This window comes from Anser anser (assembly GCF_964211835.1).
Source record: "Anser anser genome assembly, chromosome: 2".
NCBI classification, from domain to species: Eukaryota; Metazoa; Chordata; class Aves; order Anseriformes; family Anatidae; genus Anser; species Anser anser.
In genome coordinates, this window is record NC_139721.1 from 150056638 (window position 1) to 150128726 (window position 72089).

General features: G+C 39.5%; 1 protein-coding gene and 1 long non-coding RNA gene across 3 annotated transcripts; one reads left to right on the top strand and one right to left on the bottom strand.

Annotated features, from left to right (window-relative positions):
* The first annotated feature begins 13781 nt into the window (after positions 1 to 13781).
* KLF6 (KLF transcription factor 6) lies at positions 13782 to 22748 on the top strand. Of its 2 annotated transcripts, none has more exons than XM_083822949.1 (4): positions 13782 to 14294; positions 17035 to 17608; positions 19336 to 19459; positions 19884 to 22748. In XM_083822949.1, the coding sequence occupies exons 1-4, from the start codon at positions 14193 to 14195 to the stop codon at positions 19933 to 19935; spliced, it is 852 nt and encodes a 283-aa protein (XP_083679075.1). In that variant the 5' UTR covers positions 13782 to 14192; the 3' UTR covers positions 19936 to 22748. The 2 variants fall into 2 exon arrangements, 1 of the variants encoding a protein (XP_083679075.1); XR_014579184.1 differs by having other exon boundaries at positions 13784 to 14294; positions 19336 to 19601; positions 19755 to 22342.
* An 11546-nt stretch (positions 22749 to 34294) lies between these two features.
* Positions 34295 to 56028, bottom strand: LOC310893368. Its single transcript, XR_014578940.1, has 3 exons — positions 55736 to 56028; positions 55190 to 55323; positions 34295 to 34704 (listed from the first exon to the last, which is right to left on the bottom strand). It is a non-coding gene; the product is annotated as an uncharacterized lncRNA (long non-coding RNA).
* Between the last annotated feature and the right edge of the window lie 16061 nt (positions 56029 to 72089).

Below are 72089 nucleotides of genomic sequence, written 5' to 3' on the forward strand. Positions count from 1 at the left end.
AAGGACAGCCTTGACTGTCTTTTAAACAACAGCACTGTAAATTACATAAAACTACCCTCTCTTTTCTGCATTGTATAATGTGCAAATGCTGGGCAGTCATCACCGGTCCTTGCTTTTTGATAGAACTTGAAATTGAGAACTGAACTAACAACTCCAGTCAAGTGGTCATTTCAAAAGACAAAAAGCCTATTTAAAGGCTGAAATATGTCTGCTATGTATCTTAAAAGGTGAACGCGTGCATATTTGTTTTAAATATTGCTTGATGACTTCAGAACATGTGATACAATCAGCAAACTAGTTCCTATGCTACAGATACATAATATTTTGCTCTTAACAAGCTAAACATATCTTAACATTAAAAAATCACATAGCTGAGAAGTTTCATTGTGCAAAGGCTGACACAAGCAATCACAGGAATCCAGCAGCGGTAGATATTTATTCCTGCTCAGACCTGTAACGTGGGTGGTAAGGCACAGACACATCATCTAAAACCACTAGCACAACAGTTCTGGATGCTCGGGGAACACAGAAAACTGACTGCAGGAAGTGGATAGTCTCACGTACTCTTGTACCCGAAATTATTGTCACCAGGTTTTTGCCCCTGTCGTCTTACGAGGACAGTGCATATCTAGTACCTCCTTATCACCAGTCTTGAAGTTGAATTTCCTGCCTTTCTGTATATATTTTGTCGTTGTTGGAAGGAGAACACAGAACTTGATAGACTGTTGGCTTTATCCAGTTGTACTGGGGGTCTGGCTGGGATGGATTTAACTTTCCCTGCAGCAGCAGCCCATACAGTGCTGTGCTCTGCACCTGTAGTTAGAGCAGCATTGGCATCACACCAGTGTTGTGTCTACTGCTGAGCAGTGCTGGCAGAGCACCAAGACTACCTCCAAGCCGCCCGGTGCTGGTGGTGGGCAAGAGGTGGGGAGGGGACATCACCAGGGCAGCTGACCTAAACCAGCCAAAGGGATTTTCCATAGCATGTGGTGTCACACTCAGCCATAAAAGGTGGGACAGGAGAAGAAGAGAGGGTAGGGTCTCATTATGAAGACATCTGACCTCCCAAAGAACCACTATGTGTATTGAGGCCCTGCTTCCCAGGACATGGCCAAACATTGTTCGTTGACGGGAAGTAAAGAATACTTTTTTTTTTCTCTCTCTGTGTGTTTCCGTGCAGCCTTTTTTTTTTTTCCTTTACCCTTTAATTAAATTATCCTTATCTCAACCTGTGAGCTATTTTTTTCTTTCCAGCAAACTTTCTCCTCCCCCTCTTCTGAGGAGGAGGAGGTGTAAGAGAGCGTTTCAGGTGGAGTTCAAGTGCCCAGCAGGGAAAAAACAGTCTAGACCTTCCCATAACCTCTTCCTTTGGCTATACTTTGTTTGTTAAATGGTCCTTCCTCTCTAACATCTATTTCTAGAAATGCCTCTTGCATCCCATGATTGCATTTACTGTCCTGCTACTGGCTGAAATTCCTCCAGTGTCCAAGGTGATCTCATGATCAGGTGATCTCATGATCAGTGATTAAATGGCCTGTTTGTTCTTCTGTCAAGTCTAACTGATGACCTCCTGTGGTGCAAAATAAGTTCTTGGGGCTGGTACATAAGTGCATGACCACAAATTTCACATTATTTATTTTTTTTTCTTCCCATCGACGTTACCCCAGCCCTCCAGGCCATTTCTTTTTCTATGGTATTACAGTACAATCTGTCCTGTATTGACAACATCTCCAAGCTCTTTGTGCCATCAGTATATTTCATTATTACATTCCTACATATTGTGCCAAGGTCAGGAATGGAAATATTAATAATAATTCCCCGTGCAGTATCAATTCAAACATTTTCATGAAGTCCAGGAAAATTAAATCTGTCAGAGTTCCCTTGAGAAAATCCATTGATTTTCTCTTGATAAGAAAAAATCTATTCTCTTATCAGTGAAATGTCTAATTAATGATATCATGTTAGCCTAATGAAATCTAAATTAGACACCAGAGGAGTCTGTATGGGAGCCAGCAGAAGGATCATAACTCTGTATTTTTAATTTGATTGAGATCCTATTAAAATCTGAAAAGATTCCCAATGATCTCAGAAGGAATGCAGTGAAATTTCTAGCATGATGACTGATGACACCTTTAATATAAAAACTACATCCAACACATAAATTAAATCCTAAATATTATTTGTCAGGCTTCTTAAAATTCATGATTAAGCTTTGTTTCCACAAGTCAGTATTTTTTTAAAATATAATACTGCCAGTGTTATTGGCTTTGGACTTCCAATTTTTGAGTCTGTGAAAGGCACCTTGGTTGCAACTTTAGGATTTTCTCAAATGTGAAAAGGCAGTGATGGCTTATTTTTCCAGTGGAACTCTGTTTTTGACCTATCCACATGTCTCCAGGAAAAAAAAAAAAGTCTTAAAATTAAAAACAAATACAGTTAAATGTTTTAGAGTTGTGTGAGTGTCAGATGCAGTTAGGCACATGCAGAACTTTTGAGGTGCTAGGGAAAAAGGGCATTTTATAAATAATTAAATATCATGCTAAATGTTGCCATCATATTGAAATTTCACAGGAAAGGTCATTTCACAAAGTGATTGCTGCTCTAGAGATTTTATATAAGCGGTCTGTACTATTGCAATTGTACTGAAATGAGAGTACATCCACCGAGATTACGATGGATGAAAGAATTACACATGTTGTGTATTCATTCAGCTCTGAAATAATTTCAAATAAAAATGAAACACTGTAGGAAGTAACTGAATGGATTGGAAAGGACTCTGTTTTGGGTGACAGTTTGAGATGGGAGATTTGTATTTCTGGGCACTATTTAGATCCTGGGATGCACTTTGAGAGTTAAATAACGGTTGTGGCAAAGACCCCTCTCCTTGGTTAGGCAAGCACAAACATTTATTCCAGCTGAAGAGGCTGATGAAAGTATCCTGTCCTTTGGCAATATACAAATTAAGCTACTGGTGCTGGGTTCTCTGAAGGCACACCAAGAATTATTCAGATAGAAACACTCTTGCTGAACGCAGCTGTCTGACAAAGCAGGATTTCATGCAGTAAGCTTGTTACACCTGAGTTTAGAGTTTGCAGGAACTATTTACTTGTGGCTGATATTCATAGTACATGGTGTAGGCAGTAGCTAATAAAAAATCATGTTTCTTCTCTGCATAGAACGTGTTTTAAGTCACATAAGTGCTCAGGCTAGTGTCCTCTTCTTTAAACACTTTCCATAGCACATTTTCAGCAAGATACCTTTCACCCTGAAACTATATCCAGAGTCTACATTCATTAACCTTCCAAGCATGCCACAAGGTTCATCTTTTCATCCCACAGGGATCTGGCAAGATTGAAAGCTACTGGGTTCAAAGAAATTTTACTTGAGCAAGCAATGCTTCTATTTCTGAAAAATCTCCAGGAGATTTTATTTACATTCAATTGCATTTAAAATAATAATCATCATCATTTTTATGTCATTTTAATTCGTGAAGCAGCATCTATAGCACTGTCTGATACTTTACAGATGTACGGAGACATCACATACTATGAGTTACAGCTTGTGGAGGCAGGGAATTGATGGTATTTTAACTATCTGTATACAAGCACCATTGTGTGCTGGTGTCTTTAAACACTCAGATAAGAAGTTTTTACCATCCTTTGAACAAGAAGGCACCTTGCAACACCCAACAGTTCCGTGCTACACTTTCCATTCTGCTTTCCATAATGACCAGTTATTCCTTCTTCTTCTATGACTTCTTTCCTGTGATCATACTTAGGCAGATTCCCTTTTAAATTATGAGACAACCTCTCTGAAAGAAACGTGGTCTTTTCAACAGTTGCTGCCTACATTGCTAAAAAATAATACTATGAATACCAGCCAAAAGTTAGAGAGCAGTTCTGCAATGCTTTGGACCCAGCAACAGCACAAAGGAGCAAAGGATAGAAACACCCAAAGCTCATACTTCGGAGGACATTCCCACCATGTAGCAATAATGAGTCACACTGAAGCAAAAGCCATCTGTTCATCTGGACACAGATACCACATGCCAGTTAACAGGAAACATTTCCACTGAAGACTCTCACTGCCGTGTTAATTTCCCTGCGTAGACAAACCCCCAGCATTTCAGATCCTGCAGCCTGCAGGACAGGACAAATGGGAAACAGCAAGGCTTCTTTTCGCCTTTCTTTGCCTGGCTTATCTTTTTCAAAACCAGGCTCGTCAAGCAAGAGATGTCTGGATGCACCTATCTATAAAGCTTGGCTAGTACCATGAGGTGTCCAATTAATGAGTCTAGCTGTCCCCATCAAAAACTAAGCATTCAAAGCCAGTGACACACAGCATCCCCAGCTTTCAGCCAGAGGCAGCGCTGTCCTCTGAAGGCCCTTTGGCAGCAGCACCTTCCCACTCCTCCTTCCCCTTCCCACTACTGCATGACTCAGCCAAGTTGGGACCCCTCTTAATTCTGGGAAATCGCCATGTTAGATCTTTCCCCCTAAAGATACCCCACCTATCAGCTATTGAAGAAGCTGGGAAAAGCGCCTCATAATTAATAGATTGCATCTTGAAACAATTAGCCGCAGAAATACATTTTGTAAAGGGACCAATCAGCCCTAACTAAAGTCATGTTTAACTAAGCTTTTTAGGATGGGGACTGTCATTTGGTGTGTATTCCTGCCACACGTAATTCAATGGGATTCAGCATTGCTGTGGCCTTTAGGTGTTATCACAACATAAAGAATGCAAAATAATAACTATATAAGTAGAAAACCCTTAATTTCCTAGCATGGCTGCTTATGGAGGCATCGTATTTCAATTCCCTTGATGACTATACAGTTTGGGTCATCACTGTATAAATGTTTAGCTCCATTGGAGCAACACACATGTGCTGGATGGGTGGGTAATTCATTTCATGTGTGTAATGTTTTGGATCAAATTATTTCCACATTCATTTTGATGGATTAGGTTTCAGGTGGACAAGAACCAAAAAAATCAGATAAACTCTAAAAGACTCTGCAGTACAGAGGACATTCTTAATAATGTCATTTAGAACGAGAAAGCACCTCTTCTATTAAAATTAGATTTAATACATGTAGGCATGTAGATAATATAAATATCTCAAAACACTGTTTTTCTCAAAGAACCATCAGCACTCTTTGAAACAAGAGAGTGATTTTGTATTAAATCATCTGATACTGAAAAGTTCATCTGATTAAAGATTTTCTCCCTCAAGTTAAGGCAACAAGGCAATGTATTTGTTTCAAAGAATCTAATTTTTTATTTCCACCATGCCTCTGAAATCCATGATTTCTAAACTAATGCCAAATAAGATTAAAAAATAAAATAAAATCCTCCCATGAATTAAGTTCATAAACCGCAAGAGCATGGAAAAGATCTAGAAACAAGGATTTTGTCTTTTGTGCATGCTTATTAACTTAATTGTTTGCCCCTTGAAAACAGCAAATAGCCTGGAGCATCTAAATCTTAAAAGTGCTCAGTTAAAGCAAAACATTTTTATTTGGAAAAATAATTTACGAAATCTCTAAAAATGTCTTCAAATTTTGGGGAGAGAAGGATTAGATACAAATGGCAGGTAAGGAAGACAAAGAAGAACACCACGTAATTAAAAAATGCTAATGTTGATTCCACCACCAGGTGAAAATCACATAGCATTCACATCTAAAGAAGACAGGCAAGCTTTCCTGGAGGTGTCTTGAAGGAAACTGCCTATCTCCTGGGGGGGGGGGGGGGCGGGGGGGGAAGCCTTCAAAGGCTTGTGAAATTGCCAGCAGGAAATGAAATGACCACCACAGATAAGAACTCCATCAGGTTTTAAATGTATAGAAATAAGGTTAACACTTTGGTTGTTATTCAAAAGCAAATGAAAGATGAGCTTATGATAACAAGCTTGGATTAGGACTCAGAAGATCTGAGTTCATTTCTTGGCTCTGCCATAATCTCTTTTTGTGATTTTTGGGCCAAAGCTTACATTTGGCAAAGACCGAAGAAAGGAAGCAGTATCTTCTTTGTACTCTTTGTATAGTTAGGGAACTGAGACCCAGAGATAATAGTTGCCAAGGATTCATGACTTCTTACAGGCATTTATATTTCCAATAAATTTCTCTGCAGAGAAAGGTAACTAACCGAGAGCTGAGAGCTACCTTTGTGGGTCTGATCCTCCAACTACCTCTGTGTTTCTATTTCCTCATTATAGCATTCTAATAATAAATCCTTTCTCCTACACCTCAAACAAAAGCTAGTTTGTGTGTGTGTTTTTCTTTTCTTTTTTTTTTTTTTCTTCTTCTCACTACGCTGGGATATAAACTCTCATTTTACACAGCCATTTATATATTTCTAACAACTTCACAGTCTCATAGCAAGGAGCCAAGAAGCTTCTATGAATCAACCAGTAACTAGTTATTATGTGTGTATATATGTATATATATACCCATTCATCTCAAATACTTACAGAGTAAATCTCCTTATCTTATTATTGCCGTCATTCTAGTGCACAATAGCAATAATGACAATAATGTGACTATATCGATGGGGTCTGTCTTGGGGCTTACAAAGCAAATAAATTCACAATTTCCCATGAAATGGGCTATGTTCTGACACCAACTGGGATTGAACCCAGGGCGCTTCAGTGGAAACTCAGGATGACTTCATCACAGTCACTTGTTTTTCATTTCCTTTCCCCCCCGATCTTCGGAAGCTACTAGAGTTACACTGATGTGAATGGGATCTGAATCCTGCCCACTGGCAACAGTTACTCAAAACAGGAAATGGGATATTTCAAATAACAATAGGTGGGAACAGTGAGTAAAGGTTCACTATGTGGTAATGGTGCTGACTCTTTAACGACTATGTTTATTTCCTTGTGTCCCAAAGAAGGGTAAGGTACTGAAAGGCCACAGTTCATTTTGCTCTTGAATGTGTTTGTATGTCTGTATGTTTATCAGATGCTGTATCCAATTTTGCAGCTGAGGGGAAAAAAACAGCACTGTCTCCCACTTCTCATCATAAGGAGACACAACTGGAGTGTTCTCCTGTGCCATGCCACCAAAGGAACAAGTCAAGTTGCAAGGGCCAAAAGGATCGTGCCATGACCTGTTAATAGGAAAGCTCCCCATTGTTGCAGCAACAGGCTAGGTGTTTTGCTTTCCCCCCATGCACCACAGACAGGGGTACTGTAACAGAGAGAGAAACCCTTTACAAAACTTACAACCCACATAATACACATGGCACAAAGTCAAAGCAGAGATGCTGTGAGTTGGAAAAGAGATCCTGGGCCATGCAGTTCATTCCGAGCAAAGGCCTGCCATTCTTGGCTGAGGCCTCCACACAACTCCTTGCCTAGTCTTGCCTTGACTAATTCCCAGAAAAGGCAGTTTCACAAGCACTCCAAGCATGTCATTCCTACATCTAATTGGTGTCACTGCTTAGAAATATTTCTTTGCATTCTTCTATGAAAGTTCACTGTTATAATCAAACTCTATACACTTTTATTAATCCTAACTTGGACAGACAATGGCAGCAAGACAGTCCAGATATTTCATCATTAGTCCTCTAGTCTCTTGCTCCACAAAATGGTTGGTACATGTTGGGTTCCTTTTCTCACAACTTCCAAAACTTCAAAGAATCATAGAATGGCTTGGGTTGGAAGGGACCTTAAAGATCATCCAGTTCCAAACCCGCTGTCATCGGCAGGGATGCCACCCACTAGATCGGGTTGCCCAGGGTCTCTTCCAACCTGGCCTTGGACACCTCCAGGGATGGGGCATCCACAGCTTCTCTGGGCAACCTGTTCCAGTGCCTCACCACCCTCATAATTAGGATTTCTTCCTAATATCTTACATAAACCTACCCTCTTTTAGTTTAAAGCCATTCACCCTTATCCTATCACTATACTCCCTGACAAAGAGTCCCTCCCCAGCTTTCCTGTAGGCCCCCTTTAGATACTGGAAGGCCACTGTAAGGTCTCCCCAGAGCCTTCTCTTCCCCAGGCTGAACAACCCCAGCTCTCTCAGCCTCTCTTTATAGCAGAGGTTCTCCAGCCCTCTGATCATCTTTGTGGCCCTCCTCCGGACCTGCTCTAACAGCCCCACATCCTTCTTGTGCTGGGGGCACCACACCTGGATGCAGGACTCCAAGTGGGGCCTCACAAGGGCAGAGCAGAGGGGGACAATCCCCTCCGTCCCCTGCTGGCCACCCCTCTGTTGATGCAGCCCAGGACACAGGTGGCCTTCTGGGCTGCAAGCACACACTGCTGGCTCATGAAGGGCTGCTCTCAATGAGTTTTTCTCCCAGTCTGTGCTCATGTCTGGGATTGCCCCGACCAGGTGCAGCACCTTGCACTTGGACTTGTTGAACCTCATTAGGTTCACATGGGCCCACTTCTCAAGCTTGTCCAGGTAATTTGTCTGATTTAAGTTTCCCAGCACAATGCACTGTTAAATAATAGTCACTAATTAACAATGGAGAAAAGGAAGAGATGGTCATAAGAAAATGACAAAGTGTCCAGCAACACCATCTTTTTTCTTTTTTTTTTCTTTTCCTTTTTTTTTTTTTTTTCCCTATCTAAAACTGCTACTTTCACCTCTGAACTACAATTTCTGACCCTCCACCTGGGGAATCAGTCAGTAATTTCCTGATAGCAGCCAGTAACTTGGTGTTCAACAAGTCCCAGTTGCTCCTACTCGTTACCTCTTATGAGGACACTTGCCCTAAAACCCGTCTTTCCTAAAGAAGCTTTGCAAAGAGTGTGCTTTTCTTTTTCTTTTAAACTCGTATTTAGAAAGAAATATTTGAAAATCTACCTTTATTTACTTACCTATTTACCTATTTATTTAAGATTAGAAATTTGTGTCTTCTAAATCATGGGAAATTTTATGGATGGCTACAGAAATAGTCATCCTAAAATTCAGATACCGCAGAAACGAAAAGTGCCAACTTTTTGAAGTGCAATTTGTATTTACCCTGGATAGGACTAGAGCTTTTAAATACTTTAAAGACCCATAAATGATATTTTCTATATTAGAAACCACAAACCACCTATTCAAATGAGACTTATAACTACTACTAATATTGCTGTATACTACTAAGCGGACTGTTCAACTGAGCCTCCTGTGGAAATGGGGTCTCATATTTTGCTAATGCTGTCACCGAAGAAAAACCTGAAAATAAGCATGCTTTCTGCATAAATATGTCCTGCAACTATGCATCAGGGAGGAAAAAGAACTATTTAAAGCAGGAAAACAACACTGACCCGTGAAATAGGTAAAATAACCCAGCTGTGAATAGGCCTGGAATTAGGGAACCATCACCAGTAATTACAGCACTGACAGTATTACCTTTCCAGTGTCTGCTACAGGAGCAGAAAGTGTACCCGTCTTCAAGGTGAAGGTATGCAGACTCAAGAAGGACATTCTGTGGTACACGTGCATGAAGAAGGATCATCTGTTGGTATCTTTTGTTCTAATACTGTTTCTGGGTGCTGATGGGGATCACAGACTGGTTTTTTCTCAACAACTGTTTATGCACATCTGGGAGTATAAAATAAAAACAGGTGCTTAAAGACATGCACTCCATAGCAGGTGAAATATTACACAGCTCTGGGTTTGGTATGACAAGTGAAATGGTAAAGAAAAAAAAACGAGAGAAAAAAAAAAACAATGTAACCACTTCTCTTTGACTTTTAACTTAGTTGTGGGTCACTGGTTTGTGTTCTGTTCACATTAGCTAATGACAACAATTTTTCCCCTCCGTTCTGGTTAATCCTTTACCAGTATTTGTAGGGCAACATCTCACCTCTTCTAACTATCTTCTGTCTGCTGTACAAGTTACATTTACCAAAATTCTTCCATATTGTATTTTTGTCATTATTTCTTTTTAATTTTTTTAGTTTTCACTCTATGTCAGCTCATGTTCTGAAATGTAATACTCTAATACTGCTTCTGCCAGAGTGACAGATCAGGAATCACCCTACTTGCTTGCCTACTCATAACAGTTCTATTTATATATCCTCAAAGAGCATTTACTTTATCTGTGGTAGAATCACATTGCATGCTAGTTTTCGATTTAGCAACTTACCACCTCAGAAGCAGATTATTTCAAGTAGTGTTCTCTGCTAACCGACAATGCTTTCATGCACTTGACACTCTCTCTCTCTCTTTTCCCCCAAATAAAGTCCATTTATCCTAATCAAACCACAAGCTATTGATTCCTGCCCATTCCATCTAACCTCCCTGCATCTGCCTGCACACGAAACATTTTCAGGAGGTTTTCTCCTCTTCTTTCTCTGAGCCCTGAATACGGTACAGAGCAAGATAATGTGCCCTCTAAAAATGCACGAATATTCTCAGAACAGAACAGGTGCTCCCCCTGCCTCACGCAGAGCTCAGCCCACCTGGAAAACACCGTCTGTCGCCTGCTACGCTGGCTAGCAGATTTTCCAGGAACATTCCACTGGCCCCGACACAGCTGTTACTACAGAGAAGTGGTGGGGCATTTAATGTGGTAATATAGATTTTCAGACAGAACCTTATTAAAATTAATGAGCCCCAAAAAAATTAAAGCACACGGGGCTTTTTTTTTTATTATTATTATTTTCCTACACGTATTTGTAAATCAATGACCTTAAGGGGATAAATTGGCTGATTATCCTAACTTGTGGACAGTCCTACTTAAAAGCTGTTGTGCAAGGCAGAACACTGGCATTTGGAGTAATCCTATATAATCCTACATAATTTTTGCTACTTTTATAAGTGACCTAGACCACACATAGTTAAAAACATACTGATCATTTCCAGGATGGAAAGTAAGTCTGTGACTATCTCTACATAAGCAGGGGCACACGTACTGATTTAGCTGTAAGGCAGTCGCAAGAAATTTATCCAAGGAATAGCTTTATTCCTTCCCTACCTGCTCAGTACAGGCACTTTAGCCTCTTTCACCACAACCAACAAGGAAGAGCCTTCTGCCCTAAATCAGGTTTGCCGCTGTCCCTGGTTGGCACGTCTAAATAAAGAGGTGTGGTCCCAAGGGAGCGACTGATTTGAGTTCGTCTGTTTGTTTGTTTGACCTAAAACATCTTTTCATTTAAAGTTTTCAAGGCAAATTCCACCCTTGCTCATGATTAAAAAAATCCCAGTAGTATATCGCAGAATGGACATTTGAAACTTTACTCCTATATAGAGATTGACGAAAGTCATTAGGACCAAATTATGTTTTTTAAGTATCCCCACTAGTTCATTCATTCATTTAGAGGCCTATTAAAACTTGTCCTCATGGTTATTATCCACAAAAGACCACAATAAATTCTCTTCAATTCACACTCCATCTTTTTGTTCATCCTGGTTACTACTGGCACAAGTACATTTCCCTTTGATTTATATTCCATGCAACAGTCTCCCAAACAACAGCATTTTATTGACTCACCATTTAATTTTCATTCCTGATAAAAATATACTGGGTAAAAACACTATGTCTGTTTACTTCACTCTGCACACTCTTACCCATTCTTTCTTATCTGGGGTTGACTTCAGTTCATGCTTTTTGTTATTTAAGACTAAAATTTGTTAACACGGTTATAACCTAGAACTAACATGTCTAGTGATAAAAATGTCCTTTTTTTTTTTTTTTAATGGCCATGAATAGTGGCCTAATCAAAGCCAGGTATAACTTAAATAGTTTTTACTGCAAAATTGTCACATCTGTGTCACGGTTTTCTTTGATTTGCTTCTTTTTTTTCCTTTGGCAATAATCTTAATCCAGCCCAACCAAACACAGACTGGCAGACACGCAAAAAACGTCACTTGTCAACTAAAAATGAATTTTATTAAAGGACTTTTATTTTTCTTTTTCATATTGCATCTTCACTAATTTACATTTAGTATCTCCAGTTGTCCTTCACCGTGAGATACTGTCCTTCTGAAGATAACTACTGAATAAGACCCTTATGCTTCAAATTCCACATGGGCACAATAAACCTCATCCAGCCCCTGAGGAGCCGAGACCTCTGTTACATGAAGCATAGCTAAAACGAAGCAAACTTAAATGAATAAACAAAAGTGTGGATAGTAACATTCACTGTCACTTTGTTTGAAACTAAAATCTTATCCAGAGAGGGAGCAGGTTGGCTATACAACACTAAGGATTTCTACAGTTATGCTGCCAGGTTATATTTGACTGGAACCCACATGGCAACTCAGACCACAAAATACTCCACTCTACAGAACTAAAAGTAGGCTCAATTTAGGTGTATAGTTAATATTTTTGAGACTTCTTTTTCCTTCTACGCTTTTCTTTGGACGATTTGGTTTTGGAAACAAGTAGACAAAACTATCTGTTGTCTGCAAGGTAACTTTGGAAACATATTCACGTGTTTGGCCCTCTGAAGCCAGGTAAAGAATTACTAAGTGAGTGTAGTTCTCTGGATTTATATGTTTTGAGTCTTCAACATTAGCTCATTTTTCTGAGCATACAATAATGCTATAATTGACCTTCAGCTTTTTTTTCCATAGACGTTGGAAAACCCAACCAGAAGCACCAGTTGTATGCTTACAAAATGGCCATATTAACAGCTTGCGAAGGGCTAGGGGATGGAAAGTTAGACTTTGACATTTTGACTCCTACAATCGCTACTTCTCAGAAGACAGTGGGCAGAACAAACTTTAAATACGTTAGTTGCCATTTGTAAGTAACTAGCAACAGAGACAAAAGCGTGGAGATGGAAATAACGGAGAAGAGATTACAATGGAAACATCAGCGGAAAATTAGAGGTCCTTCAGTAAAGGCAAGACATTAGGAGCGTTTTTTTCCATGCGCTGGACAGTCCTTTGGAAAGCTAACCACAGAAAATGTTTTTCCATTGTACGAAGACAGCCGTATCGCCAATGGGCTGTGTTAGGAATGAGGATGCCGTGATAATGACACACCAAAACGGTGTTTTTGATGGACACGCACACAGCATAGGGTGCTGCACCGAGGTGCAGGCCAGTAGGGGAGCTGTGAGGGCAGGCACGAGGTGCGAGGGTAGGTCCTGCCACACTTCCAAATCCCTCACTCAATCGAGGATCGCCCCAAAACCTCAACCCCCTAGCCCACAGGGACCTCACGACCCAGCAGCTTGCCCGCTATGGGCACCCCCTGCTCCCTGCCTCGCAGGGAGGCGACACGGCGGCCGCCCAGACCGAACCACGGCACCCTGACGCTGCGGTGAGGCCCCCCCGGCCTCCCCTTCCCCTCTGCCCCACAGGGCGCAGCGGCCGCCTCACCGCCCCTCGCGGCCGCCCTACGCGAGCGGCTCCGCAGCGCCCTCGGCGCCCGCCGCCGGCAGCGCAGAGCGCGGCCGCCTCCCCTCCCCCGCGCGCTGCCCGCTACGCGAGCGCACACCTCCCCTCCCGAAAAAGCCGCCGCTTCCCCGCTTTATATACCCTGCTAAAAATAGCCTGCCGCCCAGCCCTCCAATCAGGAGGGGGCGAATTTCGAATCGGGCCAATGGCGGGAGCCGTCACGGCCGGGCTCGGTCACGCCAGGAGGAGCCGCGATGCCTGCCGGGCTCCGATTGGGCGACTCTGACATCATCGGCACGCGGGGCGCGGGGCGCGCGGCGGGGATTGGGCGGCGGCGGAGCGGGCGGCGTCACGGGATCACGAGGGGCGGGGAGGGAGGGGGGAGAGAGGAGGAGGAGGAGGAGGACGGGGAGGGAGGGGGAGGGAGAGAGAGGGGGGGCGGGCGCGGGGGGGGGCGGGGGCGGCGGCGCGGCCGGGCCGGGCTTTGAGCGGGGAAGTTTTGCAGGGGGCTGCATTCGCAGCAGCGCCGTGTTTGCAAATATTGAGCCCGCTCCTGCGCCAGGGTCCTCCGCCGGCCGCCTCGGGAAAGCCGTCCTTTGCCTTTGCCGTGCGATTAAACTTTGCATGAAACTTCGGGTCTTTTTTCCTCCCTAAGCTCCTCAAGGAATTAATATATATATATATATCTCCGTATATATAAAATATTTTTTTTATTTTTTATTTTTTAATATTTTTTTTTTTTCTTCTTCTTCTCTGGAAGGAAGGGGGGGGGGGGCTTGGAAACTGAGAGCTGAGGTTTTTGACACCCCCCCGGCACACCCCCCTCGCACATAAAGGAGGCATCTCTCGTGGTGTTTTTGGTAACCAGCAGTGACTTTTGTTGTTGCAACTTGAGCCATGGATGTGCTCCCCATGTGCAGCATCTTCCAGGAACTCCAGATTGTGCACGACACGGGGTACTTCTCAGCCTTGCCGTCCCTGGAGGAATATTGGCAACAGGTAAAACGAGGATGTCGATGTTGTTGTTGTTGTTGTCGTATTTTTTTTTTTTTTAAAGCCGTATTAAAGGATGAGCGGATTGAAAGAGGAGGAAAAAAAAAAAAAAAAAAACCAACCAAGTGTCAGCGGCGAGTTTGGGGAGATCTGAGCACAAATACCTAGCGACGTTTGGAAGCAGGTGTTTCGCTTTTAAATTGCACGGCGTTTTTTGATTTTTTTTTTAAATTTTTATTTTTATTTTTTTCAATTTTTTTGAGAGCCCCGAGGTGAAGGCGAAGAGCTGCCCGTCTCCCTGCCCGGCCCCGCAGCTCCCCGGCCCCTGGGCTCCGCACCGGGTCCGGGCAAAAGTTTTGCTCCGGTGCCGGCTCCGGGCTCCGCAGCTGGGTCTTGTCAGCCCGGCTCCCCGCCTCGGCCACGGGCTGCCTTTCCAAGCCTGCTGTTATTATTTTTATTATTATTATTATTATGCATTATTTCCTAGCGATGATGGGAAGAACCACGCACGGGTGTACGTGCACATCTGTGCACGTATATATATATAATGTATACATGTATGTGTATAATGGAGCTATTCCCCAGCGCAGGGAGCTTTGCAGAGTTGTCAGTCATATGACAGCGCTCCCCTTGTGCTAATTGCCTTGGTGGGGAAGGAGGAAGAACGGAGGCTCCTTCCCTTTAATGGACATATTTCGTTGCCTTTTTTCCTTCCCCTCCTTTCTCGCCCTAATCCGCTCCGAGCGGGGGGCTCCGCTGACAGCCCCGCTCCGGGGTGCGACGGGGACCACAGCCGGTACCTGCTGGCGAGGCGAAGGAGCCTACCCAAGAAGGTCGAAAGGCAAAGATGCAAAGTGCTACAGCCTTCACATGCCTCCTTATTGTATGCAATCACCCCCCACCCCTTATATTTTATTTCATATTTTTTTTTCCTTCCCTCCCCCCTTCCCCTTTCAAAGAGGCAGCCTCATAGTACGTGATTGAAATGGAGCTAAGTAGTTTCCTTCAGGCATTTGGGTTTTTGGCAAGGGGCCAGCCCTCTTTCCCAGTAGCCTTCAGAGGCATTTAAACTCAGAGAGAGAGAGAGCTTCGCTCCGGTCCCCATTACTATAATCTACCTAATGAGGAATTTAAATTAGCCGGGAATATTAAAGTTTAACAAGATCTTAATAAATGCTCCCCCCCCCCCTTCCCTTCTGATTTCTCGGAAAATCAATACACTATTGTGTCGTCCCTATCGAAACCCTTTTTTGTTGTCAACGTGCGTTGCAAACCAGTTATCTAATTACAGGCAAATACCTAAACGCCGTGTGCAGCGCCGGGGTTGTTTTCGTCTTGTTTTGTTGTTTTTGTGTTGTTTTTTCCCCCCCCCATTTTTGCCCTCGCTCCTGGCCTGGTCACAACATGTGACCCAGTTTACTGGGGGAGACGGGAGGCAGATGGGAAGGGGCTGTGAGGGAATGTGTGGCATTTGGGATCAGGTTTTGCTACCGGGCTGGGAAGGGATGATCTTGCTAAAATAAGTAGAGTTTGGTATGGAAACTTGGTGTGTCCTTTTTTTTTTCTGTGTAACGCTTCCATATGGATCGTTTCCTATAGTGGAAAGAATAATCCCAAAACATCAGCTTGTTGCCATAACAGTTCGTACCCTTTTTTGTTCTCCTCTGCAAATGGCTAGAAAGTCAGCAGGGTAATTGAAATTGAAAACCGCAGCTTCACCCATTTAGGGTGGTTTTGTTTTTTGTTTTGTTTCGTTTCATGGAGTGGAGAGGAATGCGGCTGGGGGGGGGGAAGTTGTCCATGTACTGTTGCATGTATATTTGAACAGAGTACTTTCTTGGCAGATGGACAGGATTTTAAAAGGAAGTCTCCTTTGGCATTGCGTGAAAGAAAGCGAGCGATGACTCATACAGTTGCACTCTTGGCCAGTAGATAAAGTTCTTGTTCATTGTGGGACTCCCAGCAGGACCTCAGAGTAATTTCCCGTTTCGCATCCTATAGAATAGGACGTTTCTATTCGGGAACTTTTTTCTCCCCTCTCTTCTGTCACCGAAGTTCCCCCCCTTGTTCCTCCAACCGTGCAGGGGAGCAGCCCGAGCTATGTGGCGTGCATGCCAATACGCTTGGAAATGACATTCTTTGAAAGTCGAGCATGCAGTGTTCTCATGCACAGGAAATGGGAGGACGTCTGCTGCTCCATTGATGGCCCCAGAAGACGGGCCGGCAGCTCCGCAGCCATGCTGAAATGTGGCTTTGTTTTCTGACGCGGCGTTCGGGCTTTAGCTGCCTGTCAGAGCACATTGTGTTCGCCCGGGTCCCTTCAGCCTCGTGTTTGTGTGAGGGAGATGCAAAACAACTTGACGTTAGGCAGAGCGCGAGAGTGAAGTGTAATTATTTGTTGTGGCTCTCTATGGTCCCTTTTCAACGTCAGCCTGCTAAAACACAGATTTTTATGATGAGAGTGATGATAATTTGAGTGACTCATTAGAATGCCATTTTGCAAACCCAAGCTGACTTGCACCTTCAGCTGTGTGTTTGAACTCCTGCCCAGGTCTTGAGAAGCGATTTCTTTTCATCATAACAGTCACCTAGTTACGGCTGGAGGAGCCTTTAATTTGTTTTGAACCTAGAAACCTCAAATCGAACGTACTACATTCCTGCATGCTTTTTGAAGTGTAAAATACAATTGGGTTTATTTTGAGCCAGCTTGTAACTTTCCTCTTTTTTCTCCTTCTCTTTCACCTAGACGTGTTTGGAGCTGGAACGGTATCTTCAAAGCGAACCCTGTTATGTATCTGCATCTGAAATCAAATTTGATAGCCAAGAGGATCTCTGGACCAAAATTATTCTGGCACGTGAGAAAAAGGAGGAATCTGAACTGAAGAGCACGTGTGTCCCAAAAGAGGACAGCCCTACTAGTCAGAACTTAGAGACCAACAGTTTGAATTCTGACGTGAGCAGTGAATCTTCGGACAGCTCCGAGGAGCTCTCGCCCACGACCAAGTTTACCTCTGACCCTATAAGCGATGTTTTAGCCAGTTCAGGAAACTTGAGTTCATCTGTCACTTCCACTCCCCCTTCGTCTCCTGAGCTGAGCAAGGAGCCTTCTTCCCAGCTATGGAATTGTACGCCGGGTGAGTTGCATTCACCGGGGAAAATTCGTACCGGTACCGCTGGAAAGACTGCAGAAAAAGGTACCCCCGCCAATGGTGACACCTCGCCAGATGGCAGAAGGCGTGTTCACAGGTGTCACTTTAACGGTTGCAGGAAAGTTTACACCAAAAGTTCACATCTGAAAGCACATCAGCGCACTCATACAGGTTAGTAACCGAATGCTTGTTAAGAGTTGGCAAGTACTGCAGGGAATACCCCTGACGGTGGTGGTGTCACGGCCTTACACAATCGCTGGGTGGGAGCCCAGGTTTGGAGAGATGATGTAATAGTGCGAGAGGCTTACCAGCATGGGCGACATCACTTCCTCATTCTCTTCGTAAGCCGGCTGAAGCCAAGGCAGTTGGCTGTGGATGAGTCTGCTGTCATAGCAAGTATGAGCCACTCGTTTAACTAGGCAATCCTTGGGAAACTGCAGAGGCATGTGGTCTTCGGGAGCACTCGCTAGCCAAAAGAGACGCTATACCTCTGTTCACAATTTATTTCCAAAGCAAAAGCTAACTGAGACTTTCTTGAGGAGAAAAAAAAAAAAAAAGGAATGGCATATCCAAAAGCTGGATGGATCGGGATCGCAAAGTAGCATAAGAGCCTGTCTTCATGGTCCACTGTACATTGGGTCTATTCAACCAGACATCCCAAGGCCTTGATTATATAAAGTACAGCTATAGTTGTAAATAATTTAACAGTTTTGTGTGCCATTTTGTCAGCAAAAATCTTGGAAAGCCATGGTGCGTTGTAGTTCTTCTAATATATCTGCCTAATTGGACTTGCAAATGTATGATTGACTGTATAATTTTATCCCAAAATACTGAGAAACAGCATTTTATTGTTACGGAATCTGAATGGAAAAAAAATAATCCTGTGTGTTATTGGGAAAGAAAGTGAGGAAGGTAGACACTTCAGGACTTTTATAAATATTTTATGGTTGAAGTAGCATGCTGATTTGCTTGTTTGAGTATTAATATTCAACATCTTTTTATGACAGCAGTTAGATGTGTAGAGCTCTGCCTTGGCTCAGTAGTCATCGCTTAATGTGAGGAATTAGTTAGGCGTTCTTGGTGTGCAAATCCAAAGACCTATGCAGTTTTTTTTCCCCATGATGTGGAAAGAGAATTCACGGAAGAGATCCTGTTTTGACTCATGAGCTCAGCATTTTGTGGCTTTTATGGGAAGTCTGAGCAAGCTTGGATGCTCCCATTGTCAGGCAGAAGTCCGATAAAACGAGATTATTTTGAGAGGAAAGAGCAACTTCCACTGAAACCGTGGTGGTTGAGCAGACATAAATAGCTGCCGGCCTCAGAAGTATTGCAGAACTGTTGTCCCGGTGCTGTCTGGCTGAGAACGTTCCTGTGAATGGAAGTGGTATTTCTTGAATGCTAAAATAGCAATGTTCAAAGTGCTGTGCAGGCTTTTCCAAGAAAATGTAGCTCAGCAGAAGGAGGTTGCATGTTATACAGATGAGTGAATGACAGAGGACTTTGATGCAATACAGTAGCCTAATTGCATCTGGGAGCCTAGCTGCGCTGTCTTTAATCACCTTCGTGAGGTCCATGCTACCTGTTTGGGAGTCAGGGTGCTATTACAGATGAACAGGAATGGTACAAGGTTGGATTTCTTTGTTTCCTGAGAACCTGTTTAATCGCTTTTTGTAACAAGAATGAGATTATTTGATGTGCTGTTGCAGCACAATAGTTAAGTAGGAATCAGGTGGATGAATTTTGCCTTCTTTGCCTACATGTTTTGAAGCATTCAGATATGTTAAATAAAATTGACGGTCTTTAGGGGGTGGAGGAGGTTTACATAGAAAATGACTGGGATAGCACCGATCTTTGTTTGAGTGAAGTCGTGACTAACATATAATCTGCTTTCTTTGTAGGGGAAAAGCCTTACAGATGTTCATGGGAAGGGTGTGAGTGGCGTTTCGCAAGAAGTGATGAATTAACCAGACACTTCAGAAAGCACACTGGTGCCAAGCCTTTTAAATGTAGTCACTGTGACAGGTATGCGACTGAAATGCACCTTTTAAAATAGTTATTTTTAACACTTGCTGGAAAGTGAGTCTAGGCTGCCTTTCACAAGGTTCATTTGTGAAGGAATCGCTTGGGGACACAATTGTGTCTAGTATTTTTAAGGGATTATTATGCCTTCATAGTGGGAAAAAAATGTTTTACTAATCACCTGGATATAGTTTGTAGCCTGATGGTGCAGATTAGTGTTGTGAAATCCCCAGTGCTACCACCTACCTGCAGAGCACCCAGGTGCCTGGGGACGCCTTGAGTGCTCCGGTGTCTCCAGGATTGCCCCATCCCTCCTCCCCCGGCCGCGGTATGGAGCCGCAGAGCATGGGGGGATCTTGACCTCATAAAATGTGCCATGAGTGCACCCAACCCTCATCTAACACGCCATCTTTCTCTTTCCTTGCAGGTGTTTTTCCAGGTCCGACCACCTGGCCCTTCACATGAAGAGACACCTCTGAGTGGGTCACGAGGTGAATCCTGTGGGCTAAGAGGCGTCAAGGTTGAAGAGCCTTGAGCGGAGGGATGCGTGTTCCAGCCAAAGCATGCCATTTTGCACCCTACCCAGTTGCCTCCAGGACCTCTCTTCCTTGAAGGTCTTTTGAGGGCTAATAAGTCATGTAAGAAACGGCATAGCAACCGCGGTGCGTGATGTTTGGGGTTTCCTGGACTCATACACTGGTATCTAACCTTCTGAGTGGCTCCTAAGCCTTTTGCCGTGAGCATGTGCACTGAGAATGTCAATGATTGGGCGACTGTGTGCTATGAGGATCTATTGACGACTGTATGCTGAGGCACATTTTTTTTCTTGTGGTTGTTTTATAACTGTAAGAGAAAAAAAAATAGTCTGAATGTCTTGTATGTGAGGAATATCTTGTGAGATGGGACGACCACCAATCATTTCCAAGGGGTGGGGGGAGGGGTGTCTGCACCTTTTTCGAGGGAAAACGGAGAGGGGAAGGGGGGAATAAAAAGAGTCAGGATGCCAGAATGGAGATGGGGACCTCCCCGTTCCTGTGTGAGAGGAGCTTTAGGTGTCTGGTGCAGCTATTAAACGTGCAATGTGTCAAGTAGCTTGTTTTACTTGCTACAGAGCTCATTTGTAATCCATTGTATAAGCTGTGTATTTACAAATGTAACACAACTATAACTTTTCATTATAATACAAAGGTTATTGCATGGTTCTGGGGAACTATATGCTTTTCCATTCTTTAATCAGGACTGCAGTTTTGATTCCAGTTAAGAGCAGCTAAAATACAATTGGTCTAATGTTACATAATGTATGGAACATGAATAATTTTTTCTGTTGGGTGGATAAAACCACTATTGGTTAGAAACTGATTTTTCTCATGCAGCTAATTTTTCTCTTATTTATGCCTTGAGGACTAACTTCTGGTTTTCTAGCTGTTAATGCACTGTTGACCTTAATAATGGTGCCTTATGCAAGTGACCTTCTCTTGTAGGGGGTCTTATACAGGGGTATGGGTGATGCATGCTTTATTAAGGCTCTCTTTTCACCTGGCATTGTACTGTATCAAATGTATAATATGAGGGGAAAAAAAGGTTACTTCCAGGGTCCTCCTTTACAAAGACAAATATAGAGAAAAGTCATTCATGTCAGTACAGTATTTGTTTAACTTAGACAATTTGACTGTGTTACAGTATAATGCATATGCCAATTGAATACCTGACCAGTTCTGCCACCTTGAGACTTTTTTTATATTGACCTTGCACAACAACTGTGTATATACACACCCCAACTGTACTTAATATGTCAAGTTTTCATACATATTAAAGATACAGAAGTATTAAAAGATGTATTTGCTTAAAAGGCACAAGTTTCACATCTATATATCTAGCTATCTGTTGGTCATACAGAAAGAAACTATATTACTTTTTTTTTAAAAAGTGGGCAGAAAAATAATTGTGTATGTATATTTGTGTGTACAGTCTGTGTATGTGTGTATATATATAGATAATATATAAATATTTTTTTTAAAAGGAAAAAAAATTAGAACACATAGCTAGAAAATGCCACAGCCCGTCAAAATATCCCCTCCCCCCCAACATGGTCATTAAGGAGACAAAGAAATGAAAGATACAGTTATTAAAATCTAGCATTTTTAGAGGCTTTACCTTTAGCTTAATGCTATGCTAAAGGCTTTGTTGGCATTCAGTTCTTCTCAGACTGCTGACTGTGTTTTGTAGTTATTAGGTTGTCTGGAATAGCGTATCTGTGGCCATATAAGAATGATATGAACTGAGTATTGGCATGCTAAAAGAATATTAGCTGTGTGCAGATGAAGTACACTCATATTTTGGCCTTCCGGCTTATGGGAGGACCTGTGAGTGAGCTAGTTGTTGTGGTGGTTGAGCTCTAATTTTGCATAGTTCAGCTAAAATAAAGACTGTTTTTTCCTAGAATAGAAATAGTCTGTCCAAAAGCAGTATTTTTATTTTTTTTAAAACCAGCTCACTACAGTTGATGCAATGAAACATGTGATCTGTTTCTTTTTTCTATTTATTATTGGTCTTGCTTACTATGCTAATATTTTGGTATATCTTCCTGGAAATGTATGTAGATAAGTGGTTTAGGAAAAAGTATATGCAAGTGATCTGGTTCTAAGGAACATGCAGGCTTAAATCATTCTCATTTCATTTTTGTTTTAAATTGCCTGAAAATGCACTTTTTTTCCCTCCCCCCCGAAAAAAAAGAGGATAAATGGATTTCTATTTAGGTGTGTTTTTTCTTTTTTCTTTTTTTTTTTTTTTAAACTCCTTGTTTGCAATGTCATTGGCTTAGCCATACTTCTGAAAAATAAGAAAGTAAACAAAAGCAAAAAAAAAAAAAAAACAACCCCAAACAAACAAACAAAAAACATTAAACTTGCACTGGCTTGTCTCAATTGTGAAATACCATCAGACTTGTGTGGATGGGGTGGGGCTGTGTGCCATATGTCAAATGCCTGTAATTTTCTTAATAAGCAAGTACATTTTGTTCAGGTGATAACTGAGCCTCAATCAAGCTGAAAAATAAAAAATAAAAATAAAAAAAAAACATTTTTGCTTGAAATTTAAGAAGAAAAAGTTTCTATTAGTGAAATTTCTTTTTTTGTTTTTGAAGCACCCTGTTATCTAAAGAATCTCTTTGTAAGATTTTTGTAAAAATTTTGTTTTACAAGATTTTATTTGAAATTGTTTTTTGCAAGATTGTTATATTTCTGTATGAATGTATTTTTTATTGGAATAACATAAAAAGAAATTCTTATCAGCATCATGTGTCTGGCTTCATCTTTCCCATCTCTGAAGGCATACATACCAATGTCAAATACTATGTTGATGCCTTCTCTTGAGCCATCTGATCTCACATACAAATATCTTTGGGTCAGGTCACTTCGTGGAAGACAAGCACTGGTGAGAAAATAACTTTGGCAGTAGAAGCATATCTTCCATATCTGAAAAGCTGTTGTTGATTCAACTTCTGTTCTCAGCGGAATAAATAGTTAACACGATTTTTACTACAAGACCACACCTTTATTCCAAATCGCTTGTTCTGAAGAGGTGAATGCATGTGGGAAATGTGATTCAGTGGGCATTTAAAGTGAAGGAAATAAACAGAAAGGAGATGGCTGGCCTAGAAGCACCTGCCCATAACTACTCCAGCTGGCTGTGGGCCTCTGAGCTGTCCCATCACTGAGAAAGCAAGCCCGAAACCTCCAAGGCGCATCTCTGGGAAGGAACCACGTGAAGCCTGCCTGGTCTACATGCATAGATCCGAGCCTGCTGTGGGGCTGACTTGACCCACATGCTGGTAACATTCAGCCAGCCAACTGCAAGCCTCTATATGAACAGCATTTTTTCAGAACAATGGCTCTTCAAAGCATGACTGGCATGTACACTGACTTTGGACGCATGCAGAATTTGTTTTATGTTGCCTTGTGGCTTCTGCTTCACTCAGGGTTGTGGTAAAAGTCCCTTAAGCATCGAGAAAAACCATTGGCAGGAATAGCAAAGTTACACGCTGAGAAACTGACTTTAAACATGTGAAATGAGTTCACAGGATTTGAGCGCTCATGGTTTAAAATTAGAAATGTTATAAAAATGAAGCAGAAAAAAGAATGAATAAGTCCAAACTGAGGTGGAAGGGGTAGGTGGGAGAGACCCTTGCCACCTACGTCAGCTTTGCAGTGGGCTGGTAAGCAGACAATATGCCTCTGTATAGGCAAGGAAAATGGCAATTTAAACAAAATCCTGATCTGTAATGAGAGGGAGATACCACATTTTATCGCTTCCATTACCTCGCACAATGAAACCTGTTCTGGGAAACTCAGTCACAGTTGCAACAGAAATAATAAAGGTTACAGAGATTTAGGGATTGTGACATTTTGCCTTCTCAACTGTATACAAGATAGAAATGGAAATATTTTTGAAGAACTGAGCTTGACCTTGGGGGTTCTCCACCCAAAATGTTCAATGGGTGTGTAATGCAGAACAAGGACTGGCAAATTTTTGTCTGTTTACTGGGTGTGTGTCCTCTAGGGCTGTGTCTTACCGTACCTTAAAAAAAAAAAAAAAAAGGCCCAATAATTCCACTGCTACGGCTGTTATTGATATTCCACTCCCCTCTTTTCAGATTGTTAAAAAAAAAAAGCGGGGGGTGTTCACAAAAAAATGCTAGTGACAGAGCTATTGGGCAACAAGGAAACAGCAAAGAAGAAAGCAATAGCCATTTCAGGGTTAGTGCATTTCAACATATATGTCTACTGCAGACTTGCTTAATTCCAGGTTTTGAAACCCAGAGCAAATGGGAAGGGGTGTGAGTTTAAGAGTAAAAATGTCAGGTGGCTTAGACAGAGTGCAGACTTTGATGAGTAGCCTCAGCAAGTTCCAACAAATTCAAGGGAGGTTAACAAAGTGAAAAAGAGGACAGAGCTTCTAAGCCAACATGTTAGCTTCTTACTATAGAGGTCAGATACAGCATGCTTGTGCACTTAGGCACACTTACATGCACTCAAAGGTCAAGACGAAACAGTTAAAATCCCCAAACAGAACCTGTTTTTATTTTTTTTAACTTGGGTGTGAAAAAATCCTGGCATAAAAGTGGTCAGTGCAAGTAGGGCAAATCGCAGTTTACCAACTTATTTGAATGACTATATTTATTGTAAGTACAGATGACTTTAAAGTTCACAATAGACAAATGTTTGTTATTTTCTTAAATTGGATGTTCATATTGTCTAAATATTGCCATCTCTCCCCCTCTAAACCATATTATGAATTGTCACAAGCTGAATCTAGATTTGTGCCTGTGAAAGCATATTGAAGACAAACTGTATTTTATCCTTTCCTCTTTAGAAGTTGTTTACAGTACCTCTGCCTTTGTATTTGTCTTTTTCCTCTCTCATTCTTCTCAACTACTTGAGCATTCACTCTTTATTTTCTTTAATTGCACTGAAAGCCCAGAGGAATAAAAACAACCTCTGTAAATCGCACAAATGACAGTAGAGAAATTAGAGACAAGAAGAAGGAAAAACACTATGGTGACTGTTTCAAAAAGTAGCTGAGTGTTATTTATACATCCCCAAAGGTGTATGTAATATCACATATTCTCACAACAGAGAGAGATGACCTTCAATAAGAGGAAAGGTCCATTCTCCACCAATTGGAGGTCTCCTTAACCTTGCATGTAGAGAAGAGTTAAGGTAAAGGGAGCTCTAACTACGTAGGAACAGGGGTGACAGGTAAAGGTTTGCCCTCTGCCTTTAAAAGTGTAAAAGGAACTACGTTCCCTCCTTGTTCCTCCATTCTTCAAGAATTCATTGGAGACAAAATGGTTTGGAAAAGAAAGCTCTGCAACACCTCTTCCTCAAGCTCTCCAGCTTTGCTTCCTCAGGTATTATCAGTTTATAAGGCAGGCAATGGAACCAATACATCAGTTCTTTATTTCTGGCGACAAGATACCTAGCAGCCTGTGCTACCTCTGTAGAAGTCTGCCTGCTTTTGCTTCATCCTATGGGATCGTGTAGCCATGAGGCATTAACAGGTACTTCTTAAATAAAGCCTCTGACATGGCAAGAAACTCCACTGAGATTATGAAATCCAAGGCAATAGTATCTTTATTTTTTTTCCCTTTATCTCTTTTACCCTTTACACTGGCTGTTTCATCCCTTATTCATGGTCCCTAGGTATATGACATTTATTTTTGATCAAACTTGTAGCAATACTGTCTCATAACCATTTGAGCTCTTACATATAAGGGAGAATGAGCAGATGGAGTATTGCTTTTGCACATAGGTCTACAGAGGTTTAATCAGTCTAGGATTCATTGGAGGTACCCTGGGAAATAAGGGTTTGCAGGTTGCTGCATTAATATTGTGAGGCCTTGGTCAAAAGCTCATTTAAGTCAAGGAGAAATTCCTCACTGAATTCAACTGACTTCAGACACGGTCATTTTTCCATAGAGCTGAACCTGAGGAGGAGGTAGATTTGAAATCCGTTCAAAAACAAATTTTGATTCAATGACATTTATGACTGTATTTTATCAATTTCCCCTGAACATTTGATAGCTGGAGTTTACAAGTGCAAGCATTACAGAAATGATTTTTTTAACAGAAATATGATTTTTTTTTGCTGAAATTTATTTTTGATTGCAGACTGATGATAAACACTTGCAATTTGCAATGCAGTTTCAGTTACACAACAGCTACATAATCATTTTGTAGGTTACAGCAGTGACTGCCTTCAACTGTAATGTTTTCAATCTGAATGCTTCAAAAACTACTAGCCGAGAATTAATAACTGAAGAAATTAACTGCATTTGTAGGATACCATAGCAACAAAGGTGGCCTATGGCTTTAAAAAAAGTGCTGCATCAGACACAAGCTAGTACATTTTGTTAAAATAAGGAAAAACTATTCCAAAACTGTAATGGAGGCTACAGCTTGGTCGTGTTCTTGAAATATAGGTTTATAATTTGTCACAGGAAAAATAACTCCATAAAGCAAAGCCGCTAAGGTGTTTTAAGATGATCTATTATGCGGAGGTGTCTAGTGCAGCCATTTTGGATTGGTGTCATGATAGGAAACAGATGGTATATGTGTTTATGTTTAACATTTAAGGGGGTATAGAAAGCAATTGGGAGGTGATGCATTTTGTTAATGGGCAAGTAAAGCCTCGCACGTACAGTTAAAATAGAAGGTAAAAAAAAAGCAACATTTTTTCAGCACAAATGAGGCAGTGCAACAACACGTTTAAGTAGATTTATTTGACTTGTTTCACTTTAAATAATTTTAATGAGAAATTCTCTAAATGTTTTTGAGCGGAGATAGAAAGTAATCTGGTAACCACATGTCTTGATGTAAGCCAAGCTGTTCTTTAACAGCACTTTCTTTCAATACAATATAAATTTAGCTGGAATTAGCATTGCTGAATATTAGTCCCTCAGTGCCTCACTTGCTAAACCTCCATCTTCTTTTTATTGCCTCTGTGCATTTCAGAAGCAGAATGTGTGGTCAGTTCTGGACAAAGGCAAATTATCCAACCAGGCTGGGGAAGATGATGTATTTACAAAATTCTGTAACATAACAAACACTTCAGTAATAATTCAGGAAGGTAGCAGATCTGCACTGGATACAGAAACATAATTTTTTTTCCTGTATTGTGCTACTTTTTGGATTTGATACTGAATATATCAAAAAATCTAGTTACTCATGCAAAGCTGTATTTTTCTGAATTTTATGTACTTCACCTTACAGTATGTTATTTAATTTATAAGATTTATCTTTGAACCTGCACAGATAGTCAAAAACTATTGTTCATTTCCAAACTTCACTATGCAAGTTATTCAGTCTTCTAAGTTTCCCTTTATTTGCTTTTGCTAACTATGAAGAGGACATTGAGGGCAACAGGATTTTAATAGATCCTCGCTGTAATTAATTATTTATCAGCAGTAGAAGTATTAACGGTAGTAGTCAAACATCCAGAGGAGGCTGAGGTCTTACCGTGGTGAACCTACAGGGAGAGAGGCTACTCATCCAGGCTCTGCCTAATTAGACCACGGCACATTTGGAATTACTCACATGCAGAGAGAGAGAAAGCAGTTCTGTGAACTGGTCTGATCATCTCAGTGGTTTTCCTTTTCCCAGTCAGACAGATAATACTGTTGATATTTTACCATAATTCCATTCAATCCCATCTGCCTTTCACAGATGGACTCACCCTGGCCACCAGGATGAGAAATCACCACACAGAACACTGGGTTTCAATGCATTTCAGTGAGCATCTTTAGGTGTGATCTTGTAATGCCCATCCCTGTATCATGGAGCTGGGATATTTCTTGTCATTTCATGATTTTACTTTCTATTTCTTACTTTCTTCTTCTGGCAATAAGCTCAGTATATTCTGTCTGAAATTTTTGCATGTACTGAGATTTCTCCTTAATTTGAAAAAAAAATTGTTAATAATTAATCTTTAATCCCACAGAGAGAAAAGAGTAAATAAGAGATGTAATAATGTTATAGTATTAATGGAATTTGAGCCTCAGTAGGAAATAGATGCATTATTCATAAGGATTGATGGTCTTTAGTGTCCCAACATCCCCTTGTGGGGCTTAGGAGGTATTAGACTGGTCACTGCAGAGAGGGCTGCTCTAATGTTCAGTAAGCTAAACTAAAAATATAGCAAGAATTATAAAGCAAAACCTAATCAAATCCTAAATATAAATATGATTATACAAATCCAACCCTTAGTTATCTCCAGAAACCACCCTGCCTCAAAGGGTTGTCAGTGACTTGTCCCTTATTATCTTTAATCAAGCAGAAGAGAGAGGCATTGAACGCCACAGTGGTTCCGCACAAAAAGGCACGGCAGGTGAAATCTATAGAGCTGTGCTCCTCGCTATACGTGTGCCACTGGCCAGCCCCACTCTGCTAACGAAAGGGAGGGTGAGAAGGAGACAAAGGGATGTAGTGTTTTCACAGCACATGTGAAGTCTCCTGTAGCTTCTTCTAATTTCAGTCCCCAAAGTCCAGACCACAGATGCTTTGTAGGGCAAAAACTCAGCCTGGATGCCTGTAGGTAAAAATTCTGTGGTAACACACAACAAAGCAGCTGACTAAAGGAGATTTCTGCAATAAGGTTTCCAGCACTTACACAGATGGGATATACCCAGACCTGGGTCTCTGTGCTTTCTGACAGGACATTATTTATCTTAACTATAATGCACAATTTAAAACCAAAGGAAAAAAAAAAAAAAAAAAGTGATTGTATATTCTTTCATTTATCCAAACAGATTAGGCACTACAGTTTGAATATCTGTCTGAGAGGCTAAAACTACTAGTCGCCAAACAAAAGTAAATGTGTAATTCAATATTAAAAATATATTTTCCATTACACATTAAGTATCGCAGGATAATGATGAAGTCATAAAAGACTAATGTGTTTAGCCAGGACAGAAGGAAGAAGATTAAAAAGAGAATAAAGAGCTGTGGGATACGGCTCCTTTTGACACAAAGGGCAGCACCCAAAGTCTGTTCAGGCAAATATCCATGCGTGCGGATTGTTTAATTCAAAGCAGATATATGCCTTGATTTTGTAATAACCTCTATGTAAACAGTCTTCGGACCCTCACCTGCTGTCCTGTGAGACACCAAAAAACAGTGCAGGACTTCCTCACTGGTAGAGCCCCAGAAGTCCTCATGCCTCCTGGGGCTGTGCAGCCAAGGTCTGGGGGAGCAAGGATGAAGCACTTTGTGACCAAGGGGTCTGAAAACATGTCAGAGCAGACTTGCTGAGACATCTTCAACCTGAATACTGGCTTTTTTCAATGTTTTGTGTGAGCATCACCTTTGTACTTTTAGAGGTAACCCATACCAGAAAAAGAAGAGGCAAGTATTTCCCTTATCCTCCATGCATTTTTCTATGTACGTTCCATCTATGACATGTAGGTATGAGTTAATATTTAAAGCTAAAATTATGTTCTTAATTTTAATTCATTAATAAAGAAAGAATAATGGCTGAAAATAAGGATCCTAAGAATGCTCAGGTTTTTTTTTTTGGTTAAAATTTATATAGATATGTGCACACATGCACATAAATGAAAACAGATTTTCTTGTGTAGGATTTTTTTTTTTCTGTATACTGTTACATTTCAATAAAACAGTGTCCTTCAAGAATCATCTGTAGGACTGATAATAATACACCAGCCTTAAACTAGGGTGTAATACAAAACCAGATGAAAACACTGAACAAAATGAAACAGTCTGTGCTAGTAAGATGTATGCAAATAATAATAATAATAATAATAATAATAAACACTAAATGCAAAAATGTCAGCTATGAGAGTTCTTTTGAATTTAACACTTTGTGGTAATTTGAGCATGTCAGCATTGAGGTTGTTGATGGATGTTGTCAAACAGCCATAGTTCCAAGCATCCCTAAATTAGGAACCAGGTCTTAAAAAAAAAGGTCAAGATTGCCTTAAATGTCTGAGAATTTAAATAAATGATAATATGACACTGTTTTTATGTTTGTTTGTTTTAATTTAAATTCTGGATTTTGGATCCAGTAGGGTGTATTCAGAATAGGTTTTCATGATATTCTTCACAATGAAGGTTAAAAACTTCTTTTTAAAAGAAGGAAAGATAAGAAACTAAAAAATAAAAAAAAAAAAGACACATGACAATAGGTATTCAAGGTCATACTATAAAATGGTATGAACTTGTTACCTTGAGGCAAATGTATGCAAATAAAATTCTTTGCTAGAGTAAAGCCGTTGAGTTCTCCCGATTTCATAGGCCAGAATATATGGGCCATAATTTTCAGGCTGACAATGTCTGAAAAAAAGTTATTAAAGCAAAAATATCCCCCAAACCTGACAATGCTCTTCACCTAAAATCCAGGGAAGGTCCTTAAAAGTGCCTAAGGAACCTCATTAAGTATTTCTCTGTGGAAAGACTACATGAGCATTACTATGAAGTGATTTTTTTTTCCTCCTTTCTGCCGTTCCACCTAACATTTTTATCTTATTATTCTTAGCAGTGGTAAGTTACTATGACAGGAAGACAGAGTGGAAAATTAAGGCTTGTTAAGACTATTATACACCAAAAGGATCATGTCATAAATGAGATTTTAGTCTGCCCAGTTTGGGATGTAATTAAGTAATCATGTTCAAGGTGGATAGGTTTGAGACAATAAAAGGCCACTGGAGGTTGTTCAGTTTCAAAGGACCAAATCTTTTATGCTGAGAAGTTGTGGGGATGCTGTTTTGGCAGTGGTGTGGGACACAGCCTCCATCCCAGCAGTAGAACGTGGAGGGGCTTCTACCCCTGGGAAGGGTGGGCAGCCCCCGGGACCCCACTGTCCTTCAAGATGATCTTACTGCCAGGCCAAGGCTGGTTGTCCGTGTCTCGTTTTCCACGTGCATATCACCAGCGTGCATTAGCCTCTCGCTTGGGTCTGCAGGAGACCCTCAAGTGTAAGATCAACAAACGCAGCACCCTGTGAAGGAGTCGCATATGCTAAAAATTTCTCTATCACTTAATTCACTTTTGAGGAAAGTGCGTTTAAAGCCAGTCATCAAGGCTGTGAATAATGACCATGTTCCGATACGATGGACAACGAGGACGTGCCAACGAAACCGCAACAGAAAAACAGTGAGGCTTTTTCTTGGCTTTGGGAGAACACAATGAGGCTAATGTTGCTGCTTTTTCATATTTTCCTGTGTTATCAGCATGGAAAGCTGGGCAGGACATAGCTGAATCACTGCTCAGAAGTCAGTCCAAAATATGAGTGAGTCAAACAGTGTATAGGATACAGAGTGGCATGTGTGGTTAGTGTCAGAAAGGATTTAGTGCAATTCTTGAGGGCATAATGGATGATTTTTTTTTATTATTATTATTTTATTTTTTTGCCTGCAAGTAACCACAATCATTATATGAATCATTTGGGAGAATGATAATGAAAGATATCATATCATAAAGCTGCAATACAGAGTTTTTCACTGAAAACAGCAGCTTAGAAGAGCTTCAGAAATATGCTAACAAAGATGATACCTTGCTGGGATATCTATTATTACACACACACAAAGAGATTGAGCTGACGTGGGGGAGGTAGTGCTGGAGGAAGGAGAAAAAGGGAAGATGGATAATAAAATGTGAAAAATAATATTTTTTAAATGTGGTATTCCTCATTTCTGAATTCAATATTTAAATGCAGAGTTTGTATATATATTTTTCTCTTGTTATCTTTCTTCTTCCCGCCTTCCCTTTTTAATTCCTCAGAAGGACAGAGTAGGAAAAATATGTATTTTGCTCTTATATCTTTCCCTTTTTACAGTCTTCTGCTTCTTCAAATGGAAATGATAACTGTTTATGATTTCAAGCTGTGCAAGTGGCAAAATTTTAGCCAAGACTGAACTTCCTACTTTGGCAAAATAATTTTGTTTTCAATAAAATCTCTTGGGGGCAGGGGGCAAAAACTAAACACTGTATTTAAAAAGTCAGTCAACCTATAGTCTACACGGGCAGCTCCCTCACTCTCACTTTCTTTGCATCATATAGGAGTGTCATGGAAATGGGTGTCCTGGGGGATGTGAAGGTAAAAACACAGTGTGGAATGTGGCTCCCTCCTCATCCTCTTCAAAGAGAAAATTGTCCCTGAAAATAGCATATGTTGGTGGTCACATCCCTGCATGGGGGCTGTTGGCAGGAGGACCAGCCTCAGGCATGGAGTGGTGCCCATGCAGCTGCGGACAACCTATGGAAACCCAGCACCCTGCTCTCCCATCGCTGCCTCTGGAGCCTTCACCTGCATTTGCTTTCACAGCTATAGTGGAAGGACATTTCCCGTTCTGGCAGTTATATGCATGTTTTTCTACATTAATGTTACTGTAACGCAGTGTGTCATTATCTGCATTGCTATTGCCTCGGTATTTCCTGGTGATTTTGTCAGTCTCAACTTCTTTTTTTTTTTTTTTTTTTTTGTGGATTCCTAATGAGAGGCCATAGCTTAAGAAAAAAAAAATTACACAAAAGGTGTATTTTTGTTGTTAAGGCTTGCAAACAAAGAATGTCAAACAGTCAAACCTGTAAGGAATGAGGGAATTAAATTAGCCTACCTGTGTCCCACTGTGCTGAATCTGGCCCAGCTTTCTAGAAACACTGGTTCATCAAAAGCAGGTGGGAAGAAATCTAACTGGAACAGCAGGAGCAACTGGATTGTGAAGTTCACTCTTGTCACAAACCCTTTTCTTCTTCAACTTGTTAGGTATGAAATAGCTCATAAATACATTGAAGAATCCTTATTTTCCCCGCTCTTTTGGGGTACAGGGAATGACTCCTTAAAGTGCAGGTTTTGAGGAGAGAGCTTTGTGTATAAATATTAATTTTTTCATGTCATATTCAAGTCTTGGTTAATAAAGGGTGTCTTAACTGTTTAGTAAGGATCTTTTTTCTTGGTGGTGTTTATTTGCTTGTGAGGTGCCAATAAGCAAATAAATAAATAAAATCCATGTTTTTAGAATACATTCAATAGCAGTAACTCACACTTAACTATTAGTGGAGGCAAATGACTGAAGTGACCCAGATTTCCTTTTTGTGATGTTATGAGAAATAACTGAACACAGAAACCTACATTTCCTACATGGAAAAATACTGTGTGACAGTCACAGCTGCTAGGCCTATAGGCTACGGCAGAGAGATTTATTTTCTGAACTAAAACTAAAACTTCAGTATTAAATCTAAACATTAGAATACATACACTAATACGTAGTATGTCAAATGAGTACATAACCAAGTGTCTAAGGACATCAGCTCCTTAGAAGTATCATGGGTTCTTTCCCCTCCTGCCAGTTTAAATTTGGGATATCTCCATCAATGTCAGCAGAGTCAGAACTGTGTAAAACTGACATGATAGCAGGATGTGATCCTGTGTGTCTGTGTAACATCTGCCATCTTCATCAAGACTGAACTCAGGCCATGCATATAATAAACAGGCTTAAATTGCTTGCTGGGGAAGAGACAGCTGCCAAAGAGTTATACTTGAAAGATATCTGGGAGCTTAGCATTGATCTCAATGATAGTCCACCCAGATCCTCTGCGATGTGCAAACACTGCAGCAGTCTCAGGGCACACGGAGAATGACAGAGCAGCCTCCACAATGGGCTTTCTTTGAGGACCAGCAGGTGCATTCCTGCACCCAAGAGCTCTGGACTCAGACCACTGGCCCTGGAGAGTCAGGTGGAGCTGGGGCAGAAGAGGCAGCCAGGACCACCCAAGGGTGCCAGCTGTGGGTGGCTGGTTTGGGTGTCTGTATGCCGGGCCTAAGTCTGCTTCTACACAGTGCAGGCGACACATTTTTGTAGGCTGGGGTTTGGACACAATTCTGAGGTCAGTCACCTAAAACTGAAATACCCAGCTTTTTAGATGTTCGGGACCTTCCTTATATGTGTTCCTACCACATTTCCTCAAAAATCTCTCTCTTGGATTGTCAGAGTCGTAAAGACTATTTGTCTGCCTGTATGCATATCTACGTGTGTGTGCGTACATGTATATATATATTCATTGCATTTTAAGTTACATAGCTTGCTGTCACTGACTTATTTTATAAGAAAAGTAGACTTAAAATAAATGGAAAACTTAATAAAGACTTAAAACAAACAAACAAAAAAAGTTTCCTGCTTGTGGATTCACGTTAGTATTAAACAAGTCATCAGTGTGGCACCTTAATTGTTTCACAACATTTTATTTTTACTGGTGGGTCAAATGAGTCAGCTGACTGAAGGCAGGATATAAGACAATGGATGATTAGTGTAGGGGGTGAGTAAAAATATATACTGCATACCTTTCTGTCTCCACATGTTATTTTTCCTTAACCTGATGCCAGACTCATTTGATGAAAAAGTGACTCAGCTTCTGCTGAGTTGGCCCTGCCACTGACAAATTTCCCTTTAGGAAATTATATTTTCTCCTCCCAGAAATGGACTTGTAAGACACTGTCAATTTTAAAGGTTGGAATTCAGGGAAGAAGAGTAAAAGAATGTGCTTCTAAGCTCTTTCATAAGTATTGTAAGAGTATACCTTTTTATTTCCCATGAGAAGAATGTGAAAACACGAGACAAAGATGGTCAGTAAAATCTCTCCAAAGTAGGTGAGGAATCTTCTTCAGCTGCTACTGATTTTTCTTCTTGTGCAGTGAGAGTTCTGCTTATTCTCCATCTCCATCCCAAGATGTAACAGCTAAGAAAGGAAAAGAATCTGGGAAATAATCTGAGCTGTCTTCACTTTGTTTCAATCAGCACATCACCAAATCTGACAGTTCAGCTACTTGCTGAGAATCTAATTCTCATTTAAGAAAACAAAACAAAACAGTGAACTTTATTAATTTTATATATTATTTTTCTTTACACATTTAATTCACACATAGCCCTGCTTTCATTCATAGTATTTTCCTGCAATGTTGTCTGATTATATGATAGTGGACTGTCACTTCCGGATTGGAGCTTTCTTTTCAGCTGCTGTGAACTAGGGTAGCCCAGTAGGTGCATCAATTTGTACTACATTTGAATCTCAGTCTCTGGTCTTTTTAGAATTTGTGTTGAAATGAAATAGGCTGAAGGGGGAAAAATGATAAAGTCTAAAGAGAATTGAAACATTTTTCAGGTGGCTTCTACCTAGTGAAATCAGACCTCTCTATATAATTTATGGGCAGAACAAGACACCTAAAAATGGGGTTCAAAGAAGCCAGTGCTTTGTGTGAAGTATTAAGCAGTAGGAAATGACAAAGAAATGTTCAGACTCCTGCTCTGCCATCAAGGGTTGTTAAACAAACATGGGGTTAGAGGAAAACACCTTCTTCCATTTCAGATTCACAGCTACAAATGACTCTTGGAATTAAATTCATCTGTCAGCTTCATCTATTTTTGCAAACAGCAGAAGTGATACTCTAGGTATGTGTGAGATCCATGTCCATACATCTTTGAAACCCACCACTGGGCAAGGAATTGCACCAATGTTTTCCACAGTTCAGAAAAGCAATCACTCTCCTTGGAGGATTCTGAAATGGTGTTGAAATTCAATATCCAACTGGAACTGCTCTTTCTATATAAATTAAGAAAGTATTAATTGAAAAGGAGCCTGGAATTTTTTTTTTCCTAGGCTGCAGAGCTATTTTCTCAATGCTTATTTAACCCCCAAATCCCTATTTCAGAAATCAGAAAAAGATTTGCACTTAAGCATCCCCTATCTGAAGAGAATCCTTTAACCACCAGGCTCCTGAAAATGAAGAAAGACACTCGTGAAAGATGTTAGTTTAGTTTTAGGATCTAAACACAAATCGACATGTTAGCTAGGTCAAGAACTCAGGTAGGTGCAATTCAGTGGCTTGGTTTACGCAGGATACCAGACTTTGAACCTCTGTGTAACAGGTACAGATCAATGAAATTTTACAGATCTCATTGAAGAAGCCTAATCCATCTGAAGCCAGTGGTAATCCTTCCTATAACTCCAGTAAGCTTTGTACATGCCTATGTCCACGTCTGCTACTCTGGGACGATGTATATTGCTGGTTTATTCACTGCAACACTATAAAAATACAAAATCCACTTACTGGAGTAAAATATCAGTTGGTCTGCCTATACATCCAGTATGCTTTTCTTTGTTTTGTTGTTGTTTTTGTTTGTTTACTTCTTAATATTTTTCTATCGGGGGTTGACTTTTAATACTTCAATCTCTAGTAATCCCCTCCTTGCCTTCAATAATTAGGGCAAAGGCAAAGGAAAGGAGGGAAACAAAAGAGGTATTTCTGGTGCCATATGCTTTGTGTTCACAAAAGCAAATGTTCAGAATCCCTCCCATTCCTCCTGCTGCCTGAAGGACTCTGTGATAAAACAAGTGCACAGTTTTTCTACTGTGACTCATGGTGCTCTTAAGATCCTACATGCTATATATGTAGGCATCAACATTTTACAAGAATCCTTTTTTTACACTTCCAAACTCACAGTTTTCCATCAAAGATTTTAGCCCAAAGAGCAGTTAATAAAGCTGGATGACCTCTTGCTCTAGAACTTTTTAAGTCTCTTTCAGACTAAAATTAGATTTCCTCCTCTAGGAAGAGAAACAGGCCAATGTGTGACCCTTGAACTGTCAATCATCTGCAAGTAAAGCAGGGAACTGAGTTCTCTCACAGCAACAGAATGAAATGCTCCAAAATAATAATAATAATGTAGATATACATATTTATAAGCTCCTCATTATTAGTCTTTAGTATGATTGTTCCTACCTGGTATTCAATGATAATTTCAGCCCATGGATATATACTTTGACTTAGTTCCATAAGATACTCTAATTTCAAATAAATCATGCTTTAAATGAGTTAACCACTAATTAACTAGCAGGTTTCAAATAATAGTCATCTATGGGGAATCATAATTGAATGCTCTAGTCATGTTTGACAGGTATCTGTGTTATGTCCAGTGCTGTTTAACATTTCACTTGATGATCTCAAGTAAATATATAGCTGTTGCTCAAAAAATATATACGAATGGTACAAAATTGGAAAGAATAGTAAAAAATAAGAAGAGGTAGATGAAGAGAGCAATTGCCTTTCACAGATATGTATTTCAATATACAAAATGAAACTTCTTATTTCTAGGAATAAAGATTGCAGGCCATATATTTACAGTAAAGGACTATATTGTGAAAATCAGTGGCTGTATAAAAGTGATAGTCATACAGCTTGCAAGCATCTTGGTTTAAGCTCTGGAATAGTGTGCTAAGGAAAAGAAATAGAAAAAGAAAAACAAGAAAACTTATTTGATCCTTGGCTGATAAACAGGAATGAGGGGGAAGAGGGACACTGTTTTTCCTTGATGTGTATTAAAAATTATACTCTACAGTTCTGGCAACCATATGTTAAAATAGCAATTGAAAAATTAGAGAGGATGCAGAGATAAATGCCTTACCCTGAGAGACACAAAGAAGATAGTCTGGTTAGCTGAACAAAAAGCAGACCAAAAAGCAACTTGATTATAGCACCCAAAACCCCCTCATCATTTCTTACACCTTACAGGTGAACAAGGCAGAAGACAAAAATCACCACTTGTGTTGCAGAACTCATTTTCCTCAAGCCTTTTATATTCACATGGTTAAAAGGCAATTGCAGTCACTTCTGTATTGCAGAATATGCCTCTAAGTCATACCATCACAGGGTATGGGCAAATGCTGAAAAATAAAGGGCTTTTTAATTTAGAGATGGTGAAATGAAAGAGACCAGTAGTTGGTAGAGAGAACCAGACAAATTCAAATGGGAAATAAGACACAGAATGTTAAGAAAGACGGTGATTTGCTGTTGAAATAGTTTGCCAAGGAAAACAAGGGAATCTTTGATGTCTGCAGATCAAGTCTGGATCTTTTTCTGAAAGAAATAATTTGGATAACTAAATGTTTGAGATTAATATTGGAATAAGTGGGAGGAACTTAAGGGCCAACACTACGCTTCAAAAGGTTGGACCAGAGATGTTTGGCTTTAGATTCCACTTCTGATTCACTCTCTGTCTTTTGCAGCAGAATGCATTTTTTCATGAATATAAAGAAAAAATAAAAATCTCACTGTGAGTGGTGAGCAATGGAACTGGTTGCCAAGAAGTCAGGGAATCTCCACCCCTGGAGACTTGCAAAACTCAGCTGGAAAATACCCTGAGCAACCTGATCTAATTTTGCAGGTAGAACCACCTTCAGAAGGAAATTGGATTCAATGATTTCCAGAGGTCCCTTTTAGTGTGAACTTTACTACAGTTCTGCGCTTTTTCTGATGTACAAGATGCTGATGGCATTTGATAAAATTTACATTTATAAAGAATTCTACAGTCTTTAGATGCACTCTTTCTTGTATCCTATTTTATCTGTCTGTACAGTGGGTATGCAGTAGACCTTTTTTCTAGACTCTTGAAGACAAAATTATACTTTGTGAATTGATAATCATGTTAAAGATCCTTTATACTGTGATTTATTGCATTGCTAAATGCATTGTTTGTAAATATATTCTGCTTTAAAATGACGGAGAGCACACAAATGAAATAATTGATAATCCAATCTAGGTGTTGCTCTGATCAGGTTCACTGTATAAATGTAGGTTTTACAGTGTGCTCATATTCTGGTGCCAGACTGAGAACATGGCACCACCATCTATAGCGTGGAAAAGATGTTCTTCATCAGGGCAAGCTGGCTCATTTGGCTTCATTTTAAACCCTACTGGAACTTTGAAATGACTGTCATGTTATGAAATGACTATCATGCTATTTGTCTCCCAGCACAAGAAGCATGTGGAGCTATTAGAGTGGATCCAGAGGAGGGCCACAAGGATGATCAGAGGCCTGGAGCACCTATGAAGAAAGGCTGAGAGAGTTGGGGTTGTTCAGCCTGGAGAAGAGAAGGCTCTGGGGAGGCCTCATTGTAGCTTTTCTATACTTAACAGGGGCTTATTAAAAACATGGAGAGCAAATTTTTGCTTGGACAGATAATGAGAAGACAAGGGAGAATGGTTTTAAACTTAAAGAGGGGAGATTTAGATTAGATTTTCAGAGAAAATTCTTCACTCAGAGGGTGGTGAGGCCCTGGCACAGGCTGCCCAGAGAAGCTGTGGATGCCCCAGTCTCTGGAGGTGTTCAAGGCCAGGCCGGATGGGGCCTTTGGCAACCTGGTCTGGCGGGAGGTGTCCCTGCCCATGGCAGGGGGATTGAACCTGGATTGATTTTTAAGGTCCCTTCAAAACCAAGCTTTCCTATGTTTCTAAGGACACAGGAAAGTTCATGTGCAAGAGAGGAGCATCAGCAGCTCCCCGTTGCAGTTGGTTCTCTTGCAGCCACCTTACAGGAGAGCCATGGCAATGCTCCTCTTAATTAACAGCTTCTGGCCTGAAAACAAACTCTCGCCACCAGCTCAGCTGCTGTGTTGCTTGCTGCTTTACTACCATCAGGGAAAATTAAAGCTTATATTATTTATTTATTTATTTTATTCACACGATATTATAGGGAAATCATTGCTTTGCTTCTATTCTCAAATTACTGAACAAAGCCAAAGGGACGTCAACCAGTTTATCACACAGACCATGAAATGGTGACCTTGTCTGCTCACAGGTAGAGCAGCTAATTAGGCAGGGAAGTGCTGTGATTTAGTACCTATTTCTTTAGATTTTAATCTGATGTAAAGTGACATAATTGTATTGATCTCAGTGGTGATTTACACTAGTTGAGAATATTACCATTTATTTTTAACTTCACTAAATTCCCTATCTGCTCTAGTATTGCTGATGCAAAGAATATTAAAATACTCAAGATCAATCTAGTCTCCCAAAGTAACAATGAAACATTTATAACTGCAGTGAGAAAGGTGCACAGAAGCTCTTTTATTCTATCCTGCTCTTAAGAGTTAAGTGAAATTACTGAAGCATGTTCTAAATTTTATCAATTGTGACATATTTTATGCTACTGGCATAGTATATTCAACAAGTGCATTAGGAAAGTGCTTAGCACTTTGTAATTACACTCGTATTTCATTTTAAGATAATTTCATGCTATTCTTTCAAAAGTCATCAAATTTGGAGAAGTAGTCTTGAAACAATAGGATATGATATTAAAAAGAAAAAAGATCTAAAATGCTCTTCTACTGTAATGGAATATAACTGAAATAGAGTGTTCAACTTTCATTCATTCAAACAAACAAACAAACAGCTGTTGTCAAAGAGATACTATTGATTTAAGTCATGGTGAATTTAATAAAATGCCATTCTTTCTTTTTTTTTCCCCATCTTCCATTCCCTGTCCTCCTCCCCCCCCCCCCCCCCGAAAAAAAATAATAAAAAAAAAAATCAGGAAATCAGGTTTGCAGTCTCGGTTGTCTCAGGAAAAAAATGTTATAACAACACCTCTGCCACATGGATTTTTTAAAGTAACTAAACCATTGTTATGACACATGGTTTTTGCACCTGTGAGGAACTTTCTGACTCAGCACTGTTACTGTGGACATGTGGTGACTCTTAATGAAAAAAAAAAAAAAAAGACCATTTCCTCTCTGAATCTGTGTTTTCTATATTTAGCTATGCTTTGTGCAAAGCCTGAGAAAAGACTAGACAGTGCAGGTTTATCTGCATCAAATTTGGTGGGAATGCCACATGTAAAGAGGTTGCAAAATCAGGACTTTAGCAAGAAAACATTAAGCCTCTGTCTTAATAGGATGGAAGTTTTGAATAGGGAGGGATTGGGGCCAATTAATGCAACGAGCAGCCATGGAGAGACATGGGAATTGTATGGCGGAGGAACTGTTGGACTGGATTCTAAATAATAAAGGGAGAAGCCCTGATCTCACCACAACAAGGACCTGTTCTCTATGCAAGCCTCAGGCCAGTAATGCAGAAAGTGCGTGATAGTCACTGTCTTGATCCAAGGCTGCTTTCAAGCCTTGCTGTCTTGCTTGGGGGTGTGCACTGGCAGCTTGTGCACAGCACAGCTCCAATTTGGTTGCAAAGTGCAATTCCTCAGCACTGCAAAATACACACAAAGAAACATAATTCTTTCACCACTTCAACATTTCAGACTGTATACAAGGAGACATTACAATTAGGCTACAAGTTCTTTGCCACTGGAGAGACGCACTAGGCTTATTAATAATCTGGCTTCAGGTGTGTGAGGAAAATCCAGGTAAAGTGGTTCTGGTAGCTTAGGATGAACTTCTCTCTGGTTTGGGAGAGGCATACAGTACCTCACCTTTCCAGCTGTGTCTATTTGTCGTGCCATGTGAGAGATTTCTGAATTAGCTTTTTTGCACAGTATTAAGCTACCAAGAAATATTTAAGTTCTAGAAACAAAGCTAAGCAGCTCAGTCTAAGAATCACAGAGACAGCTTATGCTGATGATGATCCATTTCTACCTGTGGTCATCGTTACATGGAGCTCTACTGGACAGGACAGAGCTACCCTTACTGGAAACTGTCACTGCACAAAACCTGCAGATACGACAAAATATGGAGCACTGAGATGGGGCAGGAAAAGAGAACAAGTGCAATCCAGCAGGTTTCACAGCTAGATTAGAAAATTCCTTTTTAAGGTTACAATTTGAGAAATCAGGCATGCAAACTGTCCTGTTATTTGTTGTCTGTGCCCAAAGTCTACAGATCTGATGGAGTGCTGTTGTTTAGAGCAATATGACGGGCAGCTGAGACTGTCTTATAAAAATATCTTGTTTTAATTAAGACGAATTCTGCAAACCTTAAAGGACTGATGCATACTCAGCACAGCTCAAACAGTGCACCCAAACTGAGATTACAGCCCTTAGGTCATACTGGGTTCTAATAAAGTTTGTGTCATATTTAATGTATCACCATACACAGAATGTACTGTGACTTTAGTTTTTCAATTGAAGTTCTCTGTAGGTTTTCTCCATGACTCATTTTTATATTCTCATGCAATGCAACAAAGAGTTACCTTAACCACCGTGGTTATCCTGGGCTGGGAAAATTCACAGGTGAGTATGTCATGTTGTTTGGCATGAACAGTAACTAGACAGTTCCTTTGTTTAGAATAATTAATCCTGCCTGCAAGTAGTGGTATTTTCCGCAGTCTGCACCATTAAGTGGGAGCCTAGTTTTGAAAATTGATGCTAGTTCCCCAGTTGCATTCTTGGCTAAGGTTGGGCATGTAACATCCCACAAGGTCATTTAAGGGAAGGAAGTACCTCCAGTTTCTCAACATCATCAGTTCAGGCATGACCTGATTTTGCAATCTTACTCATATTGGGCAATTCCCTTGCATGTCATAGGATTACTTGTAATAGTTCAGGCTACTTGCTTTGAAGGAAACTGACCTTGAATCTAAATTATCTGCTCCCTAATACCCTTCACTGGAGGAGAGGAAACAATCTTTCGCACAGAATTAGAAGAGGAAGATGATCTTGGAACAGCACATACAAATAACCTCCAACCACTTGTTTATTCAAGCAAGAGGTCAGCTCCAAGGAAAAAAGTTTACATCCACAATATATCATTAATATTATATAATATCTAGAAAAAATATTTACTGCAGTTGAAGTGTAGAACATGGGGTTAATAACCATTGTAAATGTTCTTTGCTGAATGCTAAAGTAGCCCAAAATAAAACACTCACTGTGCATTAAACAACAGTATCTAATGGTGGCAACCAAGGGGTCAGATAACATTATTGCTTCAAGCTCTTATTCTGTGGATGCATTTTTGGCCTTGAATCCCTCTTTACAGTATAAATTACCAGCTTAGAGAGTACTTTTAAAAGCAATCCTTTGAACAGGAGTGGGGAGAGCATTTAAGCTGCCCCAAGGTCCCCACAGACAGCACTGGTAGAAGCTGCCAGGGGAATGTACTAATAGCCCCCAGAAATGCACTCTGATTGCCATTCTCCCCACTTCAGTTTTAAATTTCCCCCTTTTAGGCCATAAATGCACAGGTCAAGTCCACCTTGGCCACAAAGATCAAATATGTTCTCTGCAGCATTAACTTCAAGAGGGTTTTCATTTTTCAGACTTTTTTTCTGAGGTTGGAATGAAACCTTGCTTTTTATTTTGTGAATTCTTTTAATAGAAATCTTTTTCTAGGAATCCTTGGAGAGGGTTATTGTATGTTACTGCTACTCCCTGGGTCATCTTTTCTCTTGTTGTAGTGCTTTAAATGGAACTTTGCCAGCTTACAGCAATAGAGGATATATTCCCATGAGCTTTACGTCATCAACTTTTATTGCTGATGTTGATTCCTAGGGTTACCACATACCTGAAGAACTCTGGGCAGAAAATCAAGAACTTCATATGATATTATTTCTGTTCACTGCACATGAAATTTTGTTGATTTCAGATATCTTCAGGTTTATATTGTCTATAAAGTGAAGAGTACCAGCAGAGTATCTCATATTACAAATACAAAGAAAGTCTTGCCTTAATATTTTCTTGCAGTGAAATAAAGGTAACCTCTCTCTAAAACCTCTGATAAATCTAGCAACAAGACACCATGTAGCAGAGCCAGATTTCTCTAATCCCATTTCCCCTCTAACATTTTCCCACACAGACTGTTGTACATCACCTGTTATTTCTATACTGACTGTACTAACATATTTGTTGCTTATGGTAAAGCCTCTTACAACAAAGACAGAAATAGAAATCGAAAGCAATTTGGATCAGCTTTTCTGAAAATATTTTAGATTTGGTGACAGATATAGGAGTATTTATCTCTGGGAATATGAGTGAAATAAATTGTATTAAACTATTAAATTAAATCTTCTATTAAAGTACAAGAAAAATTGTGTTGTTTCAGTTAATGAAGTAACAAGAACAGTTAACCTCGTAATGAATTAATGAGTTGTGGTGGAAAGGTTTGTAAAGTAGATAATGAAGTTATAGCAGTAAGTGTCCTTGAAAGACATCAGTGAGTCTAGTATACATCTTCTAGGGTATTTGACAAGTTAATATTTGACAGCACTGAATGTGTAACGATACTGTAGGATATATATGATGTAAATATTTTATTAACTAACAAGATCTGTTAAGTATTGAGTAAGGTGAGCATGCAGTCAAGGGGTAAGTCTTTCTTCCAAATGTGTACGTGAGTGAGGTAGCTTGTGGATAAGAAATCCAACAGATTTGAGGATTTGGAGAAGAATGTGTGGCCCTGAAAATAAATCTCAGATAACTCTCCTTCATTTGCTCCATGCTACAGCAACTTTATGATAACAAGCTGCTGAGATTTTCTTCTTCGAATACTTGTGCATGTGCTTAGAACTCAAGTGACAAATTTATGGCTTGTTGGTTTTACCAGGAAAGAATACAGCGCTCCCTATGTTAACTTTAATGCAGCTGTTTACAAGAATGAACCTAATTAAAGCTCTATTATTTCTATGGGCTTAATATTATGTTAAGGTAAGCAGCCATTATCTAATTTGAGCTAATTTAATATCAGACCAGAGACACTGGTCCTTAAAATCCCTGATACTTTACTGCATCACACATATTCCAGTTTTAGGGAATTTTAATTATCCCCTTCTCACAAGGAGGATAATCTGCTTTTTACTTCACTAACACACCCAGTTACCTTTGCTATATCCTCTCAGTGAACCCTCCACGAAGGAAAGGGTCTATAGCCTTCAGGCCTGTTTATCCTCCCTTTTTGAATAAATTAACACTAATTCTCTGTTTACTGGCAGTGTCTAAGCTCAATTTGGATGAGCATCAATACCCCAGCAGAAAGCACATCTTCCTAACCCTACAGTGCAGGAAAACCTATAATTAAGTTTTTCTGCTGCTCTCTGAGTATTCTTCAGACCCCTACACACCCCCTGCAACTTCTTTGGCAACCTTTTAGCAGATCACCTGTAATTCCTTTTTCTCCCTTTTTGAACCCTTGGTGCTGCATCATCCTTGTGAGCACAGGCAGCTAAGAGTAGCCTGAAGAAATGACCTGCAGATGCTTTTTCCCATTCAGTGGTTATCTACTGGAACCTTGCCTCCAAATATTGCTTCCTATGGGAATGTTCTGCTAGCTCAGGAGAGATCTAATATGAGGTAAAAGAGCCCTTAGCTTACAAAGTATTTTTTTCCCCATTATGTGTTTGTGTTCTTCCTGCTGCACCACTTGGTTCTAAAACGTAGTATCAAGTATCAAGCCCATATGAAGTGTTGCTGTGACACAGGTAACTTCTGCACGGTCAGTCGTTGATCCTGGAGATCTATCAGGCTTTCTATTTATATAATATACAGCAGCTCCTGGGAATTTCAGACCATAACTAGGATGATCTTATACACTGCATAATTTATAGGAAAGAGGTAAGAAACCAGTCTTCTGATCTAAGCAATCCACAGCCTTTGTCATTGGTGAATATCTTCATGTTGGGGATTTGAGCTGAGCTGCATTGTAACACTGACGGTTGTTGCATCAGATGTGGAATTTCCAGCTTGGATGTTGCTGCCTATTCCCTGCTCTTTATTATCATTATTATTATTTTCTCCTCAATTTGAGGTTTTTGAGGGTTGATATGTAATCCCAAGGCCAAGCTCTGTTTTACTTCTTGGTCTGCTTATGTGCTCGGCTTGGATTTTTGCCTTTTGCTGTCGTTGCATGGATGCCGGATGTTGGCATTTGGGGTGACTGTATTGTCTGCTCTGCAGTGATGGATGGGCTGATTCATGGAATTTCAGCTGCTACAGTGAGAACTTGAGAGGAAGGGAATCATTGCTCATCTTTGTCTTTGTTCACCTCTTTGAGTGCTTTACTTTAAGGAAGCAAAGCAGGTATACTTTTGTTTGAGTTGTTTCAACTACTTTCTTGAGAGCAAAAGCACGTTGACTTCATACTTATTTTCCTTTCTTCAGTGTTTTACAAGGGAGTGTTCACAGAAGTGTTCAAAGTGCTCAAAGTGTTCATAAAAAAATCTGAAGATACTTTTGTTAAAGCAGATACAAGGCAAAGATATGGTTATGACTGATGCAGAGATCAGAGACCACTTTCTTGTTATTTTAGGCCATTAAATTATTTCACAATGAGTAATGTCTTTTAGGAACTTTTGAGCAATAATGACTACTTATTTATTATGCAAAATTAATATGTACAGGATGCAGAATGCTATCACTATGGAAATATGCAAGCAATACTCAAAATGTTTATAGTGTTTATATCAAAAGACACTTTACTATTTCTGAGACAGAAACTGAGGTATGGAGACAAGATCATCCAGCTTGTTCAACAGCACCCAGCAAACATGTTTTAGAGACTGGGATTGAATCTATATTTCTCAAGTCCTCATACGGGATCTCCCTTGGCTTGAGTGTAAGTGAACACACAAGTCAATATGCTGCAGAGAACGGGATTTGAAATGTAGAGAGAGGATGGGTACCTATATTAAAACATAATTCCTTCCTTCCTTCTTGCTTTCCCACTTTCCCGCTTTCCTGCTTTCCTGTTTTCTTTCTTTCCTGCCTTCTTTCTTTCTTTGATGCACATATGAATTCTTCTTCTTTTTTTTTCTTGCCTTTTTTTTTTTTTTTTGGAACTTCTTGTACCCTGTGGTTACTTCAATGATAAGGTTCAGCTGGCCTGACATATGACTTTTCTGTTTGTCTTCATATTCTTTTCACAACTTACTGGTCATTGTAGGTGGCATTGGTAACACAGCAAAGGAGCTGAGCTGTGTTTCAGCTGTGGTAATCCAAGGAGTGGGATGGCTTCCGCATTTTTTGTTTATAGGGTCAGATTCATCTCTCTGAAGTGCCAAACATTTCAAAATTGAATGTGAAAGTCTGAGATAATCTTTGCAGGCCTTCTTCTCAGTTATTTGAGAGAAATGGGTTTGTGTAGGGGGTATTTACTTGCTTTGTCTTGGGGGACTACTCTTATCCACTCTCTGTAAAAGGAACTGAGAGTTATGCTGGACATAAGCATGTGAGAAAGTTAGCTAAGTCAGAGCGAGTCAATCCACTTCTGCTTTTTTATGCCCTCACTAAGGTTACACCTCTGCCCAAAGCATCCATTTTCTTCCTTTTGAGCTGGTGAGCATGAGTGGGGAAAAGGGAAAGGGCATTTTCAATGACAGACTTACAATGCTGTTTAGCAATGGGAAAGGTGGTGGCAGGAGTCTGCAAGTTTGCTTTTCAGTCCTTGCATAGTCGACAGGTTGCTCTTTGCATCCTTCTTGCAGTCTGTTGCTTCTCAGCACATCTTACCACTTTATTCACAGGGGAAATGTGACTGGAAATGCCAGCTCGAAAATATCATGCACAAAAATCTACTGCTTCTTTGTGTCTGTGCTGGCTGCCTGTGACATCTCACTCATTGCCCTTGTAGCTCTCTGCTGTTTTTTTCTTGCAGTCATGCTAACTGAATTTACATGCTGCAGTGTTTCCAGGACCACTGCTGTCCTTCACTTGCCCCAGTGGCACTACTCAGAGCAGAAGGAAATAGAAATGTTACAGCTGTCATAACTGCCCTTGCTGCCTGATCTTTGGAAAGGGAACTGCATCAGGCATTAATTATTCTTATTTCCTCTCCTTATTTTATCCTTCCTTCTCTCTCCCCCTGACCTTTTTAAATGTTAGGGAACTCTGATTTCAGTCAGTCACTCACCTCCACCTGTCCCTGCTTGGAAAAAGACGCAGAAAAATCACAGATGCCTTCTTTGGCAAGAGACCAGGGCTATAGTGGCACAGACCTGTCCCTTCATTTCTGTGCTGTTTGGAGAGCATGAAGCCAGAGAAGATTTCAGTCAGAAAATATCCATAATGCCCCAAAAACACAGTGGTAACATAAGCCACTACTCTCCTCTTCACTCCCTAAGTGCTGCACTCCTTGAAATGTAGGACATAGAATTACTATTTTTTATCTCATACTTTTTGCTAGAGGTCAAGACTATGTTTTACTGTGTAATCCTAGGCAAAGAACTGTACTGTGGCTCAGAAATACAAGTTTCTAGCTCTGCTACTGGTTTACCTGGAGAACAGATCCCCAAAGTCGCCCATATCAAAGTGCCAGAACAACCTGCTATTTGATACAGGCATGGAAACCTCTGTCCAGCACAGTACACACAGCACAGGTATTGCCCAGAGCACACTAGCTCCTTAACGTGTACTCCACATTTTGGAGTTTAAGCAGCTTATGAAAGGCAGCGTGTAATATGCCAAAGCTGAAAGGAGCCTGGATTTGATGACCTGCAGGGAGATCCCTTTCAGTTTTAAGACCCAGTGAATGATAATGGCTTTGCATAAATTTACAGGGAGCTTTTTATAGTGAAGAGGGGAAAGCAGCGTGAAAGTGTGCACTGTGAAATGTCATCAGGGATAAGTTACCACTGCCATATCTGGAAGAGAAAGACTGCTAGCAACCCAAAGAGTGTAGAAAACAGGACATGTGGGAGGGTGTCTGATCCACTGAACTTACTCTCTACTTCATGAATTGTCAGTGCTTTCTCCTCCCCACCTCCTTCCGCTTCTGAGTGGTTTAGACGTAGGATTTGCATGGTAGACAGTGAGAGTGATGTAACCACTTATCACTCATCTCTTGACCATTGTTTCTCCAGTTTCTCTTTTGAAGCCTGGCTTTCCATTTATGCTAGATAAAAATCAAAGTCCAGTCAAAAGCAAGGTAAACAGTAATGTACCATGAGAGAAGTCTTTTTAGTGATTTAAGCACAGTAACTGGCTTTGAATTAGTCATGCCCTTTCAGGAAAAATAATTGAGTCTCTTCAGAGAACTCAATGAAGATGTCTACTCATTTCATATCAGAAACAGGAAAGTACAATGTTAGCCTGCCTGAAAAAGGAAAAATATGATAATAAGGAAAATATGTCCTTACATAAATTGGTGATACTAATATTATTCAGGTATTCAGGTTTGGACTACTTATCTCAGAAAACAACCAACACAAGAGAGTGCACAGCAAAAGGCCAATTCACATTAGCAGGGACATGAGAAGAGAGGAAAGGAGACAGATGCTTCGTGTTCATCTGGTATTTGGAAAATCCCAGTGTAAAATTCTTCAGGTAATTGAATTGAGCAACAAAAGCCCATAAAGATGTTTTCCTTTAGTTCCTCAGGCTGCCCAAAATATCAGATAACACTATTCTCTAGAGTGCTTGCTATCCAAGCACTCCCTAATAATTGTTAAAAATACATTAAGTATATCACACTCTGTCCATACACAAATCTCCATATTTTCTCCTTGCTGTGTGGACCAAGCTGCTTGGTAACCTTTGTGGCATCACCACTGCCTCTAACATCAAGGAAAAGCCACACTGTGAGGAAAACCAGGACAGAGACAGAGCTGAATAAGAAGGACAAAGGAGACTTGTCCTAAGTTCTAGATGACAATGCAGACCAAGGTCTGTTCATTCTCTGTGGCTTCTCTCCTTAGCTGGAAGAGCTGATGCCCTCTGTGCTGGGATCTGGATAGGTCACAAGTGGTGGTTAAAGCATTTTAGTCACAAAGTCACCTTTTACAAACTACCATGACTACGGTGTTCTCAGCTTGTAGTACCTGGTGCTGAGGATCTTCTGCAAGATCTTCTGCAAATGTTGTTTTTCACCCACTGCAAAATAGCTTCCCTGACAAAGAATAGTAAGGATCAAAAATAAATATCCCCTGCCTGAAAAAGAATGGCTTTTTTTTTGATTAAAGTAGGAATAGAAAAAATTAAAAGCTCTTAGCTGTCTGTAGCTGGTGAGTTGGGGAAAGGGAGGGAGGACATCTTGTAACTGCCTTTGCTCTGTGAGCTTGGGGGTGTCCTTCACACCAGGCAGCAACACTTCAGCAGGGAGTGAATGAAGGTGGGTGCATATTTATTTCCTTAAATCCTGGCGTCTGTCCCTGCATCCTTTCCTCAGCTGAGGGAGTAGTCATGGAAACAGCCAAGGACAGCCTTGCTCCAACAGCAAAGGTTTGGTCTCTTCTTGTGGGGCAAGGAGAGACACATAGAAGGGAAAAACGTGGTCCAAGGTGACAGGGTCATCCTCAAATGCATTTAACAACTGTCATCAAATCTTTAATTTCATACAAAACTGAAAGGAACGGGAGAGTTCTATGTTTAGTGCCTCCTCTAAAGGAGACCTGAGGCAATTTTGCTGGTTTTGCTTTATGTGAGAAAATGTTCAAAAGAGCTATTGCAATCTATCATGTCTATAACTCACAGACAAAAGGTGCCTAATAATATGCATTGACACAACAGCCTATAATGGCTATGTGGGAACCATTACATTTATTATACCAATGACCCATAGACTGGGGAAACATTTATTTCTTTCCACAGAAATCTTTACTATTCTTTTAAGTACCATGAAAAGATGAAATGGGAAAAGAGCAGCCATATTCAGCATTCTAAGAAATAAAAGACATTTGAACTACTTTCTGTTCAGTCCTTGTTCATATCCTTAATAGGAACAATTAAAGAAATATGCCAAAGTATCTGAGCATATATATTTGGCACAGATAACACTGCTCTGTGTTCATATCTTTTAAAATGAGTTGACTGAAAGATGGGAGTAAAGTACATATCTTTGACCTTGCCTTGGCTGTTATAAACATACAGTACAGTGTAAGTATCATATATTTAAAAAAAAATCCTTGCAGTTTTCCCCTGAGAGTGCAGAACAAATAGAAAGACCTACACATGAAAGATGCTAATCATGTCACACTCGTGTGCACCTTCCAGATGCTATGGTGATGAGGCTGCTTAAGTCTCCAGACAGAATGAAGCATGGACATTTGTGCTGAATAGCCTGACTTTTCTCAATTTAAAGATGACCCTTCACATATTCTTTGTATTGGTTTCCTATGTTAATATTTATACAGGGTGGTATTAATAAACAGTGGTCTTTCATAAGTAAGTATTCAGCAAGTAAAACCCATTGTCATTTATCAGTGGAAAGGGAAGGTATAATAGATTTCAGCGTTTTAAAGTCTGTGCACACATGGTTTAATTTACCAGTTTTCCCAGGGGCCAGTAGCATGGATTTATATCTCCTTGTGATGAGGTCCTTGACTGTAAAATAGCTGTCTGTACAAGTAAAATAATGTATAAATGATATGAATATAAATAAATATTACAGAGTAAACATAGTGATTAGAACCAAATAAGAGTCATGCTAACTTTAATTCTGCCTCAGAATACAGGCATTGCAGCACAAAATTAATTATCTGATTGGAACTGATTGGATGATCAGTTTTCACGTTGGACTGTACTGAGTAAAAAAGGATCTTTGTCAGTGCTTGCATGGCATGTTCACAATTGCTGCAACATCCTGGAGTAAATAAGACTGGGGACTGCTAGGACAGCTGAAGTTACTGTCATCAGTGATGTTGCAGAAGCATTACATATTCATGCAGATGGCCCAACATCCTGAAAAATGAACAGTGTTTAGGGAAGAAAACCTTCTTCACCCTTAGTTCAGGATGGCCTTTTGAGAGGACCTTAGCTTAGACAGTTTGTATATCTTATTGGCTTGCATGGCAGGTAACACCCATCAGCACCCCTCCAGGAAGGTGACTTGCCAGCCCAATGATAGTTGCACTGCAATGCAACAAAGAAACCTTGGGCACATTGCAGTGAACCAACCCTTTCACCCTGCGGGTGTTTCACCCTGCGTGTCCTGAAATGAGCTGAACTGTAGCATGAACTCAATGCTGCATTCAGAGTAGGAAAAAGGTGCAGCCAAGAAATAAGGAGCAGATATTAATTTCAGGTAAAGTGTCCTGAAAATGTAGGTTTGTTTAAAAAGAGACCACGTCTTCAGAAATATCCCTATGGCTTCCTGTCATAATGGAGTCTAAACCTGTTGTGTGAAAATAGTCCAGCAATAAAAATACTAAGAGTATTCCCTAGCATTGTGTTCATCTCTACTTCCATCACCAACTCACTGCCCTGGTGCTGCCTACGGTTCTTCACATAGTAACTCTGTTTCATAATACCAATGGGCTGTTATTAAGGTTGTCTAATCTTCCAGAAGGAAAACTGTAAATGCAAACAGTGAAATGAGTAGCTTAAAGTACCAGGCCACATCTAAGAAAGGTTTGGAATTAAAAACTTGATTGGAAGCATGTGCTTTGAAGCTTTCTAACCACAAGTATCTTGGCTTCCTCCTAGCTTCTGCTTTCTTTTATAAAAGGAATGAAATGCCTATCTACCTCAAAGGGTGTTAAGAGTGTGATTTTTTAGGTCGTCTGATGCTATACAAGGGCAAAAATACAGGCTGAGTCATGAATGTAAGCAAGCCTAGACTTCTTTGATTAATTTATATTAGAGCAGTATGGATTATTTTTGGATTTCCTACCACTCATCTTTACACAGCTCTTTAAAAAAAAAAAACAAACATATACAATTTATTTTTAAGTAACCCACAAATGACAGTGGGTTCCAGAGCTCTCCTCCTTGCTGAATTGGGCCAAGAATTACTGTTTTTCTTCATTTCATGGGAAATAGCAACAGAATATTGTCCAAAACTCTCATTTTTTTCACTAATTGACATGAGGAACTATGATTTTTATTATTATTATTATTAATTTCTGCTTTAGAACAGTAACTCTTTCAGAAAAAAAAAGAAAAGAAAAAAGAAAGAAGGGGGAGAGAGAGAAAAAAAATACTTAAATGTTTATTCTAAGTTCAATTCTCTGCAAAATAATTTGGGTATTGAGTTGTAGGATGGAAAATAGTCATCCAGTGGTCTAGAAGATCTAATAATGTTAGTAATAAATGCATATTTTCCATATATTTTAATGTAATTTTTGATCTATTAAAATATTACATCAATGTAATTATTTTTCTCAAATTTAAAATGAAAAGTTAGTTTCTGTAAAGCAATTATTCTTGCTTCTTCAGTGTGTGATAGACGTCTTTCTCTAACCTAACCACAACTTTAATCATAAGCTGAGCCTAAAGCAAGGGTCCCAGCCAGTGTCATGATGAAAAAGTTTGCACAGTTAAATTCTCTTTGCACCACAGCCTCTCTTTGGCAGACCCTTTCCAACCCCCAACCACCTGGAGATGTCAGATCACCTTAGGTTGAGCCTTGGACCTGGCTACAAGGTGGTGGCCACACCAAAACGTTCTTGCAAACAAGCACTGTACCCCACCCTTCCCTCTGCCATCTGCTTTCTAGTCCCCTTCCAGGCTCTCTATTTTCATCAGCCCTAACCCTCACTCTAACAATACACCTAAGTAGGAATTTCTTGAAAACTAGTTCTCTTTGCAGCTTGTGCTTTCCTTTGGCAGTCACTTTGAAGGGACACTCCAGCTAGAGCTGCAGGATCTCTTTCTCTCAAATCTAGGAGCAATCTTAGCTAGAGGCTTAGCCTTACACAAAGAATCCCAGGCAGTGACTTCCCAAAAGATCTCTCACAGATCAGTTTTCTTTGCATTCTGCCTTTTTTTTTTTTTTTTTTTTTGGCAGCCCCTATCCAGTCCTAACTATGACTAGATTTCTCAGTTTTCTTTTTCCTCCACCCAAACACATACTCAGTCGTAAAGCTAAATATTAGACTGGGTCCCTAAACCAGTGTCCAGATTTTTTTTTTCTTTTTTTTCCTAACAAGATCTTGGCAGCCTATTCTTTCTCTTTGAAACCTCTTTTCAGCCCCACTCCAACTATAGCTACAAGCTCTCTCTTTCTTTCAACTGTAATTCTAATATTAAATATAAATATAAGGTGAGCCTTGTACGAGGTCATATGGTCATTGCCCACATCAAAAAAGTTTTTAGGACAAGTCTTTCAGTCTTTACAGCCTACACTTTCTTTTCAAGAATTTGTTTGCCATCTCCTTCCAAGTGGAGCTCTAAAACGTTTTTCTCTCTCAACACTAACTTAGAAACTAAACCTAACATCAACCTGAGCTTCAGAAAAGACAATGAAACTATGTCTGAGACCAAAAAGATCTCATGGACAAATTGTCCTGCTGTTTTATCAGTTTGCTTTGGTAGACCACTTTTCACTACCATTCCAAGGGGAGCTCATGCCTCTATCTTTCTCTAACGGATAAATTTAAGCATCAACCTAAACAAAATTCCTATGCTGAGCTTCAGACCAGGCTCCCCCAAACCAGTGTCCGCACCAAAAACTTATTGAAACCATGTTCCCTTTGCTCCCCACACTCTCTTTTGGCATCTTCTTTCCTGTGATCCTTTTTCCTCATCGTCAAACCTTGCCCTAGCACTATGTCAAATAGCAGCAGCTTTGTAGAAATCCAGCACAACTCTGATGTTCATTTTCAGCTTTCATTCTGTGCTTTTATCATTTTTCACTACTTATCTTCGACTTCTGAGGATAGAGAGAGAAAAAAAGTGGGAGGGATCATGAGAAAGGGGTCAAGGGTTAATGTTCATAAGACTCTGCAAGCTATGATTTCTTTAAAGTGCAGGCTATGCTATATATATATACTTCTATCCCACGAATATGAGAACTGCTTGGATTTTCATAAGCACATAAGACATCTGTAAACATCCAGAGATTAGGCTTGGGTAAAGCTGCACCTTTGAAATATGTCCCGATCTTACAGCCCTTTGAATCATTATCATATTAACAATTCACATAATTCTAATAAATGGAGTAGTTCTTGGTTTTCTGAATGTCCTTTCTGGTTCCCATTAAAGTCAATGTCAGTTTTGCCTTTGAATTCAATGAGAATACTCAGCTATGACAGCTATTAAGTATCTCTCCCACTGTTATAGTAATGAGCAAGGCTACAATAAGTGAGAGCCCAGTCCTGAAGAGCTAAAATTGCAGAGGGAGAAAATACTCAAAAAAAATGTGATCGGCTCCCATTTCACAGATGGGGGAAAAATCAAAGAGAGATTTATAGTGTGTTTACACAGATGGGTGCAGCCAGAATCAGCTGTGATGCAGACGCCTTATTGCTGCGCTAGTTCATTGTGAGTGAACTAATTAGGATTTTGACAGTCTTTCTTGGGTGAATCTAGTTGTGGCCTCTTCAAACTTTACTGCCACCAGCTGTCTGCTTTACACTTCTACCAGAGATTACTGCCCCTACATCTGTCTCAGCAGATGTGCTCTTGCATCAGCTGCTCCATTTCACAGTTCAGCTTCAACCTCACTGAAAGGAGGCATACTAAGATCTAGAAATATGTGCTGGACTGGTCAAGACACGGGGATGTGTCTGTGCCTATCCAAGCTTGCTGCTGGGGCAGTGACTTCCAACGCAGAATTGAGAGAGAGACAGCCATACCTGGAGACTCCTGATACAGAGGATGTGTCAGCATAGGGACTTTGGGGCATATGGGTCCCAGATGGCAGCTGGCTGATGTTCACTGTCTCAGAGCACTGGCAGAGGAACTCCTGCTTCCACCCTCTTGGACAAACCTAGAAATATTGTCCAAGGTGAGCACCAGCAGCCATAGCAGAAAGCCATCTCCAATCACGCCAGTTTCCAGAAGGCCTTGAGCTCCTGGAAAACAGTCCATGCTGAAGGGATGGATTTACAGGATGAGAAGAATGTATCTAAGATTCCCCTCTCTCCCCATTTGGCTGTGGTGGTTTTTCACTGCTGGGTAAACCTCAGCCAAACTCCACCACAATTGCTCTTTCACTCCCTCTCCTTGAAAGAAGGGGGGCAGGAAGGTGGAGTGGGAGGGGGGAAGAAAGTATGCTGGAAAGGAAAAAAAAAATATGTTCCCAGGCTGAGATAAGGATAATTTAATTAAAGGGAAAAGGAAGAGGGAAAAAACAAACAAAGGCCATATTGAAGCACAGAAAGAAGAAAAAAATTCCCTACTTCTCATCAATGAGCAATCCTTCTCCATGTCCTGGGAAGCAGGGCCTCAATACATGTAGTGGTTCTTTGGGAGGACAGACATCTTCATAATGGGAGCCTCCCCTCTCTTCTTCTTCTCCTTTCCCACCTTTTATATCTGAGTGTGACACCACACGCTATGGAAAATTCCTTTGGCTGTTTAGGTCAGCTGCCCTGGTGATGTTCCCTCCCCACCTCTTGCCCACGCCCAGCTCTGGGGGTTTTGGAGGTAGTCCTGACGCTGTGCCAGCACTGCTCAGCGATAGACACAACACTGGTGTGATACCAATGCTGCTCTAGCTACAGGTGCAGAGCACAGCACTGTATGGGCTGCTGCTGCAGGGAATGATAACTCCATCCCAGCCAGACCCAGTACATCGGTATACATATGTTCAGTGGTTTGTGCATCCATATAGTAGTGAAGCTAATCACACTGTAGTTGTATGCAGGCCTGTGTTTTTCCCATCCTTTATATCCCTAATTATTTTTCTCCCAAAGTTGAATCCTGAATCGTGGGAAGCACAACAGTCTCAATGAAGAGTTCGAATTTCCTAAGAACTCATTTCTCTAGAAGTTATTTATACATTTGCAATGCTTAGTGTAATATTGAGCCCGTGGGGCAAGGTTTGTGAGATTTTGTGGGGGTGTTTTTTGGTAGAGAATGAGAGAGAAGGGGGCATCTCCATTTGTTGCCTCTTAAAATGAAATCCTGGGATTTTGAGGTTTTATAATTATGCTGTATACATATAAATTGCAGTAGTTTTGGTAAGAGGTGCCAACATTAAATATCTTTCCCTTCATTTGGAGTGAGTGGATATTTTCTCTCCTTTCCTTACAAACCCAGAAAGGCTTGCTTTACCTCACACTCTTCTCCCCACACCACCTGTTTACTTCCAGATTAGCCACAGCCTCAGCTTTAGCTCAGTCGTATTTCCTGCAAAGAAATCAGGAATAACTCTTACTCCAATGGTCCAAAGAATGAGGAAATTCTCCCGCAAGTAATTTTCTTTTTCAAATCTGAAATCTCCCTGTTTCAGTCCAGAGTTGGCACAAAGGCCTGCTCTGTCCATCTGCATTAGGCCTTCACATTGTAGCACTCAGAGGAAGCTCCAAACTGCAATAATCTGAATGCAGGGGGACTCTCCCCAGAGCTCATGAAACGGTTCAGCCTGCAGTTACGGTCCTTCTATCAGGGAGAACATTTTTTGGACAATTCACTGTTTGGACTTCTGACATTCATGTTCATTCCTCACTTGAACCACAAGCTGCCTCTTTGATCTCACGGAATGCACATGGTACTTCTGTGGCTCACCTTGTCATCCTGCTTATCTATTTATAGCATAAACCCCTGGGATAACAGCCACCCCTTCCTATCTGTACGTAACATTTTGTTACACCTTGTTGGCAGCAACACTGACCTGCCCTCTGCTAAAGCTTTCTATTAAAGCCAGTGTCATGCTTATAATAGGGGCTGAAGAAGGATACTTACATGTTTACTACATTCTTTTTTAACTACTTTTGTACCTCAGCTCCTATTTCCTCCATCCCTTCCCACAACATTATCCTTCAATTTCTTCCTGCAAGACAGTAATGTGCCTGAGTCTGTAATGCATTATCTTCTCATAAAGGGTTATGTAATATTTTATATGCAGGATGCTGTATGAAAATAAATTGCATTACTGTACTGTATTAGGAAACTTTATCATAGACAGAAGGCATATTGCATCCTGTTTTTCTTGGAGGCTGAAACAATGAAACGGTATTAGAGATAGATGTACACATCAGACACTTGGGGGAGGGGGCCCTGGGATATTTGTCATTTAGGTTGCTAAATTCCATTATTACTTAATATTCTAATTAATTTACAAACAGTCTAGATACAGAGTATTTTGTCTGGGTTGTTGCTGTTCGTCTTTTTTTTTTTTTTTCCTCCAAGGTCTGAGTAGTGTTGCTGAGAGGTGCCACAAGACAAAGTAAATATACTGCAAACTAAACTATATAGGTTTAGCCGCCACGTCTTGATTCTACATAGATTACCCTGAAGAAATCCTAACGCGTCTTCTGTTCAGTGTTTTATTTTATTTCCAATTAGTCCAAATATATTAGTTACTGACAGGTAATAACCTCATACCTTCCTAGCAGTGAACACAAGCTTTGAGATTTTCCAGTCATCTTGTTCTAATATGGGGTAGCTGTACTTGCTTGGTCAGTTCTATATCTGTCTGATAGAAACTAGCCAATCATCTCAGCAAAACATCTGCACATAAGTGCAATGTGAGAGTCAGTCCAACAAAAAATGACAAGAGCACTTCGAGGAGCACGAATTTGATCATATCAAATACTGAGCCATGAAAAAGTCCAAATCTATGAGAGTCAAGTTATGTAAGAGATCCTACAGTCAAAGAGAGACCTAAAAGCTATATGTTTTCCTGCCATGGTATCCATGTAAATGCAACACCAATGCATTTGTCTGTAAATGTTTCTCTTTCATACAAGATAAATGGCCGTTGAATCTTAGCAAGCTGTACTGGCTTTATTGAAGACTCAGATTTCCTATATCAACCTCTTCTATTCTATTCTATTCTATTCTATTCTATTCTATTCTATTCTATTCTATTCTATTCTATTCTATTCTATTCTATTCTATTCTAGATTCTAAATACTGTCCCTTTCTGCACTTTTTGCTCCCATGAATGCTGAAATGACTGAACGGACTCCAGATGAAGAGTCTGCTGGAGTTTTGACTGGGTAAAACTAGATCAGAAACTTCAGTAAATGGAAAAAATTCTGCCTGAGTCAGTGAAGCTTCACCTTTTCACCCTGGGTGAGCCCACCTGAATAGATCTTTTCCTCACATCACACTAGTGTGGAGAAACTAATGAGTCTCTAGGCTAAATGCTCTGTATTTGATATATAGTGATGTTTTCTGATTATTGACCTGTTAGTTGCTTAGCAGTGATGTGGTCTAGATGCAGGTAGGGATTTCCTTCAGCATCTGAAATCCTTGCAATTCATTGGCTCTTGGGCTGATGTTGGGTAGTCTCCTAAGGATACCAGGAGACTTCACATCATTTTAAAAGTCTTCCATGTGTAAGCCTAACCATTTGTTTATGGGCTCATTCTTTTTTTGGGCAAGCGTGGGAACTGAGTTCTTTTTGCAGGTGCAAAATAAGCACAAACAACATATAAACAGATGGTCCAACATCCTTTTCCCCATCTTTATTGGAGCAAGGCATTTGCAGACAGCCATTCTTCCAAAACAAGTTAGGAAAATGTTTTCTGTCTTGAAAATAAGCCGCATATTCAGCACACACACCTAAAGGACAAATAGTTTCAAATAACAAAAGAAACAGCAACAACAACAAACTTTATTGATTTCTTTAAGTTACATTTCTGGGAGCATTAGGTGCAATCCTTTGTTGGTCCACTCCTAATCATGCAGACTGTATTTGTTCTTGACTCCAAATGTATACAATGTTTCATTTATATTTATCTATCTATCCATATGTACATGCATATATAAACATATATTTTTAGATTTTTAGATTTTTAGGTTTTTGTACTTTAGATCCTGAAGATGCTAAATGATTTTTCACAAGACGAACATGCTAGTTTTTTTTCTAGTTCTAGTTCTAGTTTTTGTTGTTGTTGTTGTTGTTGTTTTTTACTCTTCACCTTTTTCTTTTCCATTTCTTCTGTTCCACTACCAGTATCCAGCTATAGTTTTTACAGTAGGTTATTTTATCCTTATTTCACTAAATTCAGTAAACTCAGGACAAATCTCTAGAATAAGTTCTTAATTTTATTTATTTATTTATTTATTTATTTTTGGCTTGCTTCTTTGCATCCCAATTCCAGCTCTGAGCCAGGGTCAGGGCACCATCAACAGCTGGAGTTGTGTTGAGCTTGCAGTACATTGAAAGCAGAAGTATGTTCACCATGGAGCATTAAGAATCACCATTTTCCAAACAATTTCCGCTGAAAAGGTGGATCCAGCTGCTCACTCTCCATTTAGAAACCTCCTTCTGACTTTTTAATCCCAATAGTTTCCTGTCAGATTTGAAATGGATCTGACAGTTTCCTGGGATTACAGATTGTTGAGTGTTAGAGATCTTACGCTAGTTCCCCAGTGACCTCAAAGTATTTGCTTTGTGTCCCTGACTTTGGAGAAACTTTGTAGCAGTAAGATTTGATAAAGGAATCTCTCACACCTGCTGAAATCTAGTGGAGGATGTTGATGAACAGAATCATTATTGTGCCTACAACATAACAAACAGGTTTCATAACTGAATCTTGAAGCAGAAGTATGAGTAGATAATACAGGGAGATCTCTGAGACATTTTGATCAGTGGTCTTAGGGTTCCTCAATTTCCTACCTTTAACATGACTTGGAATTTGTTTGCATATAACATACATATATTTATTTATTAATTCAGGTTTATATGGGAAATTTCATGTTATAATTACTGTTACAGGAACATAACTCACCTATGTTCCTTTCTGCGGTAAACTGCAAAATGGAGGACTTTTCACTGGAAGTAGTTGCTTAGTAAGATTTCAGGTTATTCAAAACAATATTTCTATTAAGGAACCATGATTTAGGAAGCTCTTCCAAGCCTGTTGCTCTGCAACATGAGAATATTGTACACTTTTTAACAAATTGAAAAACAAACAAACAATCAAACAAACAAACTTCTGTAAAAATAAAATATCAGTATATCTGTTATTATACAGTATTTTAAAGATTGGCTTTTGCTGCTGTCATGGTAAATGTATTTCTACTTGAGTCACAAATAGTCAGTGAACCAAGTGTCTGACATTTGTGATAGTTAATGAAAAGATTATGTCATGAAAAAAATTATCATTGCCTTTGTCCCGTCTCTCATTTCATTCATGGAAAGGAAAAGCATTATCAAAAAATTTTGAAGCTAGGCCACTGAAGTAGTTCTGCAGAGGTATATGTGTATGTCCATATCGAAAACAGCTCTAAATAGAACGTTTTCCTGAAAATGAGAAATTGCCAATGACTGATTGGGAAAAAGTGTTACACCCTTCAGATATGGAGACTGTGTCTCTGCAGTTATTTTATACTGAAACAACAGTGGACTGTTATACTGTTGAAATAGTCGCGAGACCGGTGCAGCAGGTATGGATCCCTCTGAAAAGCAGTCATTCTTTTGACATTTCTTTTTAATTTGATTTATTTGTTTTGTTTACATTTGTTGTAAGAAAAACCCAACAGTTGTTCACGTGAACAGCTGGCTTAAGCATGCTTCCCAAGAACAAGAGCTTCAGGAGCTCTTTTACTGAGTTGAAGGGGCAGACTTGTCCTGCTGTGAGAGTCAAGGGAGACTTGCCATCAGGCATGGGGATGAGAGATTCTGTGACCCTTCCTGGAAAGATGAGGTCCCCTTGTAGATGCATACATAGGAACTCATATGTATATATGTGGTTATGTACACACACACATATATATATGCGTACTTATACATCCCCTTTCCCTAATGCTTTGACAGTGAACAAGGCAGCAGTGACAGTCAGATCTATAACAACTGAAAAAGAGTGGAAGGGAAGGAAGGTCATTTCTTAATTTCTCCAGATTCCTTTGCACCTAAAATTGGCACATTCCAAAGGAGTTGTCCTGGCTGCCTTTTCTTACTTTGACATCCTGTAAAAAATGAAAACTGTATCTGAACCATTTTTTTCCACATTCTTATAATTTTTTTTTTTTTTTTTTTTTTTTTTTTATGCCAGTAATCAGGTTCAGGGTGTGGAAACTCATGGTAGCTCCAGATTTTCCTGTACAACTGCTCTGTCATAATTAGGCTCATGATATCTGGCTTGGACTCTCTATTTCTTATCTTACCTACTAGATCAGATATGATGCAAATTTTTTAGTGATTCATACTGTAGTTAAACCTGTAAAATACATTTCTGGAATAACTATATCAGTTAAGAGAAGGGTATGTCCAGGAAGAAAAAAAAAATGCCTCTTTCATTGCTGGCATGCACCCACTCAAAAATGTACATTATTGACAGGAATATATATATATATATATGTAAAAATTGAAAAAGGGAAAAAAGTCATCAGGCTGGCAGAAAAGGGGTTTGGGTGCACATGAGACAAACTAAAGCAGTGTGGGTAGTATGGGACCAGCCTTCAGAGAATTGAACCTAGGACCTCTGGGGTACGTGTGCTCTGAAGCAAGCAACAAGCAGAGCTTTGCCTTGAGACTCCATGGGCAGTCATTGCAGGCATTGTGATGTGTTCACTATAGTTTAATTTTGACTTCAGAAATTAAAATTTAGCTTTTTCTTGTTAGTCATTTTCATGAAAACTGTGACTACAATACACATGACCTGGTTTTCAAGGGAATCTGTGGACTCTGTTTTATCAGTCAAGGTCTCTGTCTGTGTAATCTAAGCACGGAGCCTATTTAGTAATTCTCCTTCTGACATGCTTTGTGGCTTTGGGAACTTCACTTGGCTTTATCTTCCTCATAAATAAGCTTATTCATCTGTAAAATGAGGATAATAATATTTCCCTACCTAAAGAGTGTTGGGAGGCTTATTTTGCTAATGTTTGCAAAGTGTTTTGAGATCCTTATATTGAAAGCACTATAAAAATGCAAAGTATTACTTAATCCCCTGGGCCCGCTATTATTTAAATATGTCAGTTATTGTTTTGCACTATTTATCTTTTTCCATTATGTTATTTTTAATACATTACTATTATTGCTGTTTTACTGCTATATGAATGTGACATAGAAATTAATCTTTCTCTACCGAGTCTTATTTACACTTAGCAACACAAGGTTGGTGAATAGGATTTACCTGGCAACTGAATGGTAACATCATTGACATCATTGCAATCAATCTCAAGGCAATAGCATCTGATAATGCAATATTAACAAATCTTATCGCTGCATATCTTATGTCCAAATTGGCTATATTGCTTACAGCCTTTAACGCAATGGAAAATTATTAGGAAATATACAAATGCTCTGCACATATAAATGTGATTTGCTAAAAGCCTCAACCAAAGCAGAATGAAAGTTCTTCCTTTTAAACTCTAATTGGAAGTTAACCTTTAGCTCACAAATCCCAGTAAAGGAAATGGCTTTTCTAATCTTATTTGCTCTTTATGGTTTTACAACATTATGTTGTTATTTCTGAATTATTTTTTATTTTATTTTTTTTATAGTTGACATTAAGAATACCAACATGACACAGAAGATGAGTGATAATTTAAACATTTAGGAATTGTCCTAAAAGGCAGACCAATGGTCTGCTTAGTCCAATATCCTGTTACTAACAATAGCCACCGTAAGATCCTTTCAAATGTTTGTATCACTAATATTTTCCATATTTTTTAATGTTGGAAAGGATTATAACCATTGCATAATTGTATGAATACCTATTGCAAATGTGCAAATGTGTGATAATAGCAACATCTTGGAGAAAGGCTAAACTTTGCTAGATGTTGAGATTTTAAAAAAAGAAAAAAAAAAAACCACAGGGATTTACTTTTAATATTCTGAGTTTTTAACCATTGTAACTGGTTTTTAACCATTGTAATTGAATATCACTGCATTAATGACAGAAAGGAGAACCTGTTAGACAGGGCTGTCTTTTTCAATTTTTTGAATATTTTTCTATGATAACTCTTATAGTTCAATGCTGATAACTTGCTACTCTTTATTCTATCTGCTTGTTCCAACATTTTTTGTTGACACCACAATCTTTGAGAGTGCCTCATTATTACTATCTGGAAGAGTAAGTAAGCCTCTTATATGCAGACATCCTTTGGAGTAAAAGGAGAGCAGTGCCAAGAATTCACTTAGGTTCTTTCTTATATATATTTTCCTCCTTAATTGCCCCTTAGCTCTCTCACAGTTTCATGGTTTATTCTTTAAAAATATATATATTTACATTACCTCTTCTGATTTGTTCTTTAAGTCCTTTTGCTCTTTAAATTGTCTCATAAATTTTATGCCATACTTTGGTTGCTCTTGTTTAGATGTCTCTCTAGGGCGATCGCTGGGACTGCTTTTCTATTTTCCAAAGGTTATTTCTTGGATTCAGATATCTTCTTGCTCTCTTTATATATACATATATACATATTTTCTTATTTGTCAGTTTCAGGATTACCATGTTTTGTTCTTCTTTCAGTCCAATTGTGTTGTCCATTATGTTGATGGATTTCCTCTGCACTCAAGTATTTGAATTCCACAATAATTCAGGAGTGCATAAAGACTTAAATCAGAAAAAAAAAATAATTATATTTAAATCTCATCAACTTAATGCATGTTAGTGATTTGCTGATTTAATCCTAAGTGCAAGCAGTAAGAGAGTACTAAATGGGAACAATAACATTTCTGTTACAACACTTTCTCAGAGATGGAGGAATTGACTTGTGTGGGATATTGCTTAGTGATCTTTCTTCTTTCCCTCTCTTATAATTTTGTATACTCTGCCTTTAAGTACTGGTTGTGATTAATACACCTCTGAAACAGCTATCCAGTGTCAGATCAGATACTAGTCTATGAACCACTGATTTGATCCATGATGGTAAGTTTGACATTCCCATATCTCTAATAAAAGAAAAGAATACCATGTACATGTAAAAAAAATAAAATAATAATATACCAGCAAGTTTACCTAAACTAGTATAGATGCTGCTTCCCAGTAACACATTTTCTTCTCAAAACTCTTAATTCTTTACAATTCATTATTATTCAAATGTTTTCAACTAATTTCTCAAACAATTCCATATATAATTCTTAGCTTGCTTCTTACAATAATACCACTGACAGAAGTGGGATAGTAAAACCTGTGCTTGCTATGAACATTTGCAAGATCAGTTCTTAAGATTGTGCATGAAGCAATCTGTGAAGCAGAGCAAGGTCTCGATGTCTTTGTGAAGGGAGCCACGGCACTTGTCACTCAATGACAATCTGTCAGTCGGTTTTCAGTTTCTGATTTTGCCACAGGTTAGTTGAACAAATTATTTTATCTTCCTGGCCCTTTTCTTCCTTGACCTCCTCTCTTTATCATTTGCACTGTACTTCTGTGGATTTGTTCCTATGACTCTCACTCCATAATGGAACTTTATCCAGCTTAATTTGGTGTAAACAAAGGTCAGCTTTTAATTAAGCATGTTAATCCAGCTACACATAACATGGAGCTGATGATATTCTTCTGAAGATGAGAAGAATTAGTCTTGCTATGTGGATATTTTCTTTATAAACTTTACTCAGGGAAATTAGGCCGGTTTATAAAAACTGAAGATTTGACTCTCCAAGTGTTATTTATACCATCTACATGAAGGCAAAGAGACAATATGAAGGTCTGATCATGAAGATTCTCAGCGATGTCATTATGGAACACAGATAGACCCATTAATTATCAAGATAATCATAATATAATTACACACAGAAGAACCCATGTACATGAAGTCAGTACCATGCATTATAATTATTGTCTTTTAATAAACCCAAGACCTGAGGACACTTAAAAACACAAAAGCACTCACCTGCTCAAATATATTGATTACATGAATAATGACAAATAAAACAATACTGTTTGATGGGGGAAAAAGTGAATTTGAAGTGCTAGCACTGTGTTGTTAGTATTGTGAGGAATATCATCTATCCTTTCCAGTATAAAGTGAGATAAAACATCATCTTCCTCCTCCATAACCCTTTTCTATTTTCTTCTAATAACACAGTCATGTTATTGAAAATGTATCAATTTATCGGTTTCTGGGAGGGGTGACTCTGGGAACAAGCATTGTAAAAGAACTAGATTTAAAGGACAGGAAAGATGACGTTATTTACAATGAAAGTTAAGAATTTGAGAGATATTAGCCTGATAAGTGACTCCCATCTTTATTTTGCTTCCTGATTTTGCTACTGACTGTCTATTTAATTCCAGGCAAATCCGTTCATTTCCCTCTAGTTTCTGCATTCATAACATAGGAGATACAGTATTATATCAAAGCTGGAAGACTTCGCTTACTAGACAAGCTGATAAAAATCTACATCTCGTCAAGAAATGTAAGAGGTGTCTGAAAGTAAAGGCAAGGAAGAGCATGGGCAACAAATTTCAAGAAGGCAATGGTGAGAGATTACTGGAGGTTTTGCAGTTCACAATTTGAACTGATGAACAAGAAGTCCCAGAGGAACCCTGAAACTTCAGCGACAACACCACATGCAACCTCATTCTTTCCTCAGCCAGTGTACTTCTACTGCTAATCAAATGACACAGTCCTTACTTAGGAAGCTACTTTGGGATCATGCATTACCATTTGGCTACTCCTCTGATATAAGACTATCCTTGGCATTCATTCATTAGCATTGTAAGTTCTGTGAGATGTTCAACTACTATTTCTACAAGGAAACTCAATGTTAATCTAACTTTGACTTTTTTTTTTTTTTTCCTAAAATAGGAAAAAGAAAAAAGTTATCCAGTAGCACCCAAGTTTTTTCTTGATTTGGAAGATCAAATTGTCTGAAGGTTTAAACATCAACTGTTGTCTATGAGCATTTGCACTCAGGGAGACATAATTTGAGATGATGGCTGCAGTTTGACATCAGAATCAACTGCAGTGCAATATTCAATAAATATAGATTTATTTTTTTCTTCATCAGCTATGTCAAATAAAACATCATGAAAAGAAAATCAAAGATCACCATCACATGATTGTATGATGGTAATACACCTTGAGAAAGGTCAAATGCAGCATAATTTTTAAACTGTTATTTTACTTTAGATCTTTCTATTCTTTCTTCTAGTGAAACATTGTGACATAGAAAGGACACTTGTATTTGTCCAGGAACTGCTTCTGTACTGAATCTCATTTGTATACCTTTAATTTATTTTCTTATTATGTTTCTTCCATTGGCTATATATATATATATATATATATATATATGTGGTTTTTTTTTGTAATCACAAGCACAAATAATAGAACTAAGGAAGCTAATGCTTATGTTTGCATAACCATTCTCTCTTTTATAATATTCACAGACCAGAGACACCAGAGACACTAAACAAGAATTTCCACACGGCAAGACTGATTTGGAAATGTCGTAAATCAGAATCCATTGGAAAAAATGGGTTTGGTAGAGATTTCATGGAAAGTGACTACTGACTTAATTTGAAATCCTTTTTCCTTAAAAGATATCAGGAATGGTACAATTGGAAAAGCAGCTTTCAGCAGAGTAGAACACAAATCAGACTCCTCATTCCTTCCCATCCACTCACACTGATCTGACTGCTGTGACAGAGTGGTGTATCTCTATATTGGACTAACTTTTTGCCCTGAAGACAAAATCTCTACACATGCACAATTTTTGAAACCTCATTGAAGGTCAACACTAAGACAGCATGAAAGCATATAACTTTTGACTGCCTCTCACTTGCTGGTCCACCTCTGTAGAAAAATATACTTTCTTTACAGATACTGTATGGGAAGTACTAGGAAGGATCTGATTGAGGTTGAAGTTGCTGTCCATATGAGTACAAGCAAGGAAGACAAATGTAACTCAAGACCAGGGTGCTGTGCTGCATAGGGAGATACAGATACACCACCAGAATTTGCTGGAGTATTCACACGGCCTGAAAAGTGAGGTTATCCTGTTGTAACAGTAAGGGTAAAATAAGAAATAAAGAACTTTAGTTTTCAAAAACCTCTAAGTCTTGGATGTTCTAAGACTGAAGGCAATCTCAGAGTGATCTGTAAATGTCAATATCTTTTCTAAGATTCCTTTCAATTTTTATTTCATGTTGTCACAAAACAAACAAACAAACAAACAAACCAAGCCAAAACAAAACATACAAAAAATAAATAAAAGACAATAACCTTGAGTTCCAAAAGAATGTTTTGGAGCTTGGAAAGTGTCCAGCAACAAATCATGGGTTTTCAGGTATGCCTGTAGAATTGTGCCCTGTGTTTCAGACAAGGAAATGAGAGTGTTCCACAACAAAGCATACTGTTAGGCTGAATGAGAAGGCTGAGCAGATGTGTTACATCTGTAACAGAAAGCCTATAAATATAGATGTGGTCCAGATTCGCCAGTTTGAGAAGGAATTGGGGAGTTGGTGTTGTTCAGCCTGGAGAAAAGAAAGCTCCAGGGAGACCTTATAGGGGCCTTCCAGTACATAAATGTGGGGGGGTTGGAAGGGGCTACAAGAAAGCAGGACAGGGACTCTTTATGTGTAGTAACAGGACAAGGAATAATGGCTTTCAACTATAAAATGGTAGATTTAGATTAGATATTAGGAAGAAATCCTTTGTTATGTAGGTGGTGAGGTGCTGGCACAGGTTGCCCAGAAAAGTTGTGGATTTCCCTGGAAATGTTCAAGGCCAGGTTGAATAGGATTTTGAGCAACCTGGTCTAATGGGAGGTGTCCCTGCCAATGGCAGGGGTGGATGGAATTAGAAGATTTTATTATTATTATTATTTTTTTTTTCTTTTTAAATCATAGAATGGTTCAGGTTGGAGGGGACCTTAAAGATCACCATCTAATTCCAACCCTCCTGCTATTGGCAGGAATAATATGCAGAATATTTGCTCATAAAATACCTTATTCTTTTACTTTGTCTGTACTTCATCTTTGTTATTGGTTCCAAGAAAACAAGCATAATGTTCTTATTTGACCTTTGTGATATTTGAATAAGTTAGAGAAAAAAGTTACAGCTAACCATAACAGCAAAGTGAGAATTCATTGAATTACTCAGAAGAGAGAAAACAGAGTTACTTTTTGTGATTTTAATTCTCACAGCAACACTCCCACCAGCCTAATCATAGTTCAGGATATTAGGAATTGTCTCTCAATCACCCATTCTTTATCTTACTTTGGGTTTTGGATAACATTTGTTATGTGTGTTTAAGTATAATGATGTATAACAATAAATCCCAGACTGAAGTGATATATAATCTCCTAAATCTCCCAGTGCTTTGAAAATATTTTCACTTCAACCATTTATCCAGGGTTAACAATATATTCTGTTTGCCTTTGTAGCAAAGGGTATGACTTACATATGTACTCAAATGCAAAGTTAAAAAATAAAAAATAATAAAAAAAAAAAATCTGGGGAAATCTTTCTATTACAGATCATCATTTTCAGATGGAGGTAGACTAAAGTTTGTGTCTAACTTGACTTAATTCCAGTACCTTCAGGCTCCTTCACAAAACCCTGTGTTTGATATATTAAAAAAAGAAAAAGATTGGAGCAAGAGGTCCATCTTATCTGATGCATCCACTGCTTCTCATAATGTACTTTGCAGCAGAAGAATATTTTCTCTCTCAAGGTTAACCATCACATATTGAGCCATTTCAACCACAATGCTGTTCAGTACAGGAAGACGCTATCCATTTTTCATGCGTATTTGAGTACTTCATAATACCCTTCAGTATGTTATCCCTAGGTGGCCTATCCACATTACAAATTACTGGTGCGGTAAGTGCAGGAATACCCCAGGTAGGTCTGTGCAAGCATGCACTGGTTTAACTATGTTTGGTCAGGAGTATATAGGGTGGACTGAGTGTCTCAGCTCTGGGCTAGTTCAGGAATTCCTGCACTCCACAGTCAACACTGTCACAGACCTTGCTTGTCTCCATCCTCTCATTGTATATATAGTTGTTGTAGTACATGGCTTCAATTATCTGTATTTTCTCTTTCTCTGGGTTATCCCACCTCTGTGTTATCTCTGTTAATTGAGCTCTGACTGCATACTTATTCTGTAAATGGTGAACTGAAGGCCAGAAAGGGGAAACGAATTGCCCAAGGGCACACAGGGATTCTATGGCAGAGTCATGGAGACACTGAAGGACATTAATTATTTAACTTATCTGCTATGCAAATGGATATGTATGTACAGAAGCAAGTGGAGTGCAGAGCAGTGGAAATATGTCCCAGTTAATCCATTAACACGGAACAGTGCAATGTGTTCTCACCAGCTCATTTTCCAGTTTGGCTGCAGTTTGCTGGCCCTGTGGGGTGCCCAAACTCATACACCTTTGTTTAATCAGGACTGATTTTCTGGGACCACAGCCATGTGAAGGAGTTAGGCTGTGACAGTAGCCCAGCTGCCTCAAGAGCAACCACTTCAGGTGCCTCTCAGCTGCACTTGCCCACAGCTCCAGTTTCAGTGTTCACACGGACAAAGGAGCTTGGATCTCTCTGCATCTACATTTAGGAAGATGTTCTTTGTGTCCTCTCTTTCTTGGCTGTGATTTTTGTATTAATGTGACGTTGGTAGGTGCATATAAGGCTCCAACAACCTTATTCATTTCAGTCTCTGTGTGGCTGCTTTCCATCAAGACTATCTCCTGTTAAGTACATTAGTACAGAAGGGCAAGCACATCACTTGCTGTATTCTCAAATCTGACTAAGGGAAAATATTTATGGCCATATTTATAATCACAGATATAGTATAATTACAGTTATATATTAACATCGTATTTTCCAAGCAGCATTAATAGAAATAAAGATAATTAAAGTATTAGCTCTCTCATACTGAAGCTATGGGATTATCCTTATGTATTGTTTCTTAGAAATCAGGAGTTATATGCAGTCCCCTGGCTGCATATAACTCTTATGGTCTGGCTTTTCTCTGGCAACAGATGACAATTTAACTCCAAACAGCCTGAGACCAGTGTCTAGTGGAAACAAGAGCATCTATTTTATCATGGCAGTGCTTGTAGGGTCAGCTGTGGTAGCAATGATTTCAGGGGCTCTTGCAGAGCAAATGCCTTCAAATACAGACCAGACACCTGTAACCCCTTCTTCAATCTCAGCTGAGAACAGCTCCACTCAGGGCAGTGAATTCAGCGTGACGTAGCCACTATGTCACAGCTCAGACCTTGGGATGGTTGCTTCCTGCTGCCAGCCTAGGCCGACAAGAGATGGGCTCCAGCAGAAAGAAGAGCAGCTATCTGACCCCTGCCTGCAGAGAAGAGCAAAACCTCATCAGGGAAACCAGAAATACACAAGCAAATGAAAAGCCTTCAAACTTGCTCAGACAACTGCCTTTATTCTTACTACATCCTACAGCCTGCGCTTGCTAATCACACAAATTAATACAAATACCTTGAAAGAAAGTTTATTTTGCTGAACCTTTATCTAACGCGCATTTTCATAAGGGAAGTGGTGCCCTCACTTTCCATGGTTTTGTACTATTCAATCATGTCTGTGTTTTGTGATAAAGATAGACAAATAAAGCAATCATTTTGTTTTCTTAGCTCTCCCTTACTAAATAGCTTGCACTCATGCTTATCTTTACAGACATTGTTTTGGCACTTGCTTTTTGTGGCTGTTGCCTGAGGTGAAGAAGAAACTGGCTGCCTCTCAGAGCACCATCATTTAATCTTTCTCAGAAAGGTTCTGCCATCCCCTAATCTGATGCCTCTACCTAAAGGCTCTTCTAAAATTATCATTAAACAGGAAATAAAAAGAGGTGCATCTGACATAGTTTCAGAAATAACAAAATTAAATTCACATCTTTAATTTTTTTTTTCCCTACACTAAACTACAGTATTGGATAAAAGATACCTTTTCCTTGCTTGTGCTGTAATGTGGTATGAGGGGCAGTTTTACAGCAAGTTATGTGCTTCAGCAACTGAAAAAAAAATGATTTAGAGTGCAGAAAAAGACTCATGGGGAAAAAAAAAAAGAAAAAAAAAAAAGGAGGGAATCAGAGAATGCAATGAAATTAGCATCCAGGTGAGGATTCAAGTTCCTCAATTTTACAGTGGGCCATGAATCCTGAAAGGTGGTTTAGCTTATATTCAGAGCCAGTTTTACAATCAACAGAAATATCGAAGCCATTAAATGGAGATGATTGGTTTGACACAATAGAGATCTAGACAGGGGTTAATTTGCCTCTGAAGCGTGACAGAATTGTACTATTATTCCCATTTTATGCCACTTTTAAAGAGGTATAGTTTATGATATCCAGGTCACTGGACTTGGCTTGAGCTCATCTCCAGCTTGTAGATGATGGTGAAGGGACCTGTTAAAAAGAGTTATTTGGTTAACCACATCCTCACAAGCTCCTGCTAAAAGCAAATCTTGCACTGCTCTTGCAACCAGCAGTCAGACTATCCTTTCCTACTTCTTGTCAGCTAGCAATAAAACACCAGATGGTGTCCTTCCAAAAATAAATTCATTATAGTTTCATTCTGGGTTTTCTTAAACAATTTAGGGACAGAACTTCAGCTAATGCAAATCAACACAGTGCCGCTGAAGTCAATGCAGCTATGACATTTTATGACATTTTATACCATCTGAGTATTATGAACTAATATTTTAAACTTTTTGGAAGGA

Bases quoted from the DNA above. Each gene is read 5' to 3' on its own strand.
- KLF6 (XM_083822949.1), top strand. From the start codon at position 14,193: ATGGATGTGCTCCCCATGTGCAGCATCTTCCAGGAACTCCAGATTGTG. The intron at 14,295-17,034 runs GTAAAACGAGGA...TCTTTCACCTAG, and splicing joins TGGAGGAATATTGGCAACAG to ACGTGTTTGGAGCTGGAACG. The intron at 17,609-19,335 runs GTTAGTAACCGA...CTTTCTTTGTAG, and splicing joins ACATCAGCGCACTCATACAG to GGGAAAAGCCTTACAGATGT.